The sequence below is a fragment of the Macaca thibetana genome, chromosome X (assembly GCF_024542745.1).
Source record: "Macaca thibetana thibetana isolate TM-01 chromosome X, ASM2454274v1, whole genome shotgun sequence".
Lineage (NCBI taxonomy): Eukaryota > Metazoa > Chordata > Mammalia > Primates > Cercopithecidae > Macaca > Macaca thibetana.
In genome coordinates this window covers 35,004,588-35,076,676 of record NC_065598.1, presented here as the reverse complement: position 1 = coordinate 35,076,676, position 72,089 = coordinate 35,004,588, and positions in this window count along the sequence as shown.

Genomic DNA, 72,089 nt, shown 5'->3' with positions numbered 1-72,089 from the left:
CCCCTGAAGCTAAAATAAAAGTTAAAAGAAAAAAAATTGTGTTGGAAAATTGGATATCAAACATTTTCTAAGGGAGCACATACACACATTATGCATATATACAGAAGAGAAAATTTCAAAAGAGATTCTAAGGGAAATCTTTTTTAAGCTAATGACTATTTCTGTGGATAAACACTGTGTTTCCTTTTACTCAGTTCAATTGTATTGAGTTATTTAAAAGAAGGCAGCACTGGGCTCCCTGACTCCCCACATTGGCTTCTGAAATACCCATCCTCTTTTAGCGATAGATTCACAGAGTGGCTGCAAATCATGATCACAGGAAAAGTAAACTGTTCATAAAAATAGAGGTGGAAAGCACAGGACTAATTTCAGAGAACAGTGAAGACCACAGGAACACATTTAGAAAATTATGAGAGAATTACCGGTATGGCTAGGGGTTCATGTCTTCAATTACTGTGTGCTAGACCTGGACGCTATGTGTTAAAACTGAAAACATCCATCGAACTTCCCTTGTTTGACATTCTTAATTTAGCTTTTTTTACATAAAGAGAAAATATATTACCATAAATGAAAGAACATTTGAAGGATAGAGCATATCACTATAGGAGAGAATATTTTTCTTTTCACATCTATAGAAGTATGTGCAAACTGTAGAGGAGTGTGTAAGAAGGAGGCACTGAAAAGGCATTTGTTAGAATTTAGGGACATAATGTTACATAGTGGAACTATATATGGCGTGAATTTGAACAGCAGCAATTCAAACGGAGGTGGAAATAGAATAGAAAATAAAATACAGCTGCTGAATTTTGTGGAATGGGGACAGAATATGTGGATTATTTGGATTAAGAATTCCACAATCAGCATGCTGATTCTGATAGCTGTGAGATAACAATATTCCATGGGATTCTATTGAGCGTAGAATTAGACAACTACTGTTACAGAAAAGGCAATGTAAAAGCAGGGCAATGAAGAAAAAAAATCCAGAGCAAATACAGGATGAAAACTATACTTTAGTTTTTCCCATATGTCAGTAATAAATGGTTAGCAGTTGTCACCCCAGTCACAATGTGGTTAGACTTCCATTAATTTTTAATTTGTTGCATATATGTAAATTCCTAAATTAATTGTGGGTTAACAATCTATAGATTCATTTTTGCTTGTTGCTTAAGCAACAACAATATGCAAAGGACATAAAATTTCCACTTATGGTCATAATATTCAGTGTTTAAAGTAAAGTTAGAAAAATTTGAAAAGTAATCAATAGTAGAAATTCAGCTACTTAAAAAATAAAAAGATAAAAAGATTTAACTCTCCATCTCTGCAAATTTTGAAAGCTATAATTCAGTGCAGTACATGGGCACTGTCAGCATTTAACTGAGCCAGTTAATGTTCTAGGTAATTTTAAACTTAGTTGTTCCTAGGAAGTGATGTACTGTTCTGTTTTGTTCACAGAGTGGGTAGCCTAAAAATAGAAATTATTTTCCCGCAGTGCTGGAGCCTAGAATTTCAAGACTACAGTTTGATTTCTTCTAAGGTCCCTCTCCTTGGCTAGCAGATACCCTTTTTGTTCTTCACACGGTCTTTCCCGTGTGTCAGCACGCCCCTGTTGTCTCTTTGTATGTGTAAATTTCCTCTTCTGATAAGGCTATCACACAGATTGAACTGGAGCGCACACCAACAGCCTCATGTTACTTTATTCAATTCTTTAGTGGGCCTTTCTCCAAATACAGTCACATTCTGAGGTACTAAGAGTTAAGGATGCAACATATGAATTTTGGAGAGGGACCTAATTCAGCTCCTAACAGTCATGACTATTGAAAATAATTCAAAGTATACAGAAAGTTACAGGGTGAAAATTGAGAATCTCTCTCTGCTGTCCCCTGCCTCACTTACTAGAGGTAAGTTCAGTTACTATATTCTTAAATATTTGTGAAAGATCTTACCTAGCAATTCAATAAACATTTTGTTTCTTATTCCTGGACAAAAAGCTAGACTGTGTTTCTATGTCCCTTACAGTTAAGTATGGCGGTAGGACTGCATTTTGACCAATGAAATGTGAACCTAAGTGTTGTGCCTCACTTTTAGGCCAGGCCCATAAAAACCTGCTATGTGCATGCCTCTGTGTTCTTCCCTGTCAAGTTTGATACAGATCAGGATATTGAAGATGGCAGATTCCCATTTTGAAGGAGCCCAAATTATGACTTAGAAGTTTGAAACTCACTTAGAAAAGAAAGACACATTTTAAATGCTATATAAGCAACAAATTAACTTCAATTTCCTTAAGCCACTGAGATATGGGGGCTTATCTGTTACAAGAGCTAGTGTTATTATAACTAAAATTATAGAAGTATTCTAAATTTACACACATGCATGCATATTTTCGATTATGCTACACAACTCTTTCTGCAATGTGCCTTTAAAATATTGTGCATCAAAGATCACTATCAAGAAAGTGAAAAGACAACCCAGAGAATGGGAAAAATATTTATAAGTCATGTATCCGATAAGGATCAAGCACAGAATATATAAAGAACTCCTACAATTCAAAAAAAAAAAAAAAAAAAAAAAAAACCACACACACACATAACCCAATTATAAAATGAGCAAAGGATTGAAAATACATTTCTCCAAAAAATATATAAATTGTCAATAAGCACATAAAAAGATTGCCAACATCATTAGTAAGAAAATAGGAATGTAAAACAATGAGAGACTATTTTATTTCCACTACGATGGCTATAATAATTTTAAAAATAATAATAACAAATATTGGTATGAATGTGGATAAATTGTAACATTCATACATTGTTTGTGGGAACATAACATGATTTGGCCACTGTGTAAAATAAGTTGCAGTTTCTTCAATAAGTTAAAGGTAGAATTACTATAAGACACAGCAATTCCACTCCTAGGTATATACTAAAAAAATTGAAAACAGGTGTTCAAAGACTTGCACATAAATGTTTATAGCAGCCATCTTCACAATAGCCAAAAGGTGGAAATAACTAAATGTTCACCAATGGATGAAGGAATAAAAAAATTACAGTAAATTACTTTTTAATGAGCTTTTTTTCATGTAAATTTAAGTTCCTTGTAGTCTCTGGAGATTAGACCATTGTCAGATGGATAGATTGCAAAAATTTTATCCTATTCTGTAGGTTGTCTGTTCACGCTAATGATAGCTTCTTTTGCTGTGCAGAAGCTTTTTAGTTTAGTTACGAATAGATCCCTTTTGTCAGTTTCTGCTTTTGCTGAAATTGCTTGTGGCATTTTCATTATGAAATCTTTTTCCTTGCCTATGTCCTGAATGGTATTGCCTAGATTTTGTTCTAGGGTTTTTATAGTTTTGGGTTTGATATTTAAGTCTTTAATCCCTCTTGAGTTAATTTTCATATATGGTGTAAGGAAGGGGTTCAGTTTCAGTTTTCTGCATATGGCCAGCCAGTTATCCCAGCACCATTTATTAAAAAAGGAATCTTTTCCTCATTGCTTGTTTTTGTCAGATTTGTCAAAGATCAGATGGTTATAGATGTGCAGTCTTATTTCTGGGTTCTGTATTCTGTTGGATAGTTCAATGTGTCTGTTCTTGTACCAGTACCTTGCTGTTTTGGTTACTGTAGCCTTGTAGAACAGACACTTCTCACAAAGAGACATATATGCAGTCAACAAACATATGAAAAAAAGCTCAACATCACTGATCATTAGAGAAATGAAAATCAAAACCACAATGAAATACCATCTCATACCAGTCACAATGGCTATTATTAAAAAATCAAAAAACAACAGACGCTGGCAAGGTTGTGGAGAAATAAGAACACTTTTACACTGTTGGTGAGAGTGTAAATTTGTTCAACCATTGTGGAGGACAGTGTGGGCAATTCCTCAAAGACCTAGAGGCAGGAATACAATTTAACTCAGCAATCTCATTACTGGGCATATACTCAAAGGAATATAAATCATTGTATTATAAAGACACATGAACATGTATGTTCACTGTAATACTATTCACAATAGCAAAGATATGAATTCAACCTAAATGTCCATCAATGAAAGACTGGATAAAGAAAATGTGGTACATATATACCATGGAATACTATACAGTCATAAAAAGGAATGAGATCACATCCTTTGGAGGGACATGGATGGAGTTGAAAGCCAGTGTCCTCTGAAAACTAATGCAGGAATAGAAAACCAAACACTGCATGTTCTCACTTATAAGTAGGAGCTGAATGATGAGTACACATGGATACAAGTGGGGGACAACACACACTGAAACCTGTCACAGAGTGAGTGGAGGACAGAGAATATCACGAAGAATAGCTAATGGATGCTGGGCTTAATACCTGGGTGATGGGATGATTTGTGCAGCAAACCATCACAGCACAAGTTTACCTATGTAACAAACTTATACATCATGCACATGTACATCTGAACTTAAAGTAAAAGTTGAAGGAAAAAAAATTATGGTAGATCCATAATCAAATATTATTCAGCTATAAAAAGGAATGAAGTGCTAATACATGTGGCAGCATGTTTGGAACTTAAAAACACTTTGTTATGTGAAAAACTCCAGACAGAAAAGGTAACACATTGGGTATTCAAATTTATATAAAATATTCATAATGAGAAGATCCATAGAGATAGAAAGCATATTGATGGTTGCCAGAAGCTGAGGGGGAGAGGATAATGCAGAATGAATGCTTAGTGGGTTTGTTTGTCACCACTAAATCTCATGTTGAAATCTATCTTCAGTGTGGTGGTATTGGGAGTTGGGGCCTGGTAGGAGCTATTGGTGTCCTATTAGTCATGGAGGAAGATCTCTTATAAATGGTTTGGTGCAATTCTATTGGTAGTAAGTGAGGTCTCTCAGAAGACTTAATTGTTTATCAGAGGAATGTATCAGTTTCTGTCAGAATGAGAGTGGGTTCTTATAAAGCCAGAATATTTCTCGGGTTTGGTCCCTCTTCTCACATGCCCACTTCACCTTTGACTTTGTTATGTTTTGATGTAGCACAAAAGACCTTGCCAAAAGCTGAGCAGATTCCGGCACCATGCTTCTTGTACAGTGAGAAGAACCATGAGCTTATAAATTTCTTTCTAAATTACTCAGCCTCAGGTATTCCTTTTTAGTGACACAAAATAGACTAAGACAGCAGGTGCAGTTTCTTTGGAGTGATAAAAATATTCTGGAACAAGAGACAAAACATTGTGAATGTACTAAATGTTACTGAACTGTACACTTTAAAATGTTTAAAATGGTAAATCTTAACTGAATTTTACCACAAAGAAGCTACACCCTTCTGTGACTACCTTGTGTGAAGTATGGGTCCCCTGCATTATTTTATATATGAATATCCACTTTCCTCAGTGCCAATTGCTGAAGACACAAGTCTTTTCATTCTCTATTAAATCGTCTTGGCATTCTTGATGAATATCAATTGATAATAGATGTATGGAGTTCTTTCTAGACTCTCAATTCTATCCCATTGATCTGTATGTCTATCCTTACAGTGATACTATTCTTCTTTGATTATTATAGTTTGTAGTGAGTTTTGAGGACAAGAAGTGTAAGTGTTCCAACTTTGTTCTTCGTTTTCAAGATTTATTTTTCTATTTGGCTATTTGTGGTCCCTGCAATTACATTTCAATTTTATAATCAGCTTTTCTATTTCTGCAATAAAAGCAGTTAAAATGTTGACAAGATTTTTCATAGATACTGCATCTGTAGATCACTTGAGCAGTATTGCTCTCTTAAAAATATTAAGCATTCTAATCCATGAGCATATGTTCTTCCATTTATTGATGCATTCTTTAATTTCTTCCACCAATGTTTTATAGTTTACTTATTTTTTGAATTGTTTTTTTTTACATGTTGCTTTGGTTTTATAAAATCTGAATGCATTACTTTTTGGGGGACTTTTGGAGACAAATACATGAAATAGGTGTATCTAACCAAAATTATAATTATTATATGAATTTCCCAATTTCAGATACCAGGCAACTATATGTTATATAATTAGCGTCCTAAGGCAAAGAAGCTCCATTTGTGTGATAACTTCATTTTGAATGGCCTTTGAAATGGGAAAACTGGGGTCAAGGTGGCTATGGGTCAAACCTTTCTTTTCGTATATTATATTCTGTGAAACTGAAATATCTTTTCCCCAAAGCTTTACCTAGCACTATTTTTCTGGACTCAAAATTCTCCCAGATATTTCCATGAAGGACAGTTTCCTCCTTACTTTACTAAAATAAATAATGAATTGCCCTCACTATAGTGGCTTACCTTACCCTCTGAAAAACAGGAATAATGAACACTAAACTCCATTGATGAAATTTATTATTCATGAGTATACATAATGATACTTTTATAATTTGTTATTCTGCTCTCTATTTCATCATAATTAGCAAATTGCACCTACATTTTATTAAACATTTTTCTGCATCTATATTCAGCTGACTAATACGGTATACATTGCTTCTGTAAATCTTTCTAATATTGGAGAAATACCATTTTATGGGAATGTTTATTTAAGCTGAAATAGTAATTCTATCCTTAAAGGATATGAAACCTCTCTACTCTCCAAACAAGACTGAGGTGAGATGAACAGAGATGGGACAGTTTGCTACAGGCTCAGCAGAATCTTAAAACCATTCCAACTAGAAACAATAAGGCTCAAGTACAGGAGGCTGGAAAGAGAATTATAGAAGTATAACTAAGGGACCTTAAATGACCACCAACTTGAATTTGGATTTAATGTCTTAGTTGGTAATAGAATAATTGAAATCTTTCTGAGAAGGGAAATGACATAATTTGACTTAAGCAGTCAGAAAATAATTATTCAAGTGCTACTTAAAGGAAGATCTACTAGAAGCAAAAAAGAATACGTTGCAAGCTGTGAAAAGAGTGAATAAAATATTTTCTGTCATGAGCCAAGGTTTCATATGTGATCAAGGACCAGATAATCTACACAAATGGAAAAGAGAAGTGAATATCATGAGTCTTGATTCAGTATAGGAAGAGGGAGTTTCAATGGGAAGTGGTTAACAGTGGATATTTAAGAATTGTAGTTTCAGGCAGGCAATAGAGGATTTGTTGGACTTGTCATAAAAAGAAATATCTACATTACAGTAGACCTAGTTAGGAATTCATGTTCAAGGTTTTACTTCATTATATACTGAGACTCAGGATAGCATTTCATAGACAAATGGTGGCAAATAAATGTTTATTTAGAAACATTTGGAGAAACACTAAATTAAACTTGGATAGGTACTATTTTTTACTTGAGCGTAGCAAATTTCAGGAAAAGATAAGAAAGAAAAAAGTTCATGTGATATAAAAATGATTATCTGAGAATAACTACTATGGCTCATTATATCTAAAGTGTGGCAAAAATTATCTCAAAGATATTATTTCTTTAGTTTCAAATCATCTTGGTTGAGTGATTTGCCATGCTGGGAAAACAATAAGTCTTCTCAGGATATAGTAGCAAAGGAGAGAGGTGGTACGATATGATGGAAATATGAGGGGTTTGAGAAAGTAAAAGAAAAAACTGCCAAACTGAGTCTTAGTAAGAAAACGTGAACTTACGGTCATGGAAAGGAAAACATAAATGTTCTTAGAGTTTTGCTAATAATTTTACAAAAGCTCTATCCAGTGTTAACAGTGATTCTTACTGCTCTATAATCCTCCTCCATTACCTTAAACGTTTAGTAAAAGTCTGCTATAAACAGCAGGTTTTAACATTAGTCTGAGAGAATAAAATGAAATAGATGAAGTCCAGCATGGAATAAAGTAGAATAAAAAGAAAACAATACTTGGAGAAATCAGTTGAAAATGCTGCAGAAACAAGAATTAGGAGCAAGGGAGATCAAGAAAAGTGCAGCTCTCCCACCTCATCTTATAAGAAAACCCTCGCAGATAGCAGGGACACACAGGATGGCTCCATGAAAGTAGAAACATTTGATCTGTGCTTTGATACTCAAAAATGTATAAAGAGGGCCTTCAGGTGGAGGAAAGAGCATAAGAAAATACCTACAGGCAGGACTGACACCCAGTTTGGCTCCAGCATTGGGCATACACATTATAACATGGAGGCTAAGCAGTGGATAAAGATGGTGTACAGTACAAGGCCTTTAAATGGAAGAATAAAGAACTGGAAACCAATGTTGGAAATTAGTTGACAACTATTTAGAACTTTTGATCAAGAGAATGAAATGGTCAGAGCTGTAACTTCAGCATATTAACTCTACAGTGTTGTGGAGAAATGAAAGGCTAAACCCAGTTGCTTATGAGGTTCTGAATCATGGTTTTAATCATGGGAATGGAAAGAAGGGCATCATGTGAAATTTTAAGGTAGAATTTCTAATATTTGGCAGCTTATTATATAGTGATAATGAGTGTGTGTAACAAATAACTTAAAAAACTTGGTGGCTTGAAACAATAATAAAAACATATTATCTCTAAGAGTTTCTGAGGATCAGAGATTTTGGAATCATTTGGCTGGAGGGTAGGGTTCTGGCATGAGATATCTCATGAAATTGTAGGCAGATGCTGGGCAAGGATGTAATTATCTGAAGGCTTGACTGGGGCTGGACTATTCACCTTCAAGATAACTTATTCATGTGCCTACATGTTGCTGCTGGCTATTGGCAGGAGGCTGCCATCACATAGGCTTCTCCATAAGCTTGCTTAGTATGTCCTTACACCATGGTGACTGCTGACTGCTTTCCCCCAGGGTGAGTACTTGAAAATCTGAAGACAGAAGCTGCATTGTCTTCTAAAACCTAGAAGACAATGCAGCTTCACGCTAGAAGACAATGCAGCTTCACCTAGAAGACAATGCAGCTTCACCTAGAAGACAATGCAGCTTAACGCTAGAAGACAATGCAGCTTCACCTAGAAGACAATGCAGCTTCACCTAGAAGACAATGCAGCTTTACCTAGAAGACAATGCAGCTTCACCTAGAAGACAATGCAGCTTCACAGCGTGGAAGACTCACGCTGTCACTTTTCTGGTACCCTATTGTTCAAATAGGTCAGCCATAATTCAAAGTGGGAGGGGGATATACAAGTGTATGAATACCAGGAGAAGAGGATCATTGGGGTACATCTTGGTGGCTGGCTGCCAAAGTGTGTTTTATGTTTTCGTGTGGGAAAGAATTTTTTACTTTATATTCCCAGATGCTTGCCCCATGCATAACCAATCTGAAAACTGAAAAATGACTTTGAGTTTTTGAGCTTGTATAATTGAGGAAATTGTAGCTCCATACTTTATAGAAATAGAAATAAAGAAGCTTATTCGGAAGAAAATATTATAAGGTTGATTCCCTTTTATGTATTTCCTTTGATGAGTGAAATATATATAACAAAGCATTTATTTGATTTAAACCCTCAAATCTCAAAGGCTAATCGAAAGAGACAAAGTTCAACACAAGCGTCTATATTCGGTCCCTTTTAAGTACATGAACTGTATCATGAATAAGAAGTCTCATGAACTATTATTTCCTTTTAGATGGAACTTTATGTTTCTTGGCAGATGCTGTAATATTGAGCGAACTTGAGAAATTTTCAGGAGATCTTTTTAACAGTGCAGTGTTCATAAAGATGTGATGAGAGTCAGGAGACTTTTAAAGGGGCAAGATAGAGATGCTTTAACTTTCTGTGCTATATAAAAGCAGGCAATTTCAAAATAAATCATAATAGAACTGTAGTTATACAGATACACTTTTCTTTTTCATAAATCTAAATTGATCATCACTGGTGTCATTTTATAATGACAATGTGTAATACGACTTAATGCATCTACTTTAATCACACAGAGCCAGTTTCATTTAATAACACACAGCCTCAGAGCTTGTCTTGCTTAACCCTGATGAGTGCTATTCTTATACTGTGGATTTGAAGCTTCATTATTCATTTAATTATGTGTTAAAACTGCAGATACTACCCAGAGACTTTTAGATGCAAGTTTGAGAATGTACATGTAAGCGATCATCTAATAGCTTGCTTACATCTATATCTTATTTCATTGAAAAGCATCACTTCTTTGTGTTGTTACAGCAATCATATAACATGTTTATTTTTCTAAGTTTTGAGTGTTGCAAGATAGTTTGCCCTAAACATCTGACCATCAACAGTAAAACAGAATAGACTTAGAGTCTAATTTCCTACCACTCTCCATCTTAGATTAAGTGACAAAAATGAGTAATCATACTTTAACGTCAGGGAGGTTCTTTTATTTGTATTAAAACCAACTGTATCATTTATAAGCCAGCCAAAGAGTTGTCTAGTTTCCCCTTTTTGTAATTTGAGTAGAAAAAAAAATATTTCTTGGAGTATTTATTTTAGCACAGGAGACATTTTGGGCATTTATTCCAGTGATTAGAGCAACACTGCATGCTACCTGTCCGATCTGTCACAGTTTTCCACGGAGGATATTTTAGGTTACACTAATGAATCTGCTAAGTACATAGGAGCTGAACAGGCACCTACCCAATTGATGAAGCATCTGGGAAATTGTTAATAGAGGGGGCATTCTGTCTTAAAGGAAATGCACAAAAGCTGCTGCTAACATCACATATAAAGCTTTTGCTTTTCTTTATTTATATTTTTAATTTTCTTTTGTTTTGCTTGCAGTGCTTCCACTCACTTCACTTAAATACCTAATTTCACAAGTGTCAATTTTAAGTAGAAAAACAAAGCATGCTGTTAACAGTACTAATTTTGGGAACATAAAATTGAGAAAGAATGACTGCTATAAACATACAGTGATTATTATTGCTAAGAAATAGTCCAGAGTGTGTGGATATTTCCTAGGAGAAGTTTTGAGATCTTCCAATGGTAATTGGAAAACAGAAGAAAGTGTTTTAGGATAACATTTAGTTTCAGTGTACTGCTCCATCAGTCAAATTGGTCTGAGGATTCATACTGAGGTCCTTGCCCACCTTTTGCATCTCCTCCAAAATGATAACCAGATGGATTTAGTCACGTGGTCTTATGAATAAAAATTGTGTGTGATTCAGAATGGGAAAATGACCCAGGAAGTACTCTTATTCAGCACTTTCAATGACATTTTGCATAACTTGATCTATGGGACTGTAGAGAACCTGGAATTATATTTCTATTATTTGTGGGAAGATGGGAAAGGAATTTCAACATTGATTTTGTTGAACCAAAAGCTTTGCAGCACATTTTTTTTGGTGTGTGTTAATTGCTGTAACCCCAGCCTCCAAAGTATGAATTGCTTCTACCTATTTCAATGTCTGAGTCTTCATACAAATGCAAAATAATTTCCAAATGGAATTGGATATTTTTACATCCAGAAAGATTTTTGCAGAATAGATTGAGATACTCACCTTGGATTGACTTAATCTACACTTGGAGTTAACAAAAGGGATCTCTGTCTTTGGAATGATAATGTTAACGTTTCCCTACTGGGAAATAAATGATGCTTTGAAAGATGTTTTGTCTTCTGCTGTTTCATGTTATCTGATTCAGTTCTTCCCATGACCAATGATGCTGAAAGTGGAATAGCTGGCTGGGGTGAATGGTATACTCTGCAGCAACAAGGACAGAACAAATTAGCTGGCCCCACTAAAAATAAGATTGATGGCCTTTTCTTCATTAGTGGACTAAAAAGGTAGTCACAGACAATGCCACAAAAATTAGTGCATGAAGTCTTCACTGTTAATTTCCTAACATGAGATCAAGCTAGATAAAGGGGTGTAAAAAAGATTCCAGAAATAAAGAGTTAACTATATGTGTTTTACTTTTAGCTAGAGCTATCATTTGAGATCATTTCACCTTCTAGGAAACACATGGAATATTGCATGTAATGAAAACTTCCAGAGGTACTACTATTTATTTGCTACATTAACTAAAAACTCATCTTTTTTAAAACAAATTTTTATTGCTTTTTAATTATATAAGAATTTTAAAATTATTTTTGTTCAAGCTGATAATACGGAAAATAATCTTATTACACTCAAAGAAAAGCATTCATAGAAATAATGCTAGTTAAGGCTGTTGAGTTACTAGTTCATGCTTTCTTCTTTTTTCTTTATATTTTACTTCCTCTCTACTGTAAAACAAATCAGTTTCTGATGCTTCCATAAGGTAGGTTTGTATAGACAGGAAACAACAATCTCCTTGAATTTTGTTTTTCTGAAGTCTATGTTCCTTGGAAGGATAGTGTTAGACTAGAAGAAAGAAGATCATAATTTTGAAAGTAGCAAAAGGGGATGCTGGAGGGAAATTGAGATTGGTAAATTGTCTGAGTATTGGGAAATGCTACCGGCTCTTTTGCTTCTCTTGAAGGAAAATTACCACCTAGTGTAAATGGGGAGGCTGACCAAGTTTCATGCATTCTCAGTGCTAGGCACAGTGACGCTATAAATCACCATGAGGCCATGTTGACTTGGACTATGGTCATCTCAGCATGTGGTCAAATAAACAGAGAGATATTCCTAAATACCCCTCTGGAAACTTGATTCAAAGCTGTGATGGGAGCAGCCAGGGAAGAGTAAGATTTTAGGCAACTGGCAATATCGACTGAAATTGAATTTTATAAGCAACTCTGTAGAATGAGGACTATAAGGACATTGTCCAGAAAAGATTGTAGAATAAGAATCACATGCATTGTAAGTTTATCTTAATATATACAAATAACTGTATGGGTATTTGTTTTACGCTTTTTTTCTAAATGTAAAATATTTTATTTTTGCAGAAAAATAATTTAGAGTAAATTGTATTGTCTTATTCATATAAAGCATCAGTGTATTGATATAACCCATAAAATAAATAGAATTTATATTTACGTCATTTGGCCCACAAAGTATTAATCCAGCTATCCAGCTAACCATTTAGACTGATATTAAGATGATGTTGAATAAATCATTCTCCACCCTTCTTAACTTTTTGATATTGATTTCCAAAAAGGCATCAAAAACTATTGGAAAGCTAACCAATATCTTCTGCACTTTCTTACATTATACTTGAACTCAGTCTATAAAACTTACTAAAACTAGTTAAATTCTTCAAAAAACATAATAATTCAATGCTCACCACTCAGAAGTTATATAACTAGCAATTACAACATTTTTAATAATTGGTACTACACATACTAAAAATGCAATTTGGATGAAAGTTGTAACAGAGTCCTTTTGTTTGTTTATTTTTTCTAAAATGTAAAATTTGCAAAAGACTGAACAACTGCTTTGTGAAACTGAAGAGTTTCCATTGAGACATTTTCAACTTATTACTACTATAAATACTGCTCTGTCCATTTCTGGCTGGGTTTTATTTTATTTTATTTTATTTTATTTTATTTTATTGTATAAAAGAGCTTCTTGAAAGTCAAATAACCTGATCACTTGTTAGGATATATTTAAGACACTTGACATATATTAGCAAATTTCTTTTTTCATTATCTTGTATTCCTACTATAATGCATAAAAATGCCTTTCTCACTGTACTAATATCAGCATTAGCATTCACATTTTACAAATTCTTTACTAATTTATACAAAAAAATCCTATTTCTCTTTAACATATATGTCTAATCAATAACAACATGAAATATTTTTTCTTTTTTATTAGCTATTGAATTTCCTTCCAGTAACTTTCTTGTTTTTATTCTTCTTTTAAATTGAAAGAGTGTTTCTTAAAGCTTTATATAAACTCTAAATATATTTATTTATTTTTATATTATAAAGATATCAAATGTCTCCTATACTTGCTGCAAAACTATCTTTGTTAGATTATTACCATTTAGTATTATTCATGATATTTAACCATTCATCATGTTCTTTTCTCATACTAAAAATTAATAACACAGGTTTAGGAGCAAGATAATGGAATAGAAGCCTACAACATTTGCTCCCTGATCCCACTGGAAAACCAAATGGCTCTTGGGTTTCCTGACTCCAGGCCTAGGTGGTGGGACTGCCTTTCTGGACCCGCCCTGGGAAAGAAGGGAGCCTAACGGTCTTGAGAGGTGAGTCCGAGGTCGGACAGCATTCACCACAAACTAACAGAAGAGCCCTTGGACTTTAAGTGAACATCAGCAGTGGCCTAGCAGAACTTCCCATGAACCAATGGTGGTGGTAGCCACAGGGAGCAGCTCTTCTGCTTGTGAAAAGGGGAGGGAAGTTAGGGAGATGCTTTGTATTGTGGTTTTAGTGCCAGGCTAGCCACAGTACAGTAGAACACCAGATAAATTGCTAAGGTTTTTGACTCCAATCTCTGGCTCCCAGACAGCATCTCTGGAAATACTTGAGGCCTTGGAGAACTCACTGCCCTAAAGGGAAGGTCCTTGGGCAGGGCCCAAGGCTGTGTTGGCTTCAGGTCTGACCCAGTGCAGTCCCAGTGGTGGTACCACCGGTGTGCTTGCATCACCACATCCCCAGTTCCAAGTGGCTCAGCAAAGAGAGACTCTATATATTTGGGAGAAAGTAAGGGAAAAGAACAAAAGTCTCTGCCTGGAAATTCAGAGGATTCATCCCAATCATTTCCAAGACTACCAAGTTGGTGCCTCTATGAGTCTGCAAAAACCATAGTGTTATTGGTCTTGGGTCCCAAGTCCCTTTAAATATGTGGAAATCTTCCCAAGAAGGACAGGCATGAACTAGCCCAAACTGTGAAGATTACAATAAATACCTAACTCTTCAATGCCCAGACACTGATGAATATCTACAAGCATCATTACCACCCAGGAAAACATGACCTCACCAAATGAACAAAGTAAGGCACCAGGGACCAATCCCGAAGAAACAGAGATATATAACCTTTCAGACAGAGAAATCAAAATAGCTGCTTTGAGGGAATTTCAAAGAAATTAAAGATAACACAGAGAATGAATTCAGAATTATATTAGATAAATTTAACAAATAATTGAAATAATCAAAAAGCAGAAATTATAGAGTTGAAAAATATAACTGACATTCTGAGGAATGCATTGGAGTCTCTTAATAGCAAAATTAATCAAGTAGAAGAAAGAATTGGTGAGCCTGAAGACAGGCTATTTGAAAATACACAGTCAGAGGAGACAAAAGAAAAAAGAATAAAAAACAATTAAGCACACCTACAAAGATAATAAAAATAGCCTCAAAAGGACAAATCTAAGAGTTACTGGCCTTAAAGAGGAGGTAGAGAAAGAGATAAATGAATAAAGTTTATTTAAAGAGATAATGAGAGAACTTCCCAAATCTAGAGAAAAATATCAGCATTCAAGTATAAGAAAGTTATAGAAAACTAAGCAGATTTAACCCCAAAATGACAACCTTGAGGCATCTAATAATGAAGCTCCCAAAGGTCAAGGATTAAAAAATGATACTAAAGTCAGTAAAAGAAAGAAATAAATAACATACAATGGAGCTCCAATACATCTGACTGCAGACTTTTCAATGGAAACCTTACAGAGCAGAGGAGAGTGGCTTAATATATTTAAAGATCTTAAGGAAAGAAATCTTTTATCCTAGAATATTATATTTGGCAAAAATCTTTTAAGCATGAAGGAGAAATAAAGACAGTCTCAGACAAGCAAAAGCTGAGGATTTCATTAACACCAGACCTGCCCTACAAGAAATGCTAGAGAGTTTTTCGACCAGGTGCGGGGGCTCATGCCTGTAATCCCAGCACTTTTGGGAAGCCGAGGTGGGTGGATCACCTGAGGTCAGGAGTTCAAGACCAGCCTGGCCAACATGGTGAAACCTAGTCTTTACTAAAAATATAAAAACTAGCTGGGCATGGTGGTGGGTGCCTGTAATCCCAGCTACTTGGGAGGCAGAGGCAGGAGAATCGCTTGAATCCAGGAAGTGGAGGTTGCAGTGAACCGAGATCGTGCCATTGCACTCCAGCCTGGGTGACAAGTGTGAAACTCCATCTAGAAAGAAAGAGAGAGAGAGAGAGTGAGAGAGAGAGAGAGAGAAAGAGAGAAAGAGGAAGGAAGGAAGGAAGGAAGGAAGGAAGGAAGGAAGGAAGGAAGGAAGAAAGAAAGAAATGCTAGAGAGCTTTTCAATCTGAAAGAAAAGGATGTCAATGAGCAAAAATAATTCATCTCAAGGTACAAAACTCATCAGTAATAGTAAGCACACAGAAAAACACAGAATAGTTTAACACCGTAATTTTGGTGTGTAAGTTACGCTTGCCTTAAGGAGAAAGACTGATGAACCAATCAAAGAGAAACAACAAAATCTTAAAAAGCAGGGGGGCAAAGTTAAAGTGTAGGCTTTTATTAATTTTCCTTCTGTGTGTTGTTTATTCATATGTTTATGCAGTCAGTGTTCATTTGTCATCAGTTTAAAGTAGTGGGCTATAAGATAGTATTTCCAAGCCTCACAGTAACCTCAAATCAAAAATCATGCAATGGATACAGAAAAGATATAAAGCAAGAAATTTAAGCATACTACTAGAGAAAATCCTTTACTAAAAGGATGAAAAGAAGGAAGAGAAAACCCAAAACAACTAGAAAACACACAGTAAAATGGCAGGAGTAAGTCCCCATTAAAAATAACATTGAATGTAAATTGATTAAACTCTCTAATTAAAAGATATTGAGTGGCTGAATGAATGAAAATACAAGACCCACTGACCTGTTGCCTACAAAAAAAACATACTTTATGTATAAAGATACACATAGACTGAAAATAAAGGGATGAAAAAAGATACCAATGCCAATGAAAATGAAAAAAGAGCAGGAGTAGCTATACATATATAGATAAAAACAGATGTCAAGACAAAAACTGTAAGAAGAGGCAAAGAAGGTCATTATCTAATGATAAAGGGGTCAACTCAGCAAGAGGATATGACAGTTGTAAGTATATATGCACCCAACACTGGAGTATCCAGATATGTAACCCAAATATCATTAGGGCTGAAGAGAGAGTACAGTAATAACTGAAGACTTTAACACTTCTTTTTCACCATTGGACAGATCTCTCAGAAAGAAAATCAACAATCATCAGACTTAAACTACAAATGGACCTAATATTTACAGAAGATTTCATCTGACAGCTGCAGAATACACATTTTTCTCCTCAGCACATGGATAATTCTCAAGAATAGACCATATGTTAGGTCACAAAAGAAGTCTTAAAACATAAAAAAAAATCAAGCATGTTCTCTGATCACAATGGAATAAAACTAGAAATCAATAACAAGAGGAATTTTGAAAACTATATAGACACATGGAAATTAAACAACGTGCTTCTGAATGACCAGGGGGTTAATGAAGACATTAAGAAGGAAATTGATAAATTTCTTAAAACAGTTGAAAATGGAAACACAACATATCAAAACATATGGCATACAGTGAACACAGTACTGAGAGGGAAACTTAAAGCTGTAAGTGCCTACATAAAAAATTCCAATAAATAAATAACCTAATAATGCATCTTAAAGAACTTGAAAAGCAAGAGCAATCCAAATCCAAAATTGGTAGAAGAAAAGAAATGATAAATATCAGAGCACCAATAAATAAAAATGAAATGGCGAATACATCAATGAAACAAAAAGTTGTTGTTTTGTAAAGTTAAGCAAAATTGACAAACCTTTAGCAAGTCTATTAAAGAAAACAAGAAAGAAGACCCAAATAAATACAATTGGAGATGAAAAAGTAGACAGTATAACTAATACTGTAGAAATTCAAAGGAGGTTACTATGAGCAAACATATGCCAATAAATTAGAAAGTCTAAAGGAAATTGATAAATTCCTTGACATATACAACCTACCAAGATTGTCCTATGAAGAAATACGAAACCTGAATAGACCAATAACAAGTAACAATACAGAAGTTGTAATAAAAAGTCTTCCAGTAAAGAAAAGCCTGAGACGTGATGACTTCACTGCTGAATTCTACCAAACATTTAAAGAAGAATTAATACCAATCCTACACAAAATGCTTTCAAAAATAGAGGAAAAGGAAATACTTCCAAACTCATTCTATGAAGCCAGTATTACATTGATACCAAAACCAGACAGACATATCAAAAAAAGGAAACTACAGGCCAATATATCTGATAAATACTGATGCAGAAGTCCTCAATAAAACATTAGCAAACTGAATTCAGCAGTACATTGAAAAGATCATTCGTTATGACCAAGTGTTATTTATCTCAGTGATGCAAACATAGTTCATCATATGCAAATCAATCAATGTGATACATTATATCAACAAAATGAAGCACAAAAACATGATCATTTCAATTGATACTGAAAAAGAATTTGATAAAGTTCAACATTTATTTGTGATAAAAACCGTCAAAAACTGGGTATATAAAGAACATATCTCAACATAATAAAAGTCATATATGAGAGAATCACAGCTAGTATCATACTAAAAGGGGTAAAACAGAAAGCCTTTCCTCTTTGATCTGGAAAACAACAACAATGCTCACTTTCACCACTGTTATTCAACATAGTAGTGGAAGTCTTAGCCAGAGCAATAATAAAAGAAAGAAATAAAGGGCATCCAAAGTGGAATGGAAGTGGTCAAACTATACTTGTTTTCAGATGATATAATATTATATTTGGAAAAATCTAAAGACTCCACATAGAAACTATTAGAACTTATAAAGAAATTCAGTAAGGTTTCAGGACACAAAATCTACATACAAAACTCAGTAGCATTTCTATATGCCAAAAGTGAACAATCTGGAAAAAAATGTTAATAATCCTGTTAACAATACCCACAAAATAAAATGTCTGTAACCAAAGAAATGAAAGAAATTAAATTAAAACTATAAAAGACAGATGGAAGAAACTGTAGAGAAAACACACAAAAAAGAAAAGATATTTCATGTTCATGAATTGAAAGACTCAATATTGCAAAAATGTCCATACTTCGCAAAGCAATCTATAGACTTTATGCCTCCCTAGCGAAATACCAATGACATTGTACACAGAAATAGAACAAACAGTTCTAAAATTTATACAGAATCACAAAAGACCCAAAATAGCCAAAGCTTTCCTGAGCAGAAAGAACAAAACTGGTGAAATCACATAGTAACCAAATCAGCATGGTACTGGCACAAAGACAGATAGACCAATAAAACATAATAGAGAACCTAGAAAGACATCCACACACCTTCAGTGAACTCATATTTGACAGAGGTGTGAATAACATACATTGTGAACAAGACTGTCTCTTCAGTATATGGTGCTGGTAAAACCTGATATCCATATGCAAGAAGAATGAAAATCGATCCCTATCTGTCACTTTATACAAAAATCCAATTTAAATGAATTAAAGACTTAAGTCTAAGACCTTAACCTATGAAAGTACTACAAGAAAGAACTGAGGAAAATTTCCAGGACATTGATCTGGGCAAAAATTTCTTGAGTAACACCCCACAATCTCAGGCAACCAAAGCAATAATAGGCAAATTGGATCACATCAAATAAAAAAATATTCTTTACAGCAAAGGAAGCAATCAAGCAAATTAAGAGACAATTCACAGAACAGGAGAAAATTTGACTTTTTGCCTGTCTCTCAACTAGTTTCTAACTTGGGTTCAGTCCATAGGGTTGCTCTTAATGATCACCTAATACCCCAATATCTTGCATCCTTCCATGGAAACCTTGAGCTGATATTTGGAGAATAAAAGATTATGTTTCTGGCACAGCCTGGGCAAGAGACATCATATATCACTGCTTTTATGTCATGTGGCTTTTTGACCTTGGTGGATTGCAGCAGTTTATATTTTGGTAGGTTTTTAACTGTTTCAGGCAAGGCAGGCCTCAGTAAGCATAAACAATAGGAACTTCTGGCTGACCTTACCGTGACCCACAGTAGCTTAGCTTTTAACCACGCAGAATCTGCTGACACAAGAATTACATGATCAAAGAAGAAAGCCATTTAGTCCTAGTTAAGGCCTATATCAAAACAAGTTGCATTTCTAAGTGTTTGAGCTTTCCAAGCATTTGTGCATTGGGTAAAAGTAAAAACAAAACAAAACAAAAAAACCTCTGTTGTTTTCTCAGCCAAATATATATGCTGAATTTTAAAACTTGCAATAGCAGACAGAATCATGAGAGATAAAGGCCAATAGTTTGTATGTTTCCTGCCAGATATAAGTGGGTAATTTTGGTTCAGAAGCCCGCAGTTCAGCTTCTCTTAATGTCATTTTGAACTATATTTAGGGCTAAGGGAACAGATTATCCAATCTTATGAAATTAAATGGGTTTTCCATGTACTCTAGTCTGAAACCTCACCATATGATCTCTACCTCAACCAGAATTTGCTAATTACAAAAATTGGGACCAAGGTTTCTGCATTCATTAACCCAAATGGTATTGTTGCCTAAAGTCGGAGGGTAGATTTTATTCATAAACAAGTGGAAAGAGATATTTGAAATAAGCATAATGTGTTATTTTTTGTTGTTAAGAAAGAGAAACATCAGAATGAAATTGAAATACTAAGAGTTTAAAGGACAGAAATACTTGTGCCTAAAATACTCTGTCTTAGAGAATAAAATTCATTAAGTCAGAGAAGATCCATAGTAGTTTGAAATATATACTTTGGACTTACTGTCTGCTTAGAAGCAGTGGAAAAATGAATGTAAAATAAAAAATAAAGGATTGATAAACTAATAAGGAGAGATTTATTTTAGAACTTAGTACCAGGCTAAGCAGACCTAAAAGAAAAATAAACATATCCATTTCTAATTTTTCTTTAAAGAGGAAAAGTCCAGGCACTGGGCCTTAATGATAAAACAGAAGGCACTGAGTACATATTTTTGCAAAATGCCAAATGAGCAAAAGCTGAAAACAAGATTTCATTAATGCCATAAATGAACTTCTGGGATACAAAAATAAATATAAAATGTTGTTTTATAACAATTATAATATTATAATTAAAGTTTAGCAGCCATTTTAAACTTCAGGATTGCCCCAGGAATCGCTTCACTGCTCATTTTTATTGCTCTACATATTGACTTTCAACTAGCATTCCCGGAGAAGGATCTCACTTTGTCTTCTTTTTCTCTTCTCTGTTTTTTCTTCATTATGTGTGGTATATAATTTTGCGATTTTCCTGAGGAAATATTGGGGTGACAAAGTTAATATTCTGCTTTTACTTCATCTTCACAAGACGTGAAGGATTTTGAAACTGGTCTTGAAAGATTCAAGACTTAAATGGAATTAAATAAATAAAACTAAGTATAAAGCTTTCATAAAGCTGTTTGAAGCAAATATGTCAAACACTGCAGTCTCTTCTGCCTGGAATTGACACTTAAATTTATATACACATTTGTTGACTCAAAAAGAATGTTGTGTCTTCCATAAAATTTCTAGGTAATAGTCCCTTAATAGTCATCTTGGCAATCTATTTCCTTTTTAACTACTTGAAAATTCTTAACAACTATTTTGTGTATACTTTATGATCTTCACAAAATACACTCTTGTAAAAGTAAATATAAACTTGCATATAAACTGAATGATAGAATTTCAACACATACAACACATAAGACTTTTTCAAGTTATACTTATAATGGAAACTTATCTTTAAAAGCAAATATTCCAGTTATTCCGGAGTTCAAATGAATTCAGATATGTCTTTTTTTTTTTTTTTTTTTTTTTGAGGCAGAGTCTCACTCTACCACCCAGGCTGGAGTGCGGTGGCACAATCTCGGCTCATTGAAACCTTTGCCTCCTGGGTTCAAGCGATTCTCCTGCCTCAGCCTCCTGAGTAGCTGGGACTACATGCGCGTGCCACCATGCCCGGCTAATTTTTTGAATTTTTAGTAGAGATGGGATTTCACCGTGTTAGCCAGGATAGTCTTGATCTCCTGACCTCGTGATCTGCCCGCCTTGGCCTCCCAAAGTGCTGGGATTACAGGCATGAGCCACAGTGCCCGGCCCAGATATCTCTTATATGTATCACTAATTGGGCACTGATTAGAATAAAGTAAATTAGGTTATCACATGATTAAATTCAATTCAAAACTGCCAGAGACAACAATAAAGTAGACATTTAGTTCTTTGGCTTTCCAAATTCTGAAGCCAAAAGCTGAAACCAAATAACAGTTTTTAGCCAAATTGTAGGGTCCATGTGAACCCACTTGAGAGACAGGATCTTAGAGTTAAAGATACATTATGCATAGTATAGTAATTGTGGAATAAAATACTACTGGAAGATTGTATTGTTGTATAACATACATTTTTGCTCAATATTATGTTTTTAAATTGTTGCTGCCCTTTACACTATTTAATTGCATATGGAACATTTTATCCATTCTTTGAATAATGAACATGTATGGATTTTTTTGTTTATTTTTTAAATAAATGCTGCTTTGCACATTCTTGTCCATATCTCCTTGTAAATATGTGTGTCTCTGGGATATAGTCTTAATGTTTCAGTTGTTGGTTTGTCAGGTTTATGCTTCTCTAACTTGTCAAATAATATCAAATTGTTTTCTAAAACAACCACAATTTTTCCTATGTGTAGGACAGACTAGTTCCCCATCCCTTGCTGCTCACTGACTGAGTTCTGACCGATGGGATGTAGACAGAGATGATGCACAATCTCGAAAGGGAGAAGAATACCATTCCTCTTCTCATTTTTAGTTTCTCCTTGCTGGAATGAAGATAGTAGAGATGATAGGGAATCTCACTAATAGTGATGGATAGTTAATATTGTGTGAGGGCGAAATAAGCCACTATTTAGCTTAAGTTGCTGATAATTTAGGCTTTCTGACACTCCCATCAGAACTTAATTAGAACTAACTTATGCTCTCAATTTGCAACCAGTAAGCATTTTCGTAAGTTGTCATCCTTGTCAACAATTATTATTATTATATTTTCTCTATTTTTGACAATTTGGTGAGTATGAAATCATCTCTAATTGTGGAATTAATTTATATTTATTATTGAGGAAACTAAATATCTCTTTATATGTATATTACGTGTTTCCATTTATAAAATAACTTTTCTTGACTTTTGACTATTTCTTCCAAAGAACAGTTTCTATTTTTATTGATGATGACAATTTTCAAATATAAATGTTCTAGAAACTAATTTTTCTTAGTTTTATAATTTGGAACTATCCAAACTCAGTGTGTGACTTTTGTTTTTTGATGATGAACAGAACATCTTAAGATAATGTTGTTGTATTTATTAATATTCGCTATTATGATTTATGCTTTTTATGTCTTACTATATGGAGATGTCCTAAATAATATTTTTCAAATTTGTCTTTTAAGTACTTTAATCTTTGCTTTTCACATGGACATCTTTACTACACCAGGAATTGCCATTTTGTGTGCATGGTATTAGATAGGTATTAAATATATTTTTGTCTCATTTAAATTTCCAATTATCTCAATACCATTTGTTGAATAGTCATTTCCGTCCCCACTGATACATAGTGCTATCTCTGTCATAAATCAACTGAGTCATATGAGTCAGTTTTTTCATTTCTTTTCCTTATGTCTAGATGTCTGTAACAACAGAACATAATTGTATTTACTATAACTTTAGAATAAGTCTTGATTTAAGGTAAGATAAATATCTCAATTTCTTTTTTTTTCTTTTTGCTTTTTTTTTTTTTTTTGAGAAGAAATTTCGCTTTTGTTGCTCAGGCTGGAGTGCAATGGCGCCATCTCGGCTCACGGCAGCCTCTGCCTCCGGGTTCAAGTGATTCTCCTACCTCAGCCTCCCAAGTAGCTGGGATTACAGGCGCCCACCACCATGCCAGGATAATTTTTTGTATTTTTAGTAGAGACAGGGTTTCACCATGTTGGCCAGGCTGGTCTTGAACTCCTGGTCTCATGTGAGCTGCTTACCTTGGCCTCCCAAAATGCTGGGATTACAGGCGTGAGCCATCACGCCCAGCCAGTATCTTAATTTCTTCATAAGCATGTTTCCCTTGAATCCAATCACGTTTCTAAAAATCTCCATAAGATTGTATGTTTGCAACTGTAACACAATATGAAAAAATTTTTGTTACATGCTAACCAATTTACCTCTGTAACACTTACACCATTTACACTCCCAGAAACAATGTGTGAGAGTGACTTTTGACCCACTTATTTGCCTTTCTTTCGAATATAACTGAGAGTTTCTTAGAGTAAAACAAAACAATTTTTTTTTTGTATTCTTAGGGAAGCAAAATAGCGGCAAAAATATGTACACAAGGATGTTCATAACAGCTTTAGTCATTTTAGGCAAAATTTGTAAACAATTCAAATGTTTATCAATATTATCCTATGTTTCTTGAATTCACTGCTAAGTACGTATAAAATGATTTGAACTTCTGATGTTCACAACAATGTAAAAAAATCTCAAAACACGATGTTGATCAGCCCGGCGCGGTGGCTCACACCTGTAATTCCAGCATTTTGGGAGGCCGAGGCAGGCAGAACACGAAGTCAGGAGTTCGAGACCAGCCTGGCCAATATGGTGAAATCCCGTCTCTACTAAAAACACAAAAAAGTAGCCGGGCATGGTGTCACGCACCTGTAGTCCCAGCTACTCGGGAGGCTGAGGCAGAAGAATCGATTGAACCCAGTGGGGTGGAGGTTGCAGTGAGCCAAGATCATGCCGCTGCACTCCAGCCTGGGCGACAGAGTAAGACTCTGTTTTTAAAAACAACAACAACAACAACAACAACAACAAAATCAAAATAAAAAAAAAAATGTTGATAAAAAGAAACCAGACACAAAAGTGTACATACTATGTGCTTCCTTTGACGTAAAATTCTAGACTAGGAGAAAAATAAGTGATAAGTAACAGTCTTGTCCTCTGCCTGGATTGGTAGATTTCTTAGAAAAGAGGAGGAAAACTTCTGGAATGATAGAAATGTTCATTATCTTAACTGGGATGGTGGTTGAAGTGGGTGTATGTGTTTGTCAAAGCTCACTGAACTGTGTAATTTTAAAATGCTAAAGGTTTTGCATGTAAATTATGCCATAATTTTTAAAATTATAAAAGATCTTAAAATACAATCAATTAAACAATTATATACATATATATGTGTATATATACACATATATATATGTTTGTAGTAGAGTGAAATAACTTTTGCAAACTGTTATAGGGCAAGATTGTGATTTTTGACTTGTAATGGGAAACAATTCTCCGCAGGTCTCTCTCATTGTGCGTGTCTTTTGACTTGGGTACTAACTGCCCTTTGTTCCAGACTATATTTTCCTTAAGACATCTAATATTAATACTTTTGACCTCACACAGCTTAGATACATTTAAGTTCAACCTGGCTCATTACTTTGAATAGAATAGTGCTTATAAGGATAGAAAAATGTTACTTTAATGTTTTATAAATATAAATGCTTAATGGAGATATCAGCTTAATTTACAGTTGTTATCATACAATTGGGGGGTGATGGTGTGTGGTTGTCTGGTTCAAGGTTTGGAAGGCAAGAAGGAAATAACACTTTTAAAATTCACAACGAGGGGGGGCGGAGCAAGATGGCCGAATAGGAGCAGCTCCAGTCTCCAACTCCCAGCGCGAGCGACACAGAAGACCGGTGATTTCTGCATTTTCAACTGAGGTACTGGGTTCATCTCACTGGGGAGTGCTGGATGATCGGTGCTGGTCAGCTGCTGCAGCCCGACCAGCCAGAGCTGAAGCAGGGCGAGGCATTGCCTCACCTGGGAAGCGCAAGGGGTAAGGGAGTCCCTTTTCCTAGCCAGGGGAACTGAGACACACAACACCTGGAAAATCGGGTAACTCCCACCACAATACTGCACTTTAAGCAAACAGGCACACCAGGAGATCATATCCCACACATGGCCGGGAGGGTCCCACGCCCACGGAGCCTCCCTCATTGCTAGCACAGCAGTCTGTGATCTACCCGCAAGGCAGCAGCGAGGCTGGGGGAGGGGCGCCCACCATTGCTGAGGCTTAAGTAGGTAAACAAAGCCGCTGGGAAGCTCGAACTGGGTGGAGCTCACAGCAGCTCAAGGAAACCTGCCTGTCTCTGTAGACTCCACCTCTGGGGACAGGGCACAGTAAACTAAACAAACACAGCAGACACCTCTGCAGACGCAAACGACTCTGTCTGACAGCTTTGAAGAGAGCAGTGGATCTCCCAACACGGAGGTTGAGATCTGAGAAGGGACAGACTCCCTGCTCAAGTGGGTCCCTGACCCCTGAGTAGCCTAACTGGGAGACATCCCCCACTAGGGGCAGTCTGACACCCCACACCTCACAGGGAGGAGTACACCCCTGAGAGGAAGCTTCCAAAGCAAGAATCAGACAGGTACACTCGCTGTTCAGAAATATTCTATCTTCTGCAGCCTCTGCTGCTGATACCCAGGCAAACAGGGTCTGGAGTGGACCTCAAGCAATCTCCAACAGACCTACAGCTGAGGGTCCTGACTGTTAGAAGGAAAAACTATCAAACAGGAAGGACACCTACACCAAAACCCCATCAGTACATCACCATCATCAAAGACCAGAGGCAGATAAAACCACAAAGATGGGGAAAAAGCAGGGCAGAAAAGCTGGAAATTCCAAAAATAAGAGCGCATCTCCCCCGGCAAAGGAGCGCAGCTCATCGCCAGCAACGGATCAAAGCTGGACGGAGAATGACTTTGACGAGATGAGAGAAGAAGGCTTCAGTCCATCAAATTTCTCAGAGCTAAAGGAGGAATTACGTACCCAGCGCAAAGAAACTAAAAATCTTGAAAAAAAAGTGGAAGAATTGATGGCTAGAGTAATTAATGCAGAGAAGGTCCTAAACGAAATGAAAGAGATGAAAACCATGACACGAGAAATACGTGACAAATGCACAAGCTTCAGTAACCGACTCGATCAACTGGAAGAAAGAGTATCAGCGATTGAGGATCAAATGAATGAAATGAAGCGAGAAGAGAAACCAAAAGAAAAAAGAAGAAAAAGAAATGAACAAAGCCTGCAAGAAGTATGGGATTATGTAAAAAGACCAAATCTACGTCTGATTGGGGTGCCTGAAAGTGAGGGGGAAAATGGAACCAAGTTGGAAAACACTCTTCAGGATATCATCCAGGAGAACTTCCCCAACCTAGTAGGGCAGGCCAACATTCAAATCCAGGAAATACAGAGAACGCCACAAAGATACTCCTCGAGAAGAGCAACTCCAAGACACATAATTGCCAGATTCACCAAAGTTGAAATGAAGGAAAAAATCTTAAGGGCAGCCAGAGAGAAAGGTCGGGTTACCCACAAAGGGAAGCCCATCAGACTAACAGCAGATCTCTCGGCAGAAACTCTCCAAGCCAGAAGAGAGTGGGGGCCAATATTCAACATTCTTAAAGAAAAGAATTTTAAACCCAGAATTTCATATCCAGCGAAACTAAGTTTCATAAGTGAAGGAGAAATAAAATCCTTTACAGATAAGCAAATGCTTAGAGCTTTTGTCACCACTAGGCCTGCCTTACAAGAGACCCTGAAGGAAGCACTAAACATGGAAAGGAACAACTGGTACCAGCCATTGCAAAAACATGCCAAAATGTAAAGACCATTGAGGCTAGGAAGAAACTGCATCAACTAACGAGCAAAATAACCAGTTAATATCATAATGGCAGGATCAAGTTCACACATAACAATCTGAACGTTAAATGTAAATGGACTAAATGCTCCAATTAAAAGACACAGACTGGCAAACTGGATAAAGAGTCAAGACCCATCAGTCTGCTGTATTCAGGAGACCCATCTCACACGCAGAGACATACATAGGCTCAAAATAAAGGGATGGAGGAAGATTTACCAAGCAAATGGAGAACAAAAAAAAGCAGGGGTTGCAATACTAGTCTCTGATAAAACAGACTTTAACACCATCAAAGATCAAAAGAGACAAAGAAGGCCATTACATAATGGTAAAGGGATCAATTCAACAGGAAGAGCTAACTATCCTAAATATATATGCACCCAATACAGGAGCACCCAGATTCATCAAGCAAGTCCTTAGAGACTTACAAAGAGACTTAGACTCCCATACAATAATAATGGGAGACTTCAACACTCCACTGTCAACATTAGACAGATCAACGAGACAGAAAGTTAACAAGGATATCCAGGAATTGAACTCATCTCTGCAGCAAGCAGACCTAATAGACATCTATAGAACTCTCCACCCCAAATCAACACAATATACATTCTTCTCAGCACCACATTGTACTTACTCCAAAATTGACCACGTAATTGGAAGTAAAGCACTCCTCAGCAAATGTACAAGAACAGAAATTATAACAAACTGTCTCTCAGACCACAGTGCAATCAAACTAGAACTCAGGACTAAGAAACTCAATCAAAACCGCTCAACTACATGGAAACTGAACAACCTGCTCCTGAATGACTACTGGGTACATAACGAAATGAAGGCAGAAATAAAGATGTTCTTTGAAACCAATGAGAACAAAGATACAACATACCAGAATCTCTGGGACACATTTAAAGCAGTGTGTAGAGGGAAATTTATAGCACTAAATGCCCACAAGAGAAAGCAGGAAAGATCTAAAATTGACACTCTAACATCGCAATTAAAAGAACTAGAGAAGCAAGAGCAAACACATTCGAAAGCTAGCAGAAGGCAAGAAATAACTAAGATCAGAGCAGAACTGAAGGAGATAGAGACACAAAAAACCCTCCAAAAAATCAATGAATCCAGGAGTTGGTTTTTTGAAAAGATCAACAAAATTGACAGACCACTAGCCAGACTAATAAAGAAGAAAAGAGAGAAGAATCAAATCGACGCAATTAAAAATGATAAAGGGGATATCACCACCGATCCCACAGAAATACAAACTACCATCAGAGAATACTATAAACACCTCTACGCAAATAAACTGGAAAATCTAGAAGAAATGGATAATTTCCTGGACACTTACACTCTTCCAAGACTAAACCAGGAAGAAGTTGTATCCCTGAATAGACCAATAGCAGGCTCTGAAATTGAGGCAATAATTAATAGCCTACCAACCAAAAAAAGTCCAGGACCAGATGGATTCACAGCTGAATTCTACCAGAGGTACAAGGAGGAGTTGGTACCATTCCTTCTGAAACTATTCCAATCAATAGAAAAAGAGGGAATCCTCCCTAACTCATTTTATGAGGCCAACATCATCCTGATACCAAAGCCTGGCAGAGACACAACCAAAAAAGAGAATTTTAGACCAATATCCCTGATGAACATCGATGCAAAAATCCTCAATAAAATACTGGCACACCGGATTCAGCAACACATCAAAAAGCTTATCCACCATGATCAAGTGGGCTTCATCCCTGGGATGCAAGGCTGGTTCAACATTCGCAAATCAATCAACATAATCCAGCATATAAACAGAACCAAAGACAAGAACCACATGATTATCTCAATAGATGCAGAAAAGGCTTTTGACAAAATTCAACAGCCCTTCATGCTAAAAACGCTCAATAAATTTGGTATTGATAGAACGTACCTCAAAATAATAAGAGCTATTTATGACAAACCCACAGCCAATATCATACTGAATGGGCAAAAACTGGAAAAATTCCCTTTGAAAACTGGCACAAGACAGGGATGCCCTCTCTCACCACTCCTATTCAACATAGTGTTGGAAGTTCTGGCTAGGGCAATCAGGCAAGAGAAAGAAATCAAGGGTATTCAGTTAGGAAAAGAAGAAGTCAAATTGTCCCTGTTTGCAGATGACATGATTGTATATTTAGAAAACCCCATTGTCTCAGCCCAAAATCTCCTTAAGCTGATAAGCAACTTCAGCAAAGTCTCAGGATACAAAATTAATGTGCAAAAATCACAAGCATTCTTATACACCAGTAACAGACAAACAGAGAGTCAAATCAGGAATGAACTTCCATTCACAATTGCTTCAAAGAGAATCAAATACCTAGGAATCCAACTTACAAGGGATGTAAAGGACCTCTTCAAGGAGAACTACAAACCACTGCTCAGTGAAATCAAAGAGGACACAAACAAATGGAAGAACATACCATGCTCATGGATAGGAAGAATCAATATCGTGAAAATGGCCATACTGCCCAAGGTAATTTATAGATTCAATGCCATCCCCATCAAGCTACCAATGAGTTTCTTCACAGAATTGGAAAAAACTGCTTTAAAGTTCATTTGGAACCAAAAAAGAGCCCGCATCTCCAAGACAATCCTAAGTCAAAAGAACAAAGCTGGAGGCATCACGCTACCTGACTTCAAACTATACTACAAGGCTACAGTAACCAAATCAGCATGGTACTGGTACCAAAACAGAGATATAGACCAATGGAACAGAACAGAGTCCTCAGAAATAATACCACACATCTACAGCCATCTGATCTTTGACAAACCTGAGAGAAACAAGAAATGGGGAAAGGATTCCCTATTTAATAAATGGTGCTGGGAAAATTGGCTAGCCATAAGTAGAAAGCTGAAACTGGATCCTTTCCTTACTCCTTATACGAAAATTAATTCAAGATGGATTAGAGACTTAAATGTTAGACCTAATACCATAAAAATCCTAGAGGAAAACCTAGGTAGTACCATTCAGGACATAGGCATGGGCAAAGACTTCATGTCTAAAACACCAAAAGCAACGGCAGCAAAAGCCAAAATTGACAAATGGGATCTCATTAAACTAAAGAGCTTCTGCACAGCAAAAGACACTACCATCAGAGTGAACAGGCAACCTACAGAATGGGAGAAAATTTTTGCAATCTACTCATCTGACAAAGGGCTAATATCCAGAACCTACAAAGAACTCAAACAAATTTACAAGAAAAAAACAAACAACCCCATCAAAAAGTGGGCAAAGGATATGAACAGACATTTCTCAAAAGAAGACATTCATACAGCCAACAGACACATGAAAAAATGCTCATCATCACTGGCCATCAGAGAAATGCAAATCAAAACCACAATGAGATACCATCTCACACCAGTTAGAATGGCAATCATTAAAAAGTCAGGAAACAACAGGTGCTGGAGAGGATGTGGAGAAATAGGAACACTTTTACACTGTTGGTGGGATTGTAAACTAGTTCAACCATTATGGAAAACAGTATGGCCATTCCTCAAGGATCTAGAACTAGATGTACCATATGACCCAGCCATCCCATTACTGGGTATATACCCAAAGGATTATAAATTATGCTGCTATAAAGACACATGCACACGTATGTTTATTGCAGCACTATTCACAATAGCAAAGACTTGGAATCAACCCAAATGTCCATCAGTGACAGATTGGATTAAGCAAATGTGGCACATATACACCATGGAATACTGTGCAGCCATAAAAAAGGGTGAGTTTGAGTCCTTTGTAGGGACTTGGATCCAGCTGGAATCCATCATTCTTAGCAAACTATCACAAGAACAGAAAGCCAAACACCGCATGTTCTCACTCATAGGTGGGAACTGAACAATGAGATCACTTGGACTCGGGAAGGGGAACATCACACACCGGGGCCTAACATGGGGAGGGGGGGGCAGGGGGCAGGGATTGCATTGGGAGTTATACCTGATGTAAATGACGAGTTTATGGGTGCAGCACAGCAACATGGCACAAGTATACATATGTAACAAACCTGCACGTTATGCACATGTACCCTACAACTTAAAGTATAATAATAATAAATAAATTAAAAAAAAAAATTCACAACGACTTTCAATTATTGCCACAATTTTAAAAAGTGCAAAATCATTTTGGAAATATACTTTGGACATAGAAATTAAAGTGAAAAGTATGTAAATAATGTGCTTATTGTTCTGCCCTAAATATGGATCATCTTACACCTTTAATCTTTAATCCTCATTTAATGCCAATCATATTCATTAATGTGTATGCTACATACATATTATATATATGTATATAGGTATATAGCTTATTAATGAAAATCAAATAACTTTGATTTATTTAACGTTATCTATGTACACTCACATATGCTATAACGAAACTCTAAACAACCTGGTCATTATTTTCTCCAATTCATATTTGATACAACAAAACCTCAGAGGTGTTATAATCTCACGGAGAGGAAGTGTCAGCCTCAACTTTTTATTGAGGTCAATTTAATTTCAATGCCTGCAGTTTTTCTATCACTTTATACTGCTTCTCTATCAGTACGAGTAGGAGTATTAAAGATCAACTAATTATAAATAAATAGGTTGATATATCTTTTAATTCAATCTTTGCAACTTTTTCCAAAATTCCTTTTGTATTTATGTATTAATTTTCACCATAAGAAATACAAAACTGATTTCCATATGTAACTCTTTCTATCCATGCCTCTTTATCTTTAGCTTATTCTCTTTCAAAGTGAAAGTTGCATGGCTAAACAATTGAAAGTTGCATGGCTAAACAAGTGAGTCCCATCTAGATTCAATTTAGTTCGTTGACAGATACACATTGGTATGAATTTAATCTCTGAGGGTTTCTACCAAGTCCACAGCTGCTTCTTTACACAACTAGCTACCTCAGTTAGTGAAAATAGGACACTAAATAACGACAGTAGAAGCCTTGTTATATTTTGTCCTCTAGTAAATGTATGATGATAAATAAATGGAAAGAAAGAGCAGGAAAGGCGTGGATTAACCATAATGCGCAGATCTATCATGAAGCTAATGAAGCTCAAACTCCAGGGTCCTTCACTTCCACAGATTCCTTACAAAGTTCTGTCTGGTTATAATAAATTTATGTCCTTTTTCTTAGAGTCTCCTCAAGATTATATAAGCTTCGTGTTATACAAAATCTAAATTGTCATCTGAGAAACTTGAAAGTCATAAGAATATTTCTAGCTCAAATACAAGATCAGTATCAAGAAAAGGAAAGACAATGGGAAGGAGGCTAATACAGAAGACAGGGACAATAAATAGCAAAATGATAAAGTTACCTTAAAAATAGAAAGTTTAGGGGTACTTGGGAAATCTCTTCAAAGGAAAGACTGAGGAAAAATAAACACTGAACGTTTGGATTAGAGACTCAAGAAATATTTGTCTCCTCTTTCACTTGGGAGCTTTCCTTGGCAATAAAATTTCTACATCAGTCCCTCAAAAGATTGACCTAAAATATATTTATATATCAGTTTGTCATAGTAAATATTGTGCAAAACTTTAACTGAGAGTTCCGTACTTTTCAATAATTTTTTCACACATACGCAGAAGCTAAAACTCAGTGTACACATAAGGAATACATCATAGGCAAATAACAAAATAGAACAAATCAGATGTAGTATAAAAATTGTGTTCATCAGAAAGTTCCACTATTCTGATCTCCATTGATTTGTGAACATAGTCTTGACTTGTATTTGTGTGTGTGTGTGTGCAGTGGCACCATCTCGGCTCACTGCAGCCTCCGCCTCCTGGGTTCAAATGATTCTTATGCCTCAGCCTCTCAAGTAGCTGGGATTGTAGGCATGTGCCACCATGCCCAGCTATGTTTTGTATTTTTTTTTGTATTTTTGGTAGAGATGGGGGTTTCACCATGTTGGCCAGGCTGGTCGTGAACTCCTGACCTCAAGTGATCCGCCCTCTTTGGCTTCCCAAAGTGCTGGCATTACAGGCAGTGTGAGCCACCAGGCCTAGTCACAATCTTGACTCGTTTCATTTCTGAAGTGAATTGTTTCCCTGCTGCATACACTCAAAGGGATTCTTTTGTTATTTTCCTTTTTACTGAAATTGAAGTAACTGAAAATAAAAGGACAGAATGACTACGTTTTGCCTAAACTTACTTTGTTTTGTTCTAATTCTTGCTAATATTTTGGCTCTGTGTTGCTTTTACATGATATTTGTTTATTCCATGCATATTTTATCTTTGCTTTTGCTCTACTATGTCCTAATGTTGCCAAATACTGAAGGTCTTTGAAAAATAAACAAAAAAATTCACAGAATTGTAATCAGTAATATTTAACTCAATTATAAATGCCCTTAGTAGCAAAATAAAGGGATGTAACATTTTTCTCAACTAAAATTTTGCATAGCATTCAAAACTCTTAAATACTAAAGTGAAAGATTTCATTCAAAACAAAGGAGAAAAAGATTGGGTTAGAGAGAAGTCCCTAAATTAGTAAAGGACTTATCAGAAGAGAAAATTAAAAGTCACAAATTACCTCTATCTCTTGATGAGAGATAAAGGATTTGGATGAGTAAGGAGAATTTATGAACACAACAGAAGGAAGATTAATTTCACTCAGAAAACCGCAGAAAGTAATTTGAACAAATGAATACGGAGAATAAGTTTCTTATGAATAATTTGAAATCACCTCATGGAATAGTTTGTCAAAAACTTATTTTTCATTTCAAGAACACATCGTCAGGATGACCTTTCCTGGCTTTTCATAGTCCTGGGCTTTTATCCATGGTGTCTGTGGTGGTCTCTGTGTGTTGGGGTTGGGGGAGAATTAAGAGGAGGGTGGATACAGGTTTGTGTAGAAGAGTGGAGTGAAGGGAATGTCTAGGGTAGAAAATCAGAATGTGTAAAAATGTAATTACAATGAAACCTCATTTATAATCATGCAAACTATTTCAGATATTTTGTATCAGTTAATTACTTAATTCACATAACAAGCCTATTCTAAAGTGACACTATAGGAAAATGAGATTCCCACTGATAACTTATCCAACATCACCCAGTGACATACTTTCAAAATACTGTCATTAATCAAAATTGTTCTGATGCTAATTTCTGTGTTTTTTCTTCCTACTAGTTCTTGCTCACTGAGAGTGTACTTCTATGCTCCAACCGAGGAAAATAGAAGTAGCATTTTATAACAGGCAGATATCTGCCAGTAACATCCAAATCATGCATTCATCTATCCATTCATTCACCTATTCATTTATTTATTCAATACATATTTTGTTACCATTCATTACATACCAGACTCTGGGAAAATCATGTTCAGGCCAAGAAGAAAAGGTCCATCATGGTTTTAACACGGTTTAGAAGACATGAGTTTGTTTATTATTCTGCACGATTATTCCCTCATACGGAAAACACAACTTAAATGCTTATTGTGTAATACAATATATTTAGGGATTTTAAAGTGCTCGGGATGATTCATCTTCACTTTCGTATTCTTTTTCTCTCCCTTAGTAGCACATGCTAAAGGCATAAAATTCATCAAATGGAGAATTGTGGAGAGATTTTATTGCTCTGTATTCATGAAATTGCATAGTTATCACTTTGTAAGCTTGATGAAACCATCTGAGTATTTATAGCATCCCTGGTTATTTATTTTATTTCAGAATCTTCATAATTAAATCACACAACTAAGCATATCAGGCCTGGGCCTAAGTGTACATGTAACCATCTCACATTTTTCTTGGGTCCTCAGAATGATTACATTTTACTTTTACATTTTTGTATTTGGGAGAAGATGAAAGAGAGGTGGGAATATGACTGGTCATGCTCAATGGATTATAGGTGGAAGTTATAAAGATGAGTTCCAGACTTATACCATAAACTAATGCAATGTACAAACCTCTGCTCTCTTATCCTTTCCCAGCAATTTTGGAGGTCACATGTAGAGGAAATCTTTAATAGAGTTGGATTCGGTTTTTGATATTTGACTTCTGGTAGTATTCAAGCTTCAATCTCCCCTTTTCCCGGTCTGCTTATATTGGGGCAAGCTGATAAAATCTGGCTGATCCCTCTTTTGATTTCAAAAGTTTAAACCATGCATGGCTCTGCCCACATGAAGGAACCCTCTATGTAGCCTAATTCTCTAACTACTTGAAAACCCTGTGCCAATCACAACTCTCTGCTCTCTCAACACATTTATAACCTGCTGGGAGCCTGTCCTGCTCTCCCCAAAAAGCCTCGTTATGTGAGAGAGAAAAAAAAAGTATGTGTGATGTGTGTATACAGCATCAAGAGTCTTGATATCAAAACCAAATTTTGAGTGAGAATCAATCTCATCTCTAAAGGATAATCATGACAAGAGCAAAGTCCCAACATGAAAGAATCCTGTTTCCCTGGGTGACTTAAAAGAGTGGGTACCTCCATTATTGACCTTATTGAACTCTGATGTAAATGAGTGATAATTTTGTGTTGGGTTAATCCACTGAGATTTTAGCCAATCTAACATGAATAATACAAACTTTAGTACCTTGAAGTAAAGTGCTTTTATAACAAAAGTTACAGTTTTCAATGCAATAATGAAAATAGGAATGAGATGACAAAGAACCTAACATCAGAGTCTAGAAAGCCGACATGTTATGAATGAGCAAGACATTTGGTAACATTGTTGCCTGAAACAATTAGGAGACAGACTAGAGTTCGCTGGGTTTTAATTTGAGGGAAAGACATTTAAAAAGCAAAAATTCTATTTTTAGTAGAGACGGGGTTTCACCATGGCCACTGCACTCCAGCCTGGGCGACAGAGCGAGACTCCATCTCAAAAAAAAAAAAAAAAAAAAAAAAAATTCAAAAGTTCGGGTGGTCAGTAGCTGTATTTGATTTATATTGATATCTGGAAAGAATATGTGTATTTCAAATATAAATGAAGTGGAATACTCAGTCTAGAAATTCAGTTTTACATTGTCTTCATATGAATATGCTTACAGTTCTTCATATTCTTACAATTCTTTCAGTTTTTCATATTTATAGTCTTACAGTTTTGGAAAGAAACACGAGTTTCTGGACTTCAGTTGTGTTTGAAATCAGAAAAGACTTTGAACAACAAAGAGGTAATAAGATTTCTCAGTTGAAGATAGTGACTCCACCTTATAACAAAAGTCTGACTAAGGGTATAGCCACTCCTCTCAAACTGATAGTCTCATGAAGATAGGTTCCACTATATTGAGAGAACAAAGTAAAGGATGAATGGGCACAGAAATAAAGCAGATTTTAAAGCAGTGACTAGGAAAGGATTGTGAGAGAGGTCACTGGCAAATGGAAAAATGCAGATCAGATGCCTACTAGGTTTTTAAGGGAACCATATTACAAAATCAACCAAAAACCTTATCTGAAAAAAGGTAACTTTTCAAAGAGTCTTGAGCAATCATTGCATAACAAGGTAGCTACAACAGCTGCACAGCCAACTAGGAAGGTATAATCTTCAAAACTTATTTTTATGTCATTAAAAAGAATCATGGACAGGGAAGAATCTCTTATAGGGTAGAGTCAGGAGCCATGGAGAACAATGGAGATGCGAGTTCTATACAGATATCAGTATCTGTACTTTCTCACTGTCTGTTTATTAGGATTTCACAATTGCACATATTGGAAACTATTCTGTGTTCCCATTTGTTTCTTTCTAATTTCGGATGGTTATTGTTGTGAATATGCCTCTGATCCAACATTTTTTAATTAGATGTGGTATGAAAAGGCGATTACCTGTCTTTTTAGCTTGTAGGTTGCCAGAGCGTTGGGAATCTCATCTGTGTTAAATGTATAGGAACCAGAAATCCTACACTTTGAGCTGGATGGAATAACTGGTGGAAAGTTGAGACCTCTTTCTGAGGAAAGGGAGAATGTTTTCTATGTGTAGTGAAGGAAGGAATAATATATATGATAAGCAAAGGGAAGACTCTTGTAGAAACTGATCAGATACTCACCAAACCCATTTCCTCTTCCAAGGCAAGGGGAACTATATCCCAGCTGCTAAACTATATTCCCCAGCCTCCTGGAATCTATATGGGGCCATGTGACTAGTTCTTGTCAATGAAAGCAGTTGTCAGTAGTATGTTATTTCTGAACTGAGACATTTAAATGTCAATGTGACATGTTTAAGTTCCAAACCCATTCCTTTTGATGACTAAATACTGTAATAGCAATCTTAAAACCATTTGCTGAAGACAGAGTTACACAACATGAAAGGAGCTTAGAGACTGCCATCATCTTCAGAGAAGAGTCACATAACCAGGCTTTGTATGAGAATTAAACATTATTATGTTAAGTCCCTCAGCTTTGCTTGTGATGAAAAATAATGTTAACTCCCCAGACTGTGCAACTGCAAATAAAGTGTTATATTCACAACACATTAAGTGTTCTTCCTTGACTGGTTTTTTATCTGCAAGTTTAACTTGAGGGCTTATTTGAAGATTCTAGTAGAGTAGAGGCACTTACCTAGTCATATATCTGGGATCCAAAATATGGTTCTTCTCTTGCCTGAAAGGAGGTCCTGCTTCAATAAGTTAGCTGATTCAGTAAAAGAAACATCTGAAGAAAAAGAGGTACTTTCTTGGTCTGCACTATCTGTTTATGTATCCTCAAAATTAGTTTTAAATGTTGAAGAGAAATAGACTCAAAATGTCACTTGAATGGACATAGCCTCAGGGAAACATAAGTCCAGGGTTGGTTCATCTGATGGCACAATTTTGCCAACTTCCATTCACTTTTCAATCGACTGTAATCTTGCTACTTTCTACAGCATTTCAACAACTCCATTCTCACTACCGTACTCACTGATTTCTAATTGGCAAATCATACTGGCACTTTTTGGTTTTAACTTATTTTTTCTGTTGTGTTTGATTGTCATTGCTGAAAATCTCTTCTCCTTCAAACTCTCCCATCCTCTCATTTTTAAATTTGTTACAGATTTTTGCTCAAATCTCAGATCTCTACTTCTCAAGGTCAATCAAAACATCATTTTTCTCTTTTAGCCACTCAAATAAGTTTACTCAGAGCCTGTTCTCAGCCTCTCTCTTTAACCAAAAGCCCATATGTTAAGTTTCAACTTATAAGCCAATAATAGCCCCCAAGCATTTCCCTCCAGTCATCCCTATTATATTTAGCCCCATACCTTAACACTGACTGCTTCATATAAGTCTACACTTTCCACTTCTATAAATTTCAGAGATAACTCAAACCCTAGTGTTTTCTAAAATTCATCTATTACCTTGTTCCCCCATATCTGTCTTGATCTTCATAATAAAAGGCAGAAACCTGGACCAGAACCTGTTGGTTACTAATAGATACATTTTACCATTGTAATATATCTCAAATCTGTCCCCACCTCTCTAGAGTCATTCCCCTACTCCACTCAACACTAACACCAAGCCATTTTATTTATGGCTGGAACTACTGCAAAAGTATCTTTATTTATATTATTTCTGCCATTTTCAGTTGACACAAACTCATACTCTATACATCCAAAGGAGGAACTGGTGTAACATATAAGTAAAATGCTTAAAATAGTTTCAATGACAAGTTCAAACTCCACAATGTGGCAAATACCCTTTCTTCTAGCATAGTCTGAATCTTGTAATCAGTGGGTCTCAGGATTTCTCCAATGGGTCACTTTCATAAGGGACATGTTCTGTTTTTCATGCCCAGATTTTAATGAAACTCCTCCATCTACCAAAAAAACCCCACCAAGTCTGTAAATACATTAAAGAAAATGATAATACTGTGTGTGTGTGTGTGTGTGTGTGTGTGTGTGTGTGTTTAAGAATACCTGATATTCGGGGGGCGGAGCAAGATGGCCGAATAGGAACAGCTCCAGTCTCCAACTCCCAGCGCGAGTGACACAGAAGACCGGTGATTTCTGCATTTTCAACTGAGGTACTGGGTTCATCTCACTGGGGAGTGCTGGATGATCGGTGCTGGTCAGCTGCTGCAGCCCAAGCAGCGAGAGCTGAAGCAGGGCGAGGCATTGCCTCACCTGGGAAGCGCAAGGGGGAAGGGAGTCCCTTTTCCTAGCCAGGGGAACTGAGACACACAACACCTGGAAAATCTGGTAACTCCCACCCCAATACTGCACTTTAAGCAAACAGGCACACCAGGAGATCATATTCCACACCTGGCCGGGAGGGTCCCACACCCACGGAGCCTCCCTCATTGCTAGCACAGCAGTCTGTGATCTACCCGCAAGGCAGCAGCGAGGCTGGGGGAGGGGCGCCCACCATTGCTGAGGCTTAAGTAGGTAAACAAAGCTGCTGGGAAGCTAGAACTGGGTGGAGCTCACAGCAGCTCAAGGAAACCTGCCTGTCTCTGTAGACTCCACCTCTGGGGACAGGGCACAGTAAACAATAACAAACACAGCAGAAAACTCTGCAGACGCAAACGACTCTGTCTGACAGCTTTGAAGAGAGCAGTGGATCTCCCAACACGGAGGCTGAGATCTGAGAAGGGACAGACTCCCTGCTCAAGTGGGTCCCTGACCCCTGAGCAGCCTAACTGGGAGACATCCCCCACTAGGGGCAGTCTGACACCCCACACCTCACAGGGTGGAGTGCACCCCTGAGAGGAAGCTTCCAAAGCAAGAATCAGACAGGTACACTCGCTGTTCAGAAATATTCTATCTTCTGCAGCCTCTGCTGCTGATACCCAGGCAAACAGGGTCTGGAGTGGACCTCAAGCAATCTCCAACAGACCTACAGCTGAGGGTCCTGACTGTTAGAAGGAAAACTATCAAACAGGAAGGACACCTACACCAAAACCCCATCAGTACATCAGCGTCATCAAAGACCAGAGGCAGATAAAACCACAAAGATGGGGAAAAAGCAGGGCAGAAAAGCTGGAAATTCAAAAAATAAGAGCGCATCTCCCCCGGCAAAGGAGCGCAGCTCATCGCCAGCAACGGATCAAAGCTGGATGGAGAATGACTTTGACGAGATGAGAGAAGAAGGCTTCAGTCCATCAAATTTCTCAGAGCTAAAGGAGGAATTACGTACCCAGCGCAAAGAAACTAAAAATCTTGAAAAAAAAGTGGAAGAATTGATGGCTAGAGTAATTAATGCAGAGAAGGTCCTAAACGAAATGAAAGAGATGAAAACCATGACACGAGAAATACGTGACAAATGCACAAGCTTCAGTAACCGACTCGATCAACTGGAAGAAAGAGTATCAGCGATTGAGGATCAAATGAATGAAATGAAGCGAGAAGAGAAACCAAAAGAAAAAAGAAGAAAAAGAAATGAACAAAGCCTGCAAGAAGTATGGGATTATGTAAAAAGACCAAATCTACGTCTGATTGGGGTGCCTGAAAGTGAGGGGGAAAATGGAACCAAGTTGGAAAACACTCTTCAGGATATCATCCAGGAGAACTTCCCCAACCTAGTAGGGCAGGCCAACATTCAAATCCAGGAAATACAGAGAACGCCACAAAGATACTCCTCGAGAAGAGCAACTCCAAGACACATAATTGCCAGATTCACCAAAGTTGAAATGAAGGAAAAAATCTTAAGGGCAGCCAGAGAGAAAGGTCGGGTTACCCACAAAGGGAAGCCCATCAGACTAACAGCAGATCTCTCGGCAGAAACCCTCCAAGCCAGAAGAGAGTGGGGGCCAATATTCAACATTCTTAAAGAAAAGAATTTTAAACCCAGAATTTCATATCCAGCCAAACTAAGTTTCATAAGTGAAGGAGAAATAAAATCCTTTACAGATAAGCAAATGCTTAGAGATTTTGTCACCACTAGGCCTGCCTTACAAGAGACCCTGAAGGAAGCACTAAACATGGAAAGGAACAACTGGTACCAGCCATTGCAAAAACATGCCAAAATGTAAAGACCATTGAGGCTAGGAAGAAACTGCATCAACTAACGAGCAAAATAACCAGTTAATATAATGGCAGGATCAAGTTCACACATAACAATCTGAACGTTAAATGTAAATGGACTAAATGCTCCAATTAAAAGACACAGACTGGCAAACTGGATAAAGAGTCAAGACCCATCAGTCTGCTGTATGCAAGAGACCCATCTCACACGCAGAGACATACATAGGCTCAAAATAAAGGGATGGAGGAAGATTTACCAAGCAAATGGAGAACAAAAAAAAGCGGGGGTTGCAATACTAGTCTCTGATAAAACAGACTTTAAACCATCAAAGATCAAAAGAGACAAAGAAGGCCATTACATAATGGTAAAGGGATCAATTCAACAGGAAGAGCTAACTATCCTAAATATATATGCACCCAATACAGGAGCACCCAGATTCATCAAGCAAGTCCTTAGAGACTTACAAAGAGACTTAGACTCCCATACAATAATAATGGGAGACTTCAACACTCCACTGTCAACATTAGACAGATCAACGAGACAGAAAGTTAACAAGGATATCCAGGAATTGAACTCATCTCTGCAGCAAGCAGACCTAATAGACATCTATAGAACTCTCCACCCCAAATCAACACAATATACATTCTTCTCAGCACCACATTGTACTTACTCCAAAATTGACCACGTAATTGGAAGTAAAGCACTCCTCAGCAAATGTACAAGAACAGAAATTATAACAAACTGTCTCTCAGACCACAGTGCAATCAAACTAGAACTCAGGACTAAGAAACTCAATCAAAACCGCTCAACTACATGGAAACTGAACAACCTGCTCCTGAATGACTACTGGGTACATAACGAAATGAAGGCAGAAATAAAGATGTTCTTTGAAACCAATGAGAACAAAGATACAACATACCAGAATCTCTGGGACACATTTAAAGCAGTGTGTAGAGGGAAATTTATAGCACTAAATGCCCACAAGAGAAAGCAGGAAAGATCTAAAATTGACACTCTAACATCACAATTAAAAGAACTAGAGAAGCAAGAGCAAACACATTCGAAAGCTAGCAGAAGGCAAGAAATAACTAAGATCAGAGCAGAACTGAAGGAGATAGAGACACAAAAAACCCTCCAAAAAATCAATGAATCCAGGAGTTGGTTTTTTGAAAAGATCAACAAAATTGACAGACCACTAGCAAGACTAATAAAGAAGAAAAGAGAGAAGAATCAAATCGACGCAATTAAAAATGATAAAGGGGATATCACCACCGACCCCACAGAAATACAAACTACCATCAGAGAATACTATAAACACCTCTACGCAAATAAACTGGAAAATCTAGAAGAAATGGATAATTTCCTGAACACTTACACTCTTCCAAGACTAAACCAGGAAGAAGTTGAATCCCTGAATAGACCAATAGCAGGCTCTGAAATTGAGGCAATAATTAATAGCCTACCAACCAAAAAAAGTCCAGGACCAGATGGATTCACAGCTGAATTCTACCAGAGGTACAAGGAGGAGTTGGTACCATTCCTTCTGAAACTATTCCAATCAATCGGAAAAGAGGGAATCCTCCCTAACTCATTTTATGAGGCCAATATCATCCTGATACCAAAGCCTGGCAGAGAGACACAACAAAAAAAGAGAATTTTAGACCAATATCCCTGATGAACATCGATGCAAAAATCCTCAATAAAGTACTGGCAAACCGGATTCAGCAACACATCAAAAAGCTTATCCACCATGATCAAGTGGGCTTCATCCCTGGGATGCAAGGCTGGTTCAACATTTGCAAATCAATAAACATAATCCAGCATATAAACAGAACCAAAGACAAGAACCACATGATTATCTCAATAGATGCAGAAAAGGCTTTTGACAAAATTCAACAGCCCTTCATGCTAAAAACGCTCAATAAATTCGGTATTGATGGAACGTACCTGAAAATAATAAGAGCTATTTATGACAAACCCACAGCCAATATCATACTGAATGGGCAAAAACTGGAAAAATTCCCTTTGAAAACTGGCACAAGACAGGGATGCCCTCTCTCACCACTCCTATTCAACATAGTGTTGGAAGTTCTGGCTAGGGCAATCAGGCAAGAGAAAGAAATCAAGGGTATTCAGTTAGGAAAAGAAGAAGTCAAACTGTCCCTGTTTGCAGATGACATGATTGTATATTTAGAAAACCCCATTGTCTCAGCCCAAAATCTCCTTAAGCTGATAAGCAACTTCAGCAAAGTCTCAGGATACAAATTTAATGTGCAAAAATCACAAGCATTCTTACACACCACTAACAGACAAACAGAGAGCCAAATCAGGAATGAACTTCCATTCACAATTGCTTCAAAGAGAATCAAATACCTAGGAATCCAACTTACAAGGGATGTAAAGGACCTCTTCAAGGAGAACTACAAACCACTGCTCAGTGAAATCAAAGAGGACACAAACAAATGGAAGAACATACCATGCTCATGGATAGGAAGAATCAATATCGTGAAAATGGCCATACTGCCCAAGGTAATTTATAGATTCAATGCCATCCCCATCAATCTGCCAACGAGTTTCTTCACAGAATTGGAAAAAACTGCTTTAAAGTTCATATGGAACCATAAAAGAGCCCGCATCTCCAAGACAATCCTAAGTCAAAAGAACAAAGCTGGAGGCATCACGCTACCTGACTTCAAACTATACTACAAGGCTACAGTAACCAAAACAGCATGGTACTGGTACCAAAACAGAGATATAGACCAATGGAACAGAACAGAGTCCTCAGAAATAATACCACACATCTACAGCCATCTGATCTTTGACAAACCTGAGAGAAACAAGAAATGGGGAAAGGATTCCCTATTTAATAAATGGTGCTGGGAAAATTGGCTAGCCGTAAGTAGAAAGCTGAAACTGGATCCTTTCCTTACTCCTTATACGAAAATTAATTCAAGATGGATTAGAGACTTAAATGTTAGACCTAATACCATAAAAATCCTAGAGGAAAACCTAGGCAGTACCATTCAGGACATAGGCATGGGCAAAGACTTCATGTCTAAAACACCAAAAGCAATGGCAGCAAAAGCCAAAATTGACAAATGGGATCTCATTAAACTAAAGAGCTTCTGCACAGCAAAAGACACTACCATCAGAGTGAACAGGCAACCTACAGAATGGGAGAAAATGTGTGCAATCTACTCATCTGACAAAGGGCTAATATCCAGAACCTACAAAGAACTCAAACAAATTTACAAGAAAAAAACAAACAACCCCATCAAAAAGTGGGCAAAGGATATGAACAGACATTTCTCAAAAGAAGACATTCATACAGCCAACAGACACATGAAAAAATGCTCATCATCACTGGCCATCAGAGAACTTGAACAGATATGAACAGATATTTCTCAAAAGAAGACATTCATACAGCCAACAGACACATGAAAAAATGCTCATCATCACTGGCCATCAGAGAAATGCAAATCAAAACCACAGTGAGATACCATCTCACACCAGTTAGAATGGCGATCATTAAAAAGTCAGGAAACAACAGGTGCTGGAGAGGATGTGGAGAAATAGGAACACTTTTACACTGTTGGTGGGATTGTAAACTAGTTCAACCATTATGGAAAACTGTATGGCGATTCCTCAAGGATCTAGAACTAGATGTACCATATGACCCAGCCATCCCATTACTGGGTATATACCCAAAGGATTATAAATTATGCTGCTATAAAGAGACATGCACACGTATGTTTATTGCAGCACTATTCACAATAGCAAAGACTTGGAATCAACCCAAATATCCATCAGTGACAGATTGGATTAAGAAAATGTGGCACATATACACCATGGAATACTATGCAGCCATAAAAAAGTATGAGTTTGTGTCCTTTGTAGGGACATGGATGCAGCTGGAAACCATCATTCTTAGCAAACTATCACAAGAACAGAAAACCAAACACCACATGTTCTCACTCATAGGTGGGAACTGAACAATGAGATCACTTGGACTCAGGAAGGGGAACATCACACACCGGGGCCTATCATGGGGAGGGGGGAGGGGAGAGGGGGGAGGGATTGCATTGGGAGTTATACCTGATGTAAATGACGAGTTGATGGGTGCAGCACACCAACAAGGCACAAGTATACATATGTAACAAACCTGCACGTTATGCACATGTACCCTACAACTTAAAGTATAATAATAATAAATAAATTAAAAAAAAAAAAAGAATACCTGACACTCTCCTTATAAAAAAAATTATCATAGGTAAAGTTAGAAACAAAAGTAAGTTAAATCTCAGCTTTGGAATGCTATATTTTTCCTTCTTTCTCTCAGCTATTAAAGTACTCTGTGTTGGCAGTGACATAGATAAGGAAGAATGAGTAAAGGTCCTATATAATCCCTTTCTGTTAGCCCTAATATCTCTGCATTTGCCCTATTCAAGAAAACATCAAAAGACAAATGAGTCCAAGTAAGCATAAAAAATTAACCTGAATATATTATAAAAGTAGCAAAAGAAAATAATTTACAAATGCTAGTATTTCCACTGTTTTTGTTTCTTTTTGCAAATTGCTAGCGACACTTCAGAAAACAAGTGTGTTGATGAAGAAATGCTGGTCATAAGCAACCAAGCTTTCTCTCTTCCCCAGGCCATGATCTTACACATTACTTACACTTAGGACATTACTTGTGAAGTCTTTGTTGACAGTATGTCTCCTCTTAAATATTATAAGTTCTTTCAGAAGAAAAGTCCTCTGTGTCATTTTTACCTCCAATTTCTATGATGTATAGCAGATTATAAAAACATCTAATAAATGTTTACTCAATGAGTGAGTGAACACATATTTTCTAATATTTTTAACTAGTAAAACAATTTTGCTAGTCTTTTCATTGTCCTTTTTTTCTTCCATAATAATCACAGATATATTGGGAGTTGCAGAGTCTACGCAGTTTAAGTTTTGTCACAAACAACTTTGAAATTTTAGAGCATCGCAAGGCACCAGAAAGCAGCAATTTGAAAATAGCTAGTCTACAAACTCTGAGATTATTTTCTCAACTTGATCTATTCTGCTATTAATATTTGTGATTGCATTATGAAATTCTTGTAGTGTGTTTTTCAGCTCTACCAGGTCAGTTATGTTCTTTTCTGTCCTGGCTATTTTGTCTGTCAGCTCCTGTATCATTTTATTCTGATTCTTTGCTTACTTGGATTAGGTTTCAATGTACTCCTGCATCTCAATGATCTTCATTTCTACTAATATTCTGAACTATATTTCTGCCATTTCAGCCTTCTCAGTCTCATTAAGAACCCTTGCTGGAAAGGTAGTGTGATCATTTGGAGGAATTAAGGAACTCTGGTTTTTTTATTTGTCAGCGTTCTTGCACTGCTTTTTTCTCATCTTTGTGGGCTGATATTCCTTCATTCTTTGAAGTTGTTGTTCTTCGGAAGTTGCTTTTTTCCTTTATCCCATCTGATGCCCTTGAAGGTTTGATTGTGGTACTAGGTGGGTTCATTAGACTGGTTTTATTTATGGAAGATTTAGGGGGCCAAGGCTCAGCTCCCAACTCCTGGACTGCTTGTTCTGATTCTGGGGGACTGGTATCAGGCCCCGACTTCGTTCTCTCACTCCTCAAGTTTAGGAACTCACTGCAATTGGAGGAACCAAGGTGCTCCCAGACCACTCGTCTCTACACTTTGATAGGTGGTGCAAACCAAAGCTTTTCATAGGGCAGTGGCAGCAGAATCCATCCTAGTTTGCTGATGCCAGCGACAGTGGCAGCGGTAGCATGGTAGGACGCATATTTCTCAGCTGCAGCAGGGTGCTAGTGTGTGCTGGGGTGCTTGCTTCCATGTGGGCATTCACAGAAAGCAGTTGAGGCAGCATGGCCCAGGGATGTGGAGGACTCCTGCTGGCAGCTCTGCATGTGTTTGTGCCAGTAGGGGTGCTGGCACAGGGGCAGGGGACCAGCAGGCACAGGTCTGAATGTGCTGTCTGCACACATTCACTTAGGTGGGGTTGCTCAGGGAGTAAGAGGATCTGCTATGTTCTGTGCCTTGTTTCACTCTGGCAGCAGTGTTGGTGCAGGGGCAGGGTACTGGCCAGGGTGGGGATGGCGGGCTTGCTGCCCACCAAGGCTCCGACTGCAATGGTGGTAAAAGTGGGGAGGGAAGGCAGTGTGCACTCCTGCTGGCAGCAGTGACAGGGCAGGGTGCACACACACAGGCATGCTGGTGGGGCTGGGGAGTCAAAATTCACCTGCACACATGAACTGGCAAAGTAATGTGGGGGGTGACTGTGGGTCCAGAGAAGCTGTGGTTGGGGAGGGTGTAGACAGGTTGGTGCATGGCCATGAGGGATGCCCCAGTGGAGCTCTCTGGTAATCAGGCATGGTCCATCAGCGCGGGAGGTATGACACAGGCCCCCAGAACACCCAAGGTTGCACTACAAGCAGGTGCAACCAGGGTGGCTCCCCGGGAATGACCAGCAGACCAAGGGGTGATCAGGTGGAACTGGCCCCTTCTGATGGGCAAGACCTCCCTGCAGAGTTCAGGTCCAACATTTCCCCTAGGGCTAAAGTCTTCTATGGGATCAAGTTGAACCTAGGGGGATGAGCATTCCTGCCTGTGCTCTGCTACAGATGCTCCCACATCAAACCCTCTGGGCTCCACATTGGCTGCTATGCTTTTCCTACCATTTTTCTAAGCATCTCTCCCTGGCAACTCAAGTTTCCATGGTGGTCAAAGCGTCTCCTCCTGCTGGAATTCCAGAGGTCTGTGGCAAGAGCAAGTTGCTCCTTTCCGGTTCAACTCATCTGTTCTCCCAGAGTTGTCAGTGGCCAAGAACAATTCTCTGTGTGTGGTAGCCTTGTGCAAGGTTCACAGTTTCCTTTCTCTTCAGTCCAGCTTCTGTGTCTTTCCTCCATCCACCCTCACTGGCTTCCCTCTGAAGATCTGTTAGGAGTGTGCCAGTTGTCCCAGTTCCTCGGTGGTAGCTGTTCCACCCGGCTGCATCTAGTTGGCCATCTTTGTCATTTGCTTTTTCAGCACAAACTGGAAATCTTTGAGTTATCCTTAAAGTTGAAATAGAAAAAAAAGTATATGTATACATAAATGTACATATTTTACAACATATGTAAGCACTAAAAGCAGAAGCCACCATTGGCAAACTGTATATCCAGCTAATTGGTTTATTACAAATTATTAGAGTCTACCAAGCTAGCAGATAAGGAGGAGATACCAAGAAGCCTTTATAACTTGCCATTTCCATATGATTTGGACAAAATATTTCTGGGAATTTCCCAGGTAAGAAAATAAAAGGATTTAAAAAGAGAAGAAGGTAAAGAAAAACGAAACACATAATCAAGCATGAAACACATTTTGGACTTGATGATATTCTTGCCCACTCATTTCAGTCTAATGACAGTTGCTTTTGTGTTTTCTCAGAGTCCTCTCCCTGATTAAGGCTTATTGTCTGGAATTGATGATAATTATGTAATGGCTCTGACTAACAGTCTCTAAGAGGTATCTTTTGGCAGGAATGACAAGGAACATCAGGGAGACTTATCCTGGATGAAGTGGAGGGAAGGCAAAAGCTGGATTTGGCCACAAAATAGGAAAAGGGGGAGAACAATAAGAAAAAGGACACTCAGAGTGTTAAAGCTCCTTAGATTTTAGAGATAGCTGAGTCCTATCCTTTTGTTTTTCCATCAGGGAATATTGAGACTCAAAGTCATTAAAGGGATTGCTGAAGGACACAACAATTTCCGTACTTGATATCTTTTCCTTAATTTTAGTTACCTATCAAAAATCTATAGGTATAGAACTAATCCCAGGGTAGCTTCCTCCTAGCTAAAAATGTTAACACAGAGGAAAATTTTCACCCTTAAAACAATTACAGTAGTCCCTCCTTATCCATGGGGAATATATTCCAAGACTCCCAGTGGTTGCCTGAAAGTACAGATAGTTCCAAACCCTGCGTAAACTGTTTTTCTCCTTAACATACATATCTATGATAAAGTTTTATTTATAAATTAATCTCAGCAAGAGATTAGCAACAATAGCTGATAATAAAATAGAACAATTATGATAATGTATAATGCAGTTGTGGTAATTTTTGTTGTCTTTTATGATTCTCTAAACAACACCAGAATTGATCTACTTCAAGATGTAAGAGCCCTACTGGTGAACAACTCTACTGGTGTGAATTAGTTTCAGGTTCTGACCTCTGGAATCTGTACTACAATGATCATTTTCTGTACTGAGGAACACTAACCTGGACAGGAATAAAATGGAAACTTCCTAGGAAAATCTCATTGTGTATGGTTTTCTTATCTACATCTGGTTAGTTGGATGAGAGCAATCAAACCTGTTTCTATCTTTTCCCTTGTACTGAGATGCAGTCTTTACAGTATCTGTTATTTGAACACTTTGATCATTCCTAATGACCTCAAGGAATTTTTCTTGTGCTCACTACCTATAGAATTTTAATAACACTCCCAGAAGTTGTGCTGATTCTGGTTCTAATGCTATTTTAAAAAATCTTTCTTGATTTGATTCTGACCCTCACATCCTTTGCCCTTGATATTGGCCCTTCTTATGTTTTACTTCTCTTGTTGACAAAACTCTTTTGTCAAGATCCTTTAGAATAAACAAATACAACTTCTCAAACTAGGCTGATCTCATAATTTTTCATTTCAAAATTTGGCCCCACTGAATTTGACTCCGTTTGTATGTCTAATTGGAAAATACCAAGCTCCCATAATTGAACCATATTTCTAGACATCAAGGTCTTGACAGAATTGCTAAATCATTTTGTTTAATTGAAATAAGTAGTTCTTGGATTTATAATCAGGAGTCATTCAAAGTGTTCCAAGACAACACATTTACTAACTATCAAATAAACAGAGAGGCATGCCTGCATTATTATGCTTCATAAAACTGCTGCTTCAAATAAAATGAGGCTAAAATACTCACTTTTCTTATTCTATTCTTTATCTCATTGAGTGATAGTTTTTAATGTAATCAAAAATGGAAATTACTAGAGCACAAAGCATCTTAGATATTTTCTTCTGACAAATGGATTACCTAAGCATAAGTAGCACTATTGTGTATATAGAATAACACATACACGAAATAATTGTAATGATTATGTAGTAAAAGAGGAGAGCAAATAATTATTTATTTTATATATAGTTTCTTTGAGGATTAAAAGAGACAATATTTTTTGAAAATGTTTTTTGTCTTCATAAACTCATATCTGATTTTAATGAATATTCAATTATTTTTTTGGAAGATGTAAGCTTTCAGATTACCTTCAAACGAGAAGTTGAACTTTTAATTTTACATTGTAACTTTCAGTATTGCAAATTCCCAGTGTCCCATGAGAGAATTCAATGTCGATGACTCAATTTTTTTCAAATATTCATGAAACTGTGATGACACCACAAAGAATGACACTTTTATTCTCAAGACTGAATCTTGATGCTCTTAAAGATAGCTACATTTTTCTAAACTAATATGTCATTACAGGAGTTTACTTTTTAAAAATTATTAAACAAAATATGAGTGACGATGAAAAGTGTCAGGGTCAGGATGGACAGATCCAAAAGGAAAGCACTCTAGTATCCTTACAGTAGTGAAAAGTTTGTAACAGACAGTTACTTATTCTTTATTATGGGCCAGACCATTTTCCTAGTTCTTCAAGATCAATCATTTTCAAAACTCTGTCTTTGACAATCATGTATTACTTTTATTATCTATTAATTTTTAAAATTTTGTATGCCTATAACAGTTTAGGTTTCTTGATGCATAACATCGATATTTTTAAAAAAGTCCTCATCTATGTCTATGAGGAGTTAGTCTAATGGAAGAGGCAGTTATGTAAACAAACAAATCAAAATACAATATGGTAAGTGGCATGGAATGCTTCTGTGGCAAATACTATGGCTACCTATCCCACAGTATTTTGATCTCTTCTTCCTTGTGAATGAACTTTTACTTAATTAAATAGTGCATGAAGATGCCTTGATATCAAGTAAGAGTTAAATCTTTTAGGTTGGTGCAAAATCATTGCAGTTTTTGCCTCTACTTTCAATGGGCAAAAACAGTGATTACTTTTGCATCAACCTAATATGATCTAGGGATAGCATGTGACCAGGTCATGTCCAGTAAAATATTGGAGAAAATCTACTAGGGGTATTCCAGGGAAAAGTTCCCTAATAAAATTTAAGAATGGTCTGAGGAGTGACTTTCCTCTCCTCTTTCTCCTTTTTTTCATCCTCCTTCTTCTCTCCCTCTTTCTCTCTCCCTCCAACCTCTTTTTTTGTTGTAGATAGATCCCTGTTTCTGATTTTGAATAAAATCATAGGACTTGAGGTTTTGACAGTGATTGTCGAAAATTAGATAGTAAACCACGACGTAAGTACACCATGAGAATGTCAGAGTAGAGAGATAGAAGATGAAAAGTTGACTAGATTTAGCATTTGAATCAAGCACCCACTTCTGTATGTTTTGCTGCTATGTGAGAATAAAAAGGACCCTATTTGTTTAAGCCAATATTGCACTTCCTGTTATTTCAGACAAAAGTATCTTCACTGCTGCAACTTGTCATAGGAATAAATATTTGAATTTGATTTTGAACTATGAATAGGTAATTTTCAGGCAGAGAAAAGAAATCAGGGAGATTTGGGCAGAAATATCAGGCCGACATTTCAAAAATACTATGTATATAGGAAATTAGAATTTCTGTGTGCAATGGTTGGAAAGAAGATCAAAGAGAGTAGTAGAGGCAAGATCGTGTATGTTAAGCTCAGGTGAACCTGCGGTCTTGTGGCAACTAGGAACACAGTTGGGATGGAGAGTTACATGATGAAATTTATTTATTTTTGTTATGTTGCTGACTGTCTCGGAGGCTTTGAGGATGGACATAAGCAGGAAGAGATTGATGTCAGAGATAACCAGTTTCTTAAATGTTCCTAAGACGTTCACAGATAACTGATTCTTCACATAACCTGCAGTGTATGTTGTGGTACGCCTCCTATTCCCATCCTTCAGTACTGAAGTATTCCTACCCATGGCTGTCAGGAGTGACTATAGCTGCAAACACACAACTGGCTCCCTCCACAGAAATTTCCCTCAGCCAAAAAGAAACCTGTCAGCCAAGTTTATGCCCACTCCTTAGGGAAACCCTCATCCAGTGTAGTGTCTGGTCAACGCGGAGATATGAAGGTAAGTATCCTTCCCACTATTTGAGATATTCTGGAAGGCTATGCCAGCTTTCAAACTCTGTGTGGGATCAGTTGAAGCCTCTGTTCAAGGGCATCCCAGTTCAGCTTTGTTTTTTTCTGCTTCAGTTCCTGCTTCTTTCACATTTTACAGGTGTTATTCTTGAAAATATTCCTTGCATGAAAATATCTACCTCAAAGTCTGTTTCCAGGGAACCAAACCTAGGTAGTTGGTGCCAGGAGTGGTACAATAAAGATTTGAAAATGGTATTGAGTGCTGGATCACCTGCTGGCTAGCTGGCAATGAGGACAACTTCACTAATGGTACGTAGAAAACTAGCTCCTAGCATGTTTTAACAGTGCAACTTAAAATTTCACCAATGGTAAAATGGGATAAGATGGTGGAAGAGAATGTACTGGCAGATGCAATATCTTAGATTTAGAGAGGTTCTACAAAAGTAATAATTATATAAGCACTATGTAATTAGATGACTATTGACCAATGCATTGGTGAAAATCATTGAAAGGCTGAGAGTAAGTATTCAGGTAGAAAGTGAGTTTGTTTCTTTTTTTTTCTTTTTTTCTTTTTCTTGAGATAGAGTTTCATTCTTGTTGCCCAGGCTGGAGTGCAATGGCGCTATCTTGGCTCACTGCAACCTCCACTTCACGGGTTCAAGTGGTTTTCCTGCCTCAGCCTCCTGAGTAGCCGGGATTACAGGCACCCGCCACCACACCTGGCTAATTTTTGTATTTTTAGTAGAAATGGAGCTTCACCATGTTAGCCAGGCTGGTCTCAAACTCCTGACCTCAAGTGATCTGCCCGCCTCAGCCTCCCAAAGTGCTGGGATGACAGGCATGAGCCAGTGCGCCCAGCTGAGAGTTTCTTTAGCAACAAAAAATATGCTCTCATTCTTACAGAACACTAAGAATCAGAAGAGAACTTAATTAAGAGTAGCAGAACTCAAGAAAAGGCTAAATTCTCAACCAGCAAATCTGCTATACTTTTATAGAACCTAGATTTGAAGGAGTAGGAGCCTATGGCTTGAGATAGGAGCAATCTAGGTTGATTTCCTTGCAAATCTTGAGTTCTCAGATTCCCCTGAACATTCTTGACTTTCAGAAGTTATTCCCTGCAAATTCTCATTGCCCTCTCTTTCTACCTTGCTTTCAACATAAGCAAGCCTATTGCAGGATCTAATTCAACTCCTTTTCTATTCTCCAGCAAACAACTAGGTTTCAGTCACAACATAACCTAGCAGGGAGAGTGCTGAATGTGCTCAAAAAAGAAAGAAACAATAATATTAGAAACCTAGCAGGGAGAGTGCTGAATGTGCTCAAAGAAGAAAGAAACAATAATATTAGAAAGCTACAGGACTTAGAAAATATTTTCCAGAGGAAATTTGGAGAGTAACATGAGTGTACAGTGATGCACTACATAAGGCTGAGAGATCCACCAGCAGGCTACATTTCATGAGAAAACCCGGAGGATACTCAATTAAGAGAAGTGATAAAAGACATATGTTGGTGCATGGGCATAACAAGGGATCATGCATGCATAACTAGTTAAATTGTGTGGGTTGTGTCAGATCCACCAAGTCATATGGCTAAGCAGGCCCAGCAGCATTCCACTATAGATGGATGTGGTATTTGCAGGATCTGGCATGAGTAGAGATGAACACACAAGTGAACTGCCCCACAAGGTGATCTATCTTCCACTGTTTCATGAGCACCCCTGCCTCAATTCACACTGATGGCAGCACAGGGGAGGGCCCTTATGTCTAGCTATTACAAGATAAATCAAGAATAGTATACAGTTTGTACATGGGTTAGTTCAGTAGGAAAGGAAAACCAACAAACAACAACAACAACAACAACAACAAACTATGGTAGCACTGCAGCTTCACTCAATGGTATCCCTAAATGTCATTAATTAGGAGAAATCCTCCACATAGGTAGTTCTTCAAAAGATGTAGCTGGTCATCTATTTTCCTTGGAAAAAGAAGTGGCCTGAGGTAAGAATGTAGCATCTCATGGGCAGTGGCAAATGGATTTACAGTTGATCAGTGTCCTGTCTAGTCACTAAGATCAGTCACTGTCCAGTTAGAAGATCAGTAACAAAGAATCCTGGGGAAGAAGCATGTGGATGGACCTATTGGAGTAGGAAAAATAGTTAAACATTTTTGTAACATAAATCAAGGTTGATCTGAGACTATGTGTTATGGAAGATACTAAACAACCAAGTATTCAGAATGATTTACTAGTTAGCAACTGCCAGGCTCTAACATCTGCTATCTCTAACTGGCACAGTGAGCACACAAAGCAGCCACTGTGGAGGAATAGAGGCTATGCATCGAATCAACAGCATGCAATCCAACACATCAGGCTGGCTTTGCCACTGCTTCTGCCAAATGACAAACCTTCCAGCAACAAAGACCAACACTAAGACACAGTATGGCACCATCCCTCGAGGAAACCAACCAACTCCATGGTGACAAGGTTATTAGCAATTCACTGTTACTGGATTCAACACATACTCCAAGTATGTGCTTTTCCTTCCTACCTAAACAGCATCAGCTAAGAACACTAGGGAATACACAAAGATACAGGATATCATATAGCTTCACATGTACCAAGGGACTAACCTTATTTTAAAAAAGATAAAACAATGAGCAAATAACCATGAGTTTTCCATAATATTTTATTACCAAGAAGTTTCTCATAGTTAATAAACTACGAATTTCCCACACCACATCACCCAGAAGTTGCTGACTTGATATAAAAATGGAACAAGTTTTTTAAAGTTCAACTGAACTATTGGCTTGATAGCAGAGTGCCATTGCCACTGTATACAACCAAAATCAATAAACAATGTGTGGTGCTGTGTACAAACAGGTAAAATGCATGGGTACAGAAACCACAGGGTAGAAGTAGGAATAGTCCTAATCATCACATCCAAGTATACACTTGGAGGATCTGTGCTTCCCTTCACAATAACTGTAAAATCTTCAGGCTTAGATGTGTAGATTCCAGAGTGGAATGTTTCCAACAAGGAACATAGCAAGAGGTCTATTAAACTTTAAGCTATGGCTGTTGCCCAGATATTTCAGGCTCTCTGTGCCAGGAAAGCAGCAGGTGAGGAAGAAGTCACTATCCTGGCAAGGAAAATTGACCCTGATCATCATGAGGAAGTAAGGCTATGGTTGTACAAATGAAGTAAAGAACAATTAATTTGGCTCCGTGATGGTCCAGTGGTGTCTCTTCATATTCTACACTTCAGCTCTGATGGTAAATGAGCAAGTGTAGTAGCCATGTCCTGTGGAATATATTGAATGTCACACAGCAACGTTAAGGGTAATATCAAGCCATTTAGAGTACTGATGAATTTATTGTTTTCTAGAATCAGTCATTCATCCTATATGTTCAAACAGGTGGTTATGTAAGCAAATTGAGTGTATCCACCACGAGGGGTCAACTCACAATAACCTTCTGCTATCAATCTGAGGATCAACAAGAAAAAGTTACTACCCTCAACTGGAATAATTGAAAATAATTTTTTGAAGAAACAGTTTCCAAAATTGTGATCAGGGTTATGATAATCCAACAAGGAGTGGTGGAGTACCTTTAGGCTATTTACAAATAGAAACCATTTCTGCACCTAAGCCTAAAGAACAAGGAAGTAGAGTGGTTGTCAGAACCTCAGCAGACCTGTGGATGAAGAACAGGATTCTTCTACTATGAGCCTTGGCTTTAGAAAGAAAATACAACAAATGCCAATCTGGAACCTAGCAGAAAGACGTTGCAGAAATAAATTTGCACCCACTTTCTCTTCTTGCTCTCTGATTTCCTGCTGGTACCAAATATTGACCAAATTTAAGCAAAATCAAAAGGGCAAATAATTCAGGTAACACAGACCGTAAAAGTCAGTCTCTCCAAAAAACTGGGGAATATTCAGCACATCGTGACTGCAGAAACGACTACAAAGACCAGAATACAAACTTCTTACTTCACCATCCAAAATAATTCTCCCAAAGACTAGACTATTTAAAACTGAAATGACTAGGACACCCTCTCTCAGCACATAGGAAAAAATGATATCAGTTTACTTGGGGCTATTAGGTCTTAATTATGAGAACATATCTTCTTTGCTTAAAATTTCCTTTCTTGCCATAGGAATATGATTGGAAATGGATCCAGGAACTGGAACATTTTTCATCTGCAAAATGCTTGTGTGGATGACACCAATGCATTTTTGCGTGTGCAATCTTCCATTTCTATATTTTCTCCACCAAGTATACCTCTTTGTGATTGATTCAATTTTTCACTCACATTGAGTGAAGTCTTAACAAACTGGAGATGTTCATCTCTCGAAGACCAAATTGAAGACGATTTTCTCTCCAACAATAAATTTCTCTTATTTTTTATAACTTCAATTCATTTGTGTTCACTAACTTCATGGTTGAATTCTCAGAGAATCATTTTATTACCATAGTTTTAACATTACTAAATTAAGAAAAGTTTCATGTCTGCCTTCTATACTATATACACTGGCCTGGTGATGTGAGACCTGGCTAAAATATTATGCTGGTTTTCCAAGTTCTGTCACAAACTTAATGAGGAACTATGTTATTGCAGAACACTTTGTGTCAGACTCTAAATTTCTACACTTGTAAAGTTAGGCATCTAAAAACCTGAATGTCTCAAATGAAAGGCCATTTCTCCTCATGATCATGTCCATTCTTCTCTAAACTCCATTATGGTGAAACAACATGCAATTCAGTCACCAATCCAAGTCCCTGAGTTATTATAGACATTTTCTTTGCATTTTTATTTTCCCCCATATAATTGGGTTCAAGTTCTGTTCTTAGGCAATATTTCTCCACACTACCTTTCCTCATACAAAACATGGGTCTTAATGTCCACTCATCCCATTGTACAATCTTTTCATTGATTTTCCTGCTAGGATGCTCTCTACTGCTACCTTACTATTTTCTGCCTTAAGAATTCTAGTTTTCCAATACGGGAGATGACAGCCAAAATCACCAGTTTAGAGAAGAACATAACCAACTTGTTAGAGCTGAAATACACACAAAAGGAACTTCACAATGCAATCAGAAGTATTAATAGCAGAATAAACCAAGCAGAGGAAAGAACCTCAGAGCTTGAAGACTATCTTTCTGAAACAAGACAGGCAGAATAAGAATAGAGAAAAAAAACTAAAAAGAATGGATGAAACCTCCAAAAAATATGGAGTTATGTAAAAAGAACGAACCTATGACTGATTGGGGTACCTGAAAGAGATGGGGAGAATGGAACCAAGTTGGAAAACATACTTCAGGATATCATTCAGGAGAACTTCCCCAACCAGCAAGACAGGCCACATTACCTGATTTTTAATCAGGTCTCACATCAACAGGCCAGTGTATATAGTATAGAAGGCCAACATGAAACTTTTCCTAGTCCAGTAATGTTAAAATTATGGTAATAAAATGATTCTTTGAGAATCCAACCATGAAGTAAAATTCAGGAAATGCAGAGAACCCCGGTAAGATACTCCATGAGAAGATCAACCCCAAGATATGTAATTATCAGATTCTCCAAGGTGAAAATGAAAGAAAAAATGTTGAGGGCAGCCAAAGAGAAAGGCCAGGTAACCTACAAAGGGAAGCCCATCAGACTAAGAGTGAACCTCTCAGTAGAAACTCTACAAGCCAGAAGAGATTGGGGGCCAATATTCAACATTCTTTTAAAAAAATGTATTTCCAACCCAGAATTTTATATTGGGTCAAACTAAGCTTCAAAAGTGAAGGAGAAATAAAATCCTTTTCAGACAAGCAAATGTTGAGGGGATTTGTCACCATCAGTCTCACCTTGCAAGAGCTCCCGAAGAAAGCACTAATTATGGAAAGGAATAAACATTATCAGCTACTAAAAATACACACTAAAGTACACAGACCAGTGACACTATGAAGCAACCACATAAACAACTCTGCAAAATGACCAGCTAGCAACATGATGACAGAATCAAATTCACACATAGCCATACTAACCTTAAATGTAAATGGGCCAAATGTCCTAATCAAAAGTCACAGAATGGCAAGCTGGATTAAGAACCAAGACCCACGGGTATACTGTCATTAGGAGACTCATCGTACAGGCAAAGGCATACACAGGCTCAAAATAAAGGGATGGGGGAAAATTTGCCAAGCAAATGGAAAAAAGAAAGAAGCAGGATTGCAATCCTAGTTTCTGATAAAACAGAGTTTAAACCAATAAAAATCAAAAAAGACAAGGAAGGGCATTACATAATGGTAAATGGTTCTATTCAACAAGAAGAGTTAATCATCCTAAATACATATGCACTCAATACAGGAGCATCCGGATTCATAAAGCAAGGTCTTAGAGACCTTCAAAAGGACTTATACTCCTGTACAATAATAGTGGGAAACCTTAACAATCTACTGACACTATTGGACAGGTCATCAAGACAGAATATTAAAAAAAGACACCAGGACCTGAACTCAACTCTGGATCAGGTGGAATTCATAGATGTCTACAGAACTCTCCACCCAAAAACAACATAATATACAATCTTCTCATTGCCACATGGCACTTACTCTAAAATTAATTACATAATCAGAAGTAAAACACTCCTCAGCAAATGCAAAGGAACTGAAATAATAACAAACAGTCTCTCAGGTGACAGCACAATCAAATTAGAACTCAAGATTAAGAAATTCACTGAAAACCACACAACTGCATGGAAATTGAACAACCTGCTCCTGAATGACTCTTGGGTAAATAATGAGATTAAGGCAAAAATCAAGAAGTTCTTTGAAACTAGTAAGAACAAAAATATAACATATGAGAATCTTTGGGATGCAGCTAAAGCAGTGTTAAAAAGGGAATTTATAGCACTAAATGCCCACATCAAAAAGTTAGAAAAATCTCCAGTTGACAACCTAATATCACAACTAAAACAGCAAGAGAACCAAGTGCAAAAAAACCCCAAAACTAGCAGAGGACAAGAAACAACCAAGACCAAAGCTGATCTGAAGAAGATAGAGACATTAAAGACCCTTCAAAAAATCAACAAATCCAGGAGCTATTGTTTTGAAAAAGTAAAATAGATAGACTGCTAGATAGACTAACAAAAAGAAAAGAGAGAAGATTCAAATAAATACAATCAGAAATGATGAGGAGGATATCACCAATGACCCCACAGAAATAGAAATAACTATCAGAGAATACTATAAACACCTCTATGCACATAAACTAGAAAATCTAGAAGAAATGGATAAATTCCTGGACACATACACCTTCCCAAGATTGAAAAGGAAAAATTGAGTCCTCTAAAATTGAGGCAGTAATAAATAGCATACCAACAAAAAAAAAAAAAAAAAAAAAAAAAAAGGCCAGGACCAGAGAGATTCACACCTGAATTCTACCAGGGGTACAAAGAAAAGCGGGTACCATTTCTGCTGAAACTATTCAAAACAAATCAAATGGATAGCCTCTTCCCTGACTCATTCTGTAAGGCTGGCATCATCCTGATACCAAAACCTGGCAGAGATACAACAAAAAACAAACAAACAAAAAACAAAACAAAACAAAACACTTCAGGCCAATATCCTTGATGAACATCAATGCAAAATTTCTGAACAAAATACTGGCAAACTGAATCCAGCAGGACTCTAAAAGCTTATCCACAATGATCAAGCATACTTCATCCCCAGAATGCAAAGTTGGTTCAACATATGCAAATCAATAAATGTGATTTATCACATAAGCAGAGCTAAAGACAAAACCCATATAATTTTCCCAATAGATGCAGAAAAGGCCATCAATAAAATTCAACATCCCTTCATGTTTAAAACTACCAATAATCTAGGTATTGAAGGAACATACCTCAAAATAATAAAAACCATATTATGAAAAACCCAGAGCCAATATTATACTGAATGGGCAAAAGCTGGAAGCATTCCCCTTGAAAATCAGGTCAAAACAAGGATACCCTCTCTCACCACTTCTATTCAACATATTATTGGAAGTTCTGTCCAGGGGAATAAGGCAAGAGAAAGAAATATAGGGTATTCAATAGGAAAAGAGGAAGTCAAACTATCTTTGTTTGCAGATAACATGAGGCTATAGCTAGAAACCCCATTGTCTCAGCCCAAAAGTTTCTTGAGCTAATAAACAACTTCAGCAACATCTCAGGATACAAATTTGATGTGTGAAAATCACTAGTTTTCCTATACACCGACAAAAGGCAAGTAGAGAGCCAATCATGAATGAGCTCCCATTCACAATTGCTGCAAAAAGAATAAAATACCTAGTAACACAGCTAACAAGGGAAGAACTACAAACAGCTTTGCTCAAAGAAATCAGAGATGACACAAAAAAATGGAGAAACATTCCATGCCCATGTATAAGAAGAATCATATTGTCAAAATGACTATACTACCGAAAGCAATTTACAGATTCAATGCTATTCCCATTAGATTACCATTGACATTCTTCACTGAATTAGGAAAAAATATATTAAAATTCATATGGAACCAAAAATGTGCCCAAATAGTCAAGACAATCCTAAGCAAAAAGAAAAAAGCTGGAGACATCACACTACCTAATTGCAAACGATACTGCAAGGCTATTTGAGTCAAAACAGCATAAACAGCATACTACTGGTACAAAAATCAGACACAAAGACCAATAGAACAGAATAGAGAACTCAGAAATGAGGCTGCACATCCACAACTATCTGATCTTTGACAAACCTGACAAAAACACGCAATGGAGAAAGGATTCCCTATTTAATAAATGTTGCTGGGTGAACTGGCTAGCCATATGCAGAAAATTGAAACTGGGCCCCTTCCTTACACCTATACAAAGTCAAGTCAAGATAGATTAAAAACTTAAATGTAAAACCCAAAACTATAAAAACCCTAGAAGGAAATCTAGGCAATACCATTTAGTACATAGGCACAGGCAAAGATTTCATGACAAAGTCACCAAAAACAATTGCAACAAAAGCAAAAGCTGACAAATGAAATCTACTTAAAGAGCTTCTGCACAGCAAAAGAAAGAAACTATCATCAGTAAACAGACAACCTACAGAATGGGAGAAAATTTTTACAGTCTATCCATGTAACAAAGGTCTGACATCCAGAGTCTACAAGGAACTTAAACAAATCTACAAGAAAACAACAAACAACCCCATTAAAAAGTGGGGAAAAGACATGAACAGACACTTTTCAAGAGAAGACATACATCTGGCCAACAAATATATGAAAAAAAAGCTCAACATCACTGACCATTAGAGAAATTCAAATCAAAACCACAATGAGATACCATCTCACACCAGTCAGAATAACAATTATTGAAAAGTAAAAAATCAACAGACACTGGCGAGGTTGTAAAGAAAAACGAATGCTTTTACACCATTGGTGGTAGTGTAAATTAGTTCAACCATTGTGGAAGACAGTGTGTCAATTCCTCAAAGACCTAGAAGAAGAAATATCATTTGACCCAACAATCCAATTACTGGGTATATACCCAAAGGAATATAAATCATTGTATAATAAGGATACATGCACATGTATGTTCATTGCAGCACTATTCACAATAGCAAAGATATGGAATCAACCTAAATGCTCATCAATGGTAGACTAGATAAAGAAAATGTAGTATGTATGCTCCATGGAATACTATGCAGCCATAAAAAGAAATGAGATCTTGTTCTTTGCAGGGATATGGATGGAGCTGGAAGTCAGTGTCCTCAGCAAACTAACGCTGAAAGAGAAAACCAAATACTACATGTTCTCCCTTATAAGTGGGAGCTGAATGATGAGAACACACAGACACACAGGGGACAACAACACACACTGGGGCCTGCTGTAGGGTGGGGAATGGGAGGAGGGAGATCATCAGGAAGAATACCTAATGGATGCTGGGCGTAATACCTAGGTGATGAGACAATCTGCAGCAAAGCAACAAGGCACACGTTTACCTATGTAAACAAACCTGCGAATCCTATACATGTATCCTTGAACTTAAAAGTTGGAAAAAAAAGAGAATTCTAGTTTTCTCTCTCTCACATGGAATGAGAATGAAGAAAAGTAATGTGTCAAAAAGACTGTCTTCAGAAATAAATACAATTATCTATAGCTGGGCTTTATCCTGTCAGAAGAAACTATTTTCCTTACCATTCTTAAAGAGTGAAATAGTCTTTCCACCATTCTCTTTCTCTCTCCAAGACTTTCATTTTCTTTTCTCTTAAGCTTTTACTATTAGAAAATCCTAGCTAGATGTACTTGGAATCCAATATCCTCTTAAGAGCACTTAGAGCAATCTTAGCTTTTTCTTGAACTCTTTCCTGTAGGTTTCAGGCTCTTTCTGCTTGTCATTTTCCCCCAGTGTTCTTGGAAATAGAGATCATTTTTTACAATTCTTTATTTGAGAATTGCACATTTTAAATATAATGAAGTAACTCGACCTCACATGGAGTTATAATTGCTGTGATTTTTTTTGTTTTGTTTTGTTTCATTTTGTTTTTTATTTTATTTTCTGTGTCTGTTCAGTACGTTTCCTGCACTTACTTTGTAATATCTGTATTCCATGTAATACAGAGCTACTGAAATACCTGCTAATGATTGCTTAGAGATTTCCTTAAATATCTGAAACACTAAATTTTCCATCCTTTTAAAGGGGCTCTGTGTGTATCAGTGCAAAGATTCAACACTGACAATTTACAACCCTTCATGTGGTTCCTAGATCTTCAAAAATAGAACTTTTCAAAGCTTCCTATAAACTTTAATTCCTCAGATCTTCCTTTTAAGATTTTGTTAAGTCTCTTTTTTACCCCAGCTGGTATCAACCTCTTAGGCAGCAACAGTGTTAACCAATGGCCATTGATTGTTTTTGATATATGCTTTTTCCACTAAGTGAATCCTGAGATAGGTCAAATGGGTCAAATTGCAAGAAACTCTGTAAATGAAGCTTTCCCAGGAAGCTGCCAGATGGATAAAATAATTACAATTCTTTGAGGAATAGGCTTTCTGAAGAGTTCCAAACCTTTTCATTATTTTTTTATTTTTTTTGGTGACGGAATTTCGCTCTTGTTGCCCAGGCTGGAGTGCAATGGTGTGATCTCAGGTCACCACAACCTCCGCCTCCTGGGTTCAAGTGATTCTCCTGCCTCAGCCACCCGAGTAGCTGGGATTAGAGGCATGCGCCACCACACCCCGCTAATTTTGTGTTTTCAGTAGAGATGGGATTTCTCCATGTTGGTTAGGCTGATCTCAAACTCCGGACCTCAGATGATTCACCCGCCTCGGCCTCCCAAAGTGCTGGGATTACAGGCATGAGCCACCATGCCCGGCCTCCAAACCTTTTTGATTCATTCAAGTGGCCGCCAAGCTGCTGTATTTCACAGCTACCAAGCTTGTGAGTCTGCTGATTGTTAATGCTGCCTCGGATATGTGGAAAGAAGACTGGAGATGGGGAAAGTTCAATTACCACAAAGCCCACTGTTCTTTCCAAGTTTCAGCTGTTTCACCTAAATCAGTGTTCCTCTAATTGTTGTAAGACATTGTTTAATTGCCAAGGTTGTAAAAAGGTGTATATTGATAATTCTGTCCAGTATTCTTTTTTTAATGGGTTTTTTGGTCTTGGTTCATCATTTCAGAGTTCCTGCTCCTCATTTTCCTTTTGGATCTCCAGCTGAACCAAAGTTATGTGACTTTCCAAAGCATCTATAGTACCCACTGTATTCTTCTCATCAGAACTCATCAGCATGTATTATTAATATAGTGAGTTAACGTAACATTCTATATTTTTTTTGAGAAAATTAAAGTTGCTGTTGATTAGCTTAGAGAATAAGAGAGTTAACATAAACTTGAAGTGAGTTGATGCAGTATTGCTGCTCATACCAAGCAAAACCATGCCATTCTTCTGTGCTCTTCCTTTTGACAAAGAGAAAGCAAAATTTTTTTGCTATATTAAAGCTGCACACTCAGCCTGTGTTGACTTGTTCAAGCAAAGAAAGCCTATTTCCAACAGTAATTTGTTTTGCCATAATTCATCAGTATTCTTTATAAAAGTGTTTATCTTATGTTTAGTCAAAACGGGTCATGATAATGAAGATGTGACAGAAATAACCACCCTCTACAAAATGAATTCGCTCTTGCCAGCTTAAGTGAAAAATGGCTCATTAAAGGATATTGCATAGCTTAGAGAGCCTTGTGAGGCCTAGAGAAAGTGTCTAGAGGCTAGAGAACATTAAACTAGGAAACACAATGATCTTAATTGAGAAAGTTCCAATGTAGCTCCAAGAGCACCTGCCACCAGCAATAAAGACTACGAACTTAATTTTACGGGTACTACTACATTTTACAGCGCCAATGTTATTTCTGTGACAGAAGTCATCTCTGCTTTCACTGAAAGCTCTTCTGCAAACAAAGTGAGATAGAATGGAAGCTCCATACTGCTCCTATTTCTTCACCCTGCTCAGTTTTGAATCAAATTCATCCACATAGTGATTCTATCCATGGAAGTAACTGACTAAATGTACAAAAGAAAACTGAAAGCTAAACCTGCAAGAGGGAAGCTAATATGAAACAAAATGATTCAACCAACAAAACTCTGGAAAGCCTCAGTAGTAGGAGACAAAATTTAAAATCTGTTCTCGCCAGGTGAATTTAAAATAAGATCATTGGTCCTGTGTTTTTAAAAGGAGCAATTTAACCTTAAATATTTAAAATAAAAAACAAATTCAAACTCATTAAAATATTTTATTCAAAAGGATTATTGCAGAGGGACTATAGCAATAGAAAAAGTTGCAAACACAAAGACAAAACACAAAGGCATTTTAGAATGTGAATGGTCACTCTCTAATGGATAAGAAATTTTGGGAGAAAGTGTTCCACCAAAAGATAGACAGTAAATCGATGAAAGAGGAAAACATGAATGTGGAAAATAGGAATACAACACAGGTGAGTTGTTAATGAAATTCTGAGGCTGATCCTGAAGGGAAATTCCAAAAGGCAGCTGTGAGTAAACAGAGACAATAGTCCTGATTGGAGAAGATTAAGGTAATATTTAAGGAGAGAAAGATTTAAGGAAAAAGTGAATGGAATGCTACACAGCCATTAAAAAGAACAAAATTATGTCTTTTGCAGCAACATGGATGCAGCTGGCGGCCATTATCCTGAGCGAATTAGCACAGAAGCAGAAAACCAAATACTGCATGTTCTCACTTATAAGTGGGAACTAAACATTGAGTACACATGGATACAAAGAAGGGAACAAGAGATACCAAGGCCTACTAAAGGATGGAGTTGGGGAGGTGGGTTAAATTTGAAAAACTACCTCTCAGGCACTATACTAATTACCTTGGTGACAAAACAATCTGTACAGCAAACCGCTTCAGCATCCAATTTACCGATTTAAAAAATCTGCACATGTACCCCTTGAACCTAAAATAAAAGTTGAAAGGAAAAAAAAAAAAAGAAAACTCTGAAAAGTAGTCAGGGAATACCATAAGGATAGAGTTTTCGTGCGTGTATGTCTGATAACAAAAACTGTCACAAATGACCACAAAAACACACAGCTTTTCACAAAGACCACTTCAACCTTAGACATAAAAAATTTCTGCAGGATGTCTGCCAAGCAATTGGCTGTCCAACCTCAGACTCACATTATTCTTGTTATTGATCTTTGTAGTCAAAGATAACTATTTCAAAACAATTATGTAATCTTTTTTTATTTAACAAACTTTTATCTTCCTTTAAAAAAAAAAGAAAAAGATGAAACTGATAGGATACCTGATGCGTTTTATCAGTGGTCTTGAGTTCTACTGAAAAGACTGGAAGTGAGTTAGTGGAGAAACATTTAAGTAAACTTGCTGCTATGTTTTAATGAAGTTGATCTTATAATCAAGTTCTACACTAAGTGCTTCGGGATTTATTGGGGAAAACAACTCTTCCCAGGTAACCCTTTGCAAAGAAGAAATAGCCATTAATTAATTCACTTATTCAACAAATGCTAGTTAGAGTCTACTGTGTATCAGGCATTGATTTAGGTGCTAGGGACACAGCAAGGAATAAAACAGACAAAAATCCATGTCCTTATAGAGCTGTCAGTCTAGTGAGGAAGAAGAGAGAAAATAAACAAAATGAATTGACAAAGTCGCGATAGATGCTGGTAAATGATAAGAAGGAAAATAAAACATCCTTTAGGGTTAGGGAGTGCCAAAAGGGTGGAGTAGAGGAAAAAAGGGTGAGTTTTTTTGTTTTTGTTTTTGTTTTGAGACGAAGTGTTGCTCTTGTTGCCCAGGTTGGAGTGCAATGGCGCAATTTTGGCTCACTGCAACCTCTGCCTCCCAGGTCCAAGTGTTTCTCTTACCTCAGCCTCCTGAGTAGCTGGGATTATAGGCACCTGCCACCATGCCTGGTTTATTTTTGTATTTTTAGTAGAGACGGGGTTTTACTATGTTGGCCAGGCTGGTCTCGAACTCCTGACCTCAGGCGATCTGCCTGCCTTGGCCTCCCAAAGTGCTGGGATTACAGGCGTGAGCCACCGTGCCTGGCCAGGGTGAGTCCTTATTAGGACTGCCATCAATGTATAAGGGGTCCTGTAAGGCTGAGAAAGGGACTCATTGTTTCAGATGAAGAGCTGGCCCATTGCAAAACTATCAATTATGTTGTCCCATGGATGACTCAAACCACCTGTTCTGAGAAAGTCTGTGTGATTGTGTGGTGGTCTTTTCATCACCATAGCTGATTGGTAAATATCAACTGCAGACATTTATTTGATTGTTTCTTAGGAACAAGTCTTTTGGGCAGTTCTCAAACCATGGAATTAGCTTGAATAATTTTTGTTGATGCATTATTTTGAATTACATCATAGTTTTGTATCAAGATTTTCCAAATGGACATTGTAGTCCACAGCAAGGAATTTAAAATTCTAACTCTGTCACTTATTCTCAATGATTTCAGGCAAGTGTACTAGACTTGGTTCCGCAGGTTGGAAAATCTGACATGGGTTTAGCAGGCTGGATATTTAGTGAAGAGTTCCCTGGGGATAAACACCAGGGGAAGGAAAAGGAAAGAAGGATTGGATAGAAGGAAAAGCCAAGCTTCAATACAGCCTCAGAGGAAATCCCAACAATTCCCATGGGGAGTTCAGAAGCAGGCACTACCCTTCACAATTGTCCTACTTGGGCCAAGACAGACTCATTTTTGCTCTATTTCTTTCACGTATTTCAATGGATATTTATCCAGCACAGAAAAATCCAATTTTGGTGACAAATAGGTACAACTTATTGGCAGGGATAGAATTATTGTGTGGCATTCGGAAGAATCCAAACATAGCAAAAATAAGGAAATAACCTTTTACAGAAGAGATTTCCCAACTGGGAATTTTATAGCAGGATGAAATACGTCACCATGGCTAGCATTTAAAGGCTTCCCTGAGTGCATTTAGATATTTTAAACTATTTTTAGACTTCATTGTCTCCCTGACAATGGTTTTCTATTTCGAGATCATCAGGATATTGAACACCATCCTGTACAACAGTTGAATTCTTAACAGCTTGTAAGATACCTATTTCCAAACAAGGCTTTGCAATCAACATTCAGTTTAAAAATCCGGATTTTTTTTAAAAAATGGAAGACATGTTGTAACTACCGTTAATCCTTCAATACATCAAATTTTGTAAATGAAATAATTTGTTTTATTTTTCTTCCATGATTCTTGAAATCAAATAAGACCAATATTTGAAAGAAAATATATCTAATCTGCAATTATTGTTCTTGCAGATATACAGAAACTTCACACTTCATGCATATGAATTGACATAAATTAATTAATCCATATACTGACAAGTATTAACTGCTCAACTTCCATATATTCTACTTCTGAGCATTATAATAAGATCCACATTAAATATAAGATATGGCCACTGCCCTTATATTGCTTAATTATTCAAGACCCAAAGATCCTGAGAAAGCATAAAGTCCTAAAACAGTATATAATGTATGTCAATTAGGGTTTTTTGTTCCAAACTAAAACTAACTGTGGCTTGCTTAAGCAGGAAGGAAAATGTAGCTCATAGAACTGAAAGGATGCCTAGAGAACCACTCTAAGAAAATGAAAACACAAAGATGCTTGTATGAAAACAAAATGATACAAGCTTTCTTCACTTCTGCTAAACGGAGCCCCTTGTGCCAGATGCTTACATAGTTGCACGTGTAACTCTTCCTTTCCTTCACCTTTGTCACACTCTCTCAAATTCAGATTCCTCAAGCCAAGTGTCAGACTGTTGAGAATTGGTTGCCAGGGAGAAGGAGAGGGAGATTCTCCTTCTATCATCTTTTTAGTGGAAGATTGGGCCCTGTCTTTCACAAAGATTCCCATTCGGGATGATTCCTTCAAACTAAAGAGGGAAATTGGGTGCTGGAAGGTCAAATGTGGCAAATGTTCATTACAATATGAGTGTTTTGGAGTTTGCTGGAGTCCAGTGGACAAAGATGAATGAGCATGGAGTAGTCAGGAAATAGAGAAGGAATGAAATGAGTTGCTTTGACCCAGTGCTAGATAGACACTGGGGTCAATGAAATAAGGCAAGGCAGGGGAGAAATAAACCTTGGACGTCCTATATATGTCAGAAGCCATGATTCCTGCATTTTAAGGACAAACGAGCTTCTACAACTCTCTGAGATTCTTTAATCCTTCCACTTTTACCACTGAGTACACGTATGCCCTGAAATCTTGAGGGGTTGTTCCTCTGCAGTCTGGTTATAAAATCCGTGGTGTTTGAGAAATAGAGGGGACTATGGAAATCACCTGGTCTGAAAGATGCTCCTTGTTCTACAAAGGACAGATCTGAGGCCTAGAGAAGGGGGAGTTGCTTACTCAAGACTGATCAATCAGTAGCAGAGTCAGAATCAGGGTCTAAAAACCTAGCTCCAAGGCTGGTGCTCGGTCCACTAAATTTGTTAGGTTGGTCATGACCTTACTAAGCAGATAACCACTGCTTTGTTCACATCCTCACTTGGACTGTTATCTTGGCCTCCTAAACTGCCTATCCCCACCCCTGCCCCCACTCCAGCTTCCCAATGACATCAGACTTATCTTTCAAAGTGAAATAACTGACCATCCTTTAACCTGCCATAATTTCCCAAACAAATGAAGGTCATTCAGACTCTTTAGCCTGATTTTTTAGGCTCTGGCTGCCCCTTTGGCCACATCACTGCAATCCCTCACCTTTAACTCAGAGTCAAGTGTCTGGCAAGCTCCCTGCATTTGTAGTTGCATATGCTTTACTCTCTGCCTGGAATTCCTTTTATCCCTTTCTTTCCTGTGAACTCCTTCACATTTCAAAAATCAAGTCTAATATAATTTTTCCCAAAAAAATGCTGCTGAGTATCTCAGAAAAGTGTCAGCATGGCCCTAGCTGTGGTTTCATAGTGTCCACATACAACTATTACAGCTCCTGTTGAGTGTATTCGCTTAAATGTTTTTCTCCTTGTCTATTTGGAAATGTCCTGAGAGCACATATTGTATCCTCATGCCCTGGTCAGTTTTTGGAAAATACCAGGCATTCAGTGAATATGTCTGAATAAGTAATGAGATAAATTCACCTTGTATAACTTCCAAGAACTTCTACTATGGGTCCAGGGAACAAGGGCTTGGGAAACACCTTATGTGCTTTGACCTAAATTTCTCCTGCACTGATTTAAGAACATTTACACTTTGCAGTTCTAATCCAACTGTAACATTTTTAGCTTTCTACAATTAAAGAATAAGCATTTCCACAAATATAACATTATTATCACTATCATTTTCGTTTTTAGCATGGACTCAGTTGTGAACATTCTTATCAAAAGATGGGTCCTGAAATTGAATTAATACAGTAACCCATTAAGATTCTGAGTCACGCCATGAGAAGTGTGTCTAATACAAAACCTGTACTCCTTGAAACTAGCCAGTATAATAATTTTTAAAATAAATTCTAGAGGTTTCGGCCTCAGATAAAATTCTTTTACTGTTTTACGTTTTAAGCCAAGTTTTATATGATGCCTCTTCATTAGAGCTCCCAATAAGAACCATAGTATTTCATCTTCTCTCTCTTTCTCTACTTCATGATCCTTACTTAACGAAGTAGGAAATAAGATATAATGAAAACATTGGGAGAAAGAGCAAAAAGTAATGGGAAATTACACTGACAAAGTAAGCACTGTGGGTAATTCAGTGCCTTATCTAGTTATGAAGACTTCAGATGTCTATGGATTTGGCAAAGAGAGATTTTATAGAAGGAGTACCGAGGTTCATGAAGAGTAAAAATAAGCTCTTGTTTTTTAATTCCAATAATAAACGGCACGTGTATGTCTCCTCATCGGAATACGGGAGTATAAAATAAGTAAGACCAGTTACAACACAAAATACCACAATGGCATGAAAACCACATCAGCAAGTTTGTGAGAGCTCTTTTTTAAACTTTTATCTTAAGTTAATGGGTACATGTGCAGGTTTGTTACATAGGTAAACTTGTGTCATGGGAGCCTGTTGTATAGATTATTTCACCACACAGGTATTAACCAAGATGTGGTTAATACCACATGGATGTGAGTGTGTATGAGCCAAGGCATACAGAAACATGATCAGGCTTTAAGTCTAGTACCCATTAGTTATTTTTCCTGATTCTCTCCCTCCTTTCACCCTCCACCCTCCAATAGGCCCCAGTGTGTGTTGTTACCCTCTGTATGTTCGTGTGTTCTCATCATTTAGCTCCCACTTATAAATGACAACATGTAGTGTTTGGTTTTCTGTTCTGGCATCAGTTTGCTAAAGATGATGGCCTCCAGCTCCATCCATGTCCCTGAAAAGGACATGATCTTGTTCTTTTTGTGAGACACTGTGCCTCCCTACCACCTTTCCATGGAATGCATATCATTAGAAAATGGCATTTCAGCACTGTTCTCCAGCAAATATTAAGCATCAAATGCTTCCCAATGCTGGCAGTAAGTGGGCAGCATTGATTTTTTTCCCCTGACTCCACTGGCATCCTGCTAATAAAGCCTCCCTCTATGGACTTTTATGATTATGCTAATGTGCATCCTGGGAATAATGTACCATATCAGAAGCCCTAGAACCACAAGAGTAGTTTGTGGATAAAGAACATATGCTCTTAGAATGACAGGCCACGTTAAAACATCTGACATGAAAGTATTATGCCTGTCACAGGTTTCTATCTTTTCAAAGTGAGTTTGCATTTTTGAAGGGTCTGCATAATGTCAGACATATGCCCATTGTAGTAATATAAAATACTGCAATAAAAGAACCTTAAAGGTATAGTCCGTGACAAGGTTTTTCCAGTTGTAAATATTATTTAAAGCACTGATTACCCAACTTGTCTTTATATTGGAACTACTTGGGGAGCTTATAAAACTATGTCTGACTGGACCCCATCACCAGGGATTCTGATTTAATGGTGGCCTGT